The 58,727-nt window shown below is 42.6% G+C and overlaps 2 protein-coding genes across 4 annotated transcripts; both read left to right on the plus strand.

Moving 5' to 3' along the window:
* Positions 1-3,440: 3,440 nt before the first annotated feature.
* LOC115133349 (ER membrane protein complex subunit 4) lies at positions 3,441-13,792 on the plus strand. Of its 2 annotated transcripts, XM_029666486.2 has the most exons (6): positions 3,442-3,615; positions 4,447-4,559; positions 5,072-5,186; positions 5,345-5,498; positions 6,485-6,645; positions 12,953-13,792. In XM_029666486.2, exons 2-6 carry the CDS (start codon positions 4,459-4,461, stop codon positions 12,986-12,988), a joined length of 567 nt encoding a protein of 188 aa, XP_029522346.1. In that variant the 5' UTR covers positions 3,442-3,615; positions 4,447-4,458; the 3' UTR covers positions 12,989-13,792. The 2 variants fall into 2 exon arrangements, with proteins under 2 accessions (XP_029522347.1, XP_029522346.1); XM_029666487.2 differs by lacking the exon at positions 6,485-6,645 and having other exon boundaries at positions 3,441-3,615.
* Positions 13,793-34,695: 20,903 nt separating this feature from the next.
* LOC115133350 (lysophospholipid acyltransferase LPCAT4-like) lies at positions 34,696-50,826 on the plus strand. 2 transcript variants are annotated; one of them, XR_010464554.1, is made up of 13 exons: positions 34,696-35,468; positions 35,774-36,137; positions 36,756-36,868; positions 37,360-37,420; positions 37,715-37,773; positions 39,651-39,685; positions 39,808-39,862; positions 40,050-40,132; positions 40,593-40,718; positions 45,112-45,265; positions 47,207-47,299; positions 47,860-48,756; positions 49,868-49,955. XR_010464554.1 is itself a non-coding variant. In XM_029666488.2 (13 exons), exons 1-13 carry the CDS (start codon positions 35,379-35,381, stop codon positions 50,083-50,085), a joined length of 1,587 nt encoding a protein of 528 aa, XP_029522348.2. In that variant the 5' UTR covers positions 34,701-35,378; the 3' UTR covers positions 50,086-50,826. The 2 variants fall into 2 exon arrangements, 1 of the variants encoding a protein (XP_029522348.2); XM_029666488.2 differs by having other exon boundaries at positions 34,701-35,468; positions 47,860-47,995; positions 49,868-50,826.
* The last annotated feature ends 7,901 nt before the right edge of the window (positions 50,827-58,727 follow it).

Below are 58,727 nucleotides of genomic sequence, written 5' to 3' on the forward strand. Positions count from 1 at the left end.
TTGCCTCTTTGGCCTGTGTACGTTTCAATATTCTGATTTTCAGAGTCAAAACAAAGAGTGGAAAAACAGAAAACAGCTGAATTTGAAAACCTTTATGAATATGAAAAAAACAAAGTCGGAAATTGACTTGTTTTCTTATTTATTGTGCCAAAATTGGATATGGAATAACAGAAAACAAATAACAACATGTATTCAAATTATTATTATTTATTGTTTGCTTTGTTCCTACTCGGAAGTACACACCCCCTACAGTAAGTTAAAATAAGCATTTTTATTGGCATGGGTATACTTCACCAACATCCTTTCCTGCTCATTGAAAGGCAGACAAAGGCTCTTCAGTTGCGACAATTGTCTTCTCTGAATATATACAGGTGTAGGATCTTCATTTGATCACCCTGTTGTTGCTGGGATTTTCCAAGGCAACAGGAAAAGCAAACTTGTAATGTATTATAATTTCCACTTTAAAATGTCAGAATTTCCCTAACCAAATATTGATCAACCCTTACAAAAGTATCAAGTAATTATAATCCACACAATAATTCACATTTCCTGTTGCTACAGGATTATTTTCCTGCTGTGAAAAAAATCATCAAACTAAGATTCTACATCTGCACATACCCACTGTGGGGGGGTTGAGGATCAATGATATGGAACCAGTCTAATATTACTTGGTCCCCCCCTCCTCTACACACACTCTCTCTCTTCTCTCTCTCTCCCTCTCTTCTCTCCCTTTCTTTCTCTCTCTCTCCCTTGCTTCTCTCTTCTCTCCCTTTCTTCTCTCTCTCTCCCTCTCTCTCTCCCTTTCTTCTCTCTCTCTCCCTTTCTTCTCCCTCTCTCTCTCTCTCTCTCTCTCTCTTCTCCCTGTGTCTTCTTCTTTAAGTATTTATTAGCGGATCGCAACCAACTGACAGGTGCATAAACCGCCACCTACTGTATTGGAGTGTGGGGCCACTACATACCACTATGTTATCTTAACTAACCCTGACTTTCTAATAACAAATAATAATAAAATGTTTTATTTATTGAACTTTAAAACATGTAATCTACCTGTAGTGAAGCCGTCATTTAGCAACCACTCCCATTTCCACCCCCACTAAGCCACCGTCCCCCTCAAACCCAACCAAAACCAGCACCTACCTGATGCGCCAACAACCAACAAAAGGAACAAAAGAAAAAAATAAGGAAAACAACAGTGCAAAAACAAAACACATCAAGGACAACAAAAATCTAAACAGCAAGGCCAACTGAATGTGTTTGTGTGCATATGTGGCACTATTTACATGTGTGTATGTGTGTGTGTGTGTGTCCGTGTGTGTGCACATGTGTGCGTTTGAAAGTGAGTGTTTGTGTATGCATGTGTACACATGTACAAGTGCTTGTGTGGCATCAACCTCAGGCAAACAGACATTGGATGTAACAGCGTTCCCTTTTAGTATAATTTAAACATATTTTTTGGTTATTTTGAATTTATTTTTTACTTTTATCTTTGACCGTCATTCTACCCCCCCGCTCAGCAACTTCAATACCTCCACTTTTTCCCACAATGGCAGTGAAGAGCGACAGTAAGAAGGTGAAAATGGCCGAAGCGGATGTTCTGTTTGAATTAGATGGCGTGAAGAATGGAGATGAGCGGGAGAAGAATTGGATTACAGTGGCAAATGCAAAAGAAACATTTTGTGGTTGTAATAAGGGTTTTGGATCATTGTTGTTACCTGGGAGATCCGCTTGACATCTCAATTAAAATTGTGGATGCGTTGGATGAGATGGCGTAGATGAGAATAATGAGAACTGGGCGTATTTTGTTTTTTTTGTGTTTCTATGGAACAGAAGGAGCGTGCTCTGCGCCTCAAGAATATGTCGGATTGAAATGTGTCATGTATGGATCTTCGAAGCAGGGCGCCTATCAAGAGTGTTATCTCTGGGGTGGCACTAGAAGTAAATACAAAGCAATATACAGCATTTGAAAAGTATTCAGACCCCTTCACTTTTTCCACATTTTGTTATGTTATTCTAAAATGGATTAAATAAAAATCATCCTCATCAATCTACACACAATACCCCATAATGACAAAGCAAAAACAGGTTTCTAGAATGTTTTGCAAATGTATAAAAAATAGAAAACAGAAATAGCTTATTTACATAAGTATTAAGACCCTTTGCTATGAGACTCGAAATTGACCTCAGGTGCATCCTGTTTCCATGGATCGTCCTTGAGATGTTTCTACAACTTGATTGGAGTCCACTTGTGGTAAATTCAATTGATTTGACATGATTTGGAAAGGCACACACCTGTCTATATAAGGTCCCTCAGTTGATAGTGCATGTCAGAGCAAAAACCAAGCCGTGAGGTGGAAGGAATTATCCGTAGAGCTCCGAGACAGGATTGTGTCGATGCACAGATCTGGGGAAGGATACAAAAAAAATGTCTGCAGCATTTAAGGTCCCCAAGAACACAGTGGCCTCCATCATTCTCAAATAGAAGAAGTTTGGAAACACCAAGACTCTTCCTACAGCTGGCCGTCTGCCAAACTGAGCCATTCCCCAGTAAAAGGCATACGACAGCCTGTTGGAGTTTTCCAAAAGGACTCTCAGACCATGAGAAACAAGATTCTCTGGTCTGATGAAACCAAGATTGAACTCTTTGGCCTGAATGACAAGCATCATGTCTGGAGGAAACCAGTTACCGCTCATCACCTGGCCAATACCATCCCAACGGTGAAGCAAGGTGGTGGCAGCATCATGCTGTGGGGATGTTTTTCAGCGGCAGGGAATGGGAGACTAGTCAGGATAGAGAGAAAGATGAACGGAGCAAAGTACAGAGAGATCCTTGATGAAAACCTGCTCGAGCACTCAAGACCTGACTGTGGGCGAAGGTTCACCTTCCAACAGGACAATTACCCTAAGCTCACAGCAAAGACAACGTAGGCTTCGGGACAAGTCTCTGAATGTCCTTGATTGGCCCAACTAGAGCCCGGACTTGAACCCGGTTGAACATCTCTGGAGAAACCTGAAAATAGCTGTGCATGTGTAAAAAGTGAAGGGGTCTGAATACTTTCCGAATACACTTTACGTGAAGAATTGGATCAAGTGGTTGGTGCACAATGACTGACCGCATTGTAGATGGAGTGCGGAAGTCCATTCTATTGTTTTTTGATGAGTCTCCCTTCTCATTACTTTGGTTATGGTTATCAACTGCAAAGCGCAAACAGATAATATCTGAGAAAATAGGCATCCTTGTAAGTGCAGCTGACTCAGGGATTTTTCTGCAGAGGCATTACAAGGAATCCTGTCGATTAATGCACTTGAGCCTGTGTAGGGATGTGATTTGAATGTGACTGAAGGAGTTGGACTGTTTGATTTATTTTGTTTTCAATACCCGGTACAGTAGGTGGCAGCAATACACCAATATGTATGGTCTGACATAACATTTTAAGAAGAAGTGAAGCGCGACGTCAATACTGAAACGTCACCATTGTGTGCCCGGCCATCGTATGTCGTCGATTTTAGCTGAATTAACTACTTGTGAATAATTTGACGAATATTCACGTACGGTTGGCTAATTCTGCTCGAGACTAACATAAAAGTAAAGTAAAGACTAGTTGGAACGTCTCTAAGGTGAGGAGTGTTGTCATTTCATATCTAAAACATCTTTCTCTGGCTAGATGTGAGCTAACAAGCTAGCTAGCTGCTTCGGTTAACCTAGCAGTAGCTAACTATGCATGTAGTACCCGTTTTCATGAATGCCGTATCTGGACAGCATCATAATTGTGTGTCATTTAGCGTAGCGTTAGTCCATAAACATATAGTCTAACCCTAGTTCATATGTAATACAAGTATTTGTATGACCAGCAATGATGGCCTACCTGCTAGCATAGATGGGGAACGTTAAACTAAGAAACCCGAACATTTCACCCCCATCTTGCTTTATGTCAAGCCAATGCCTCACTTCGTAGCTAGTCAAGGGTTGTTGGCTTGGAATAACCTAGTTTAAGAAATATTATCCATAACTGTCAATTCCGACGCTGTGTTTAAACGTTTAGAAACGTCAAACATCGCTTGCGAAACGTTTTTTCGGAGCACGCTACATAGCTAATTAACAGAGTGGGCCTCCCCTGTCTTTCCGTAAACAACACTACCAACCATATAAAGTGTGTTAATTTAACATGTTTTATTATTCCTCGCAGATATGAAAGATACACTCCTTGTAAGCGATGCATTTAAACGTTCAGAACGATTGTCTGGGCTCTTAACAGAACACCCCCAGCCAGAAGATACTGTCGTCGATAGGCGCTGAATGGGTTAGGAATAACCTAGTCGCTGACACGAGCAAGATCTTCTATGAAGCGCAGCAAAAATAAAATATCAGTGTTTTGGTCATTGTCAAATGTCACTCAGTCATGTTCCTTTCATGTTGTAATATTGTGTTCTTCTTGTGGTTCAACACAGTTATACATTGCCATGGCGTCTCCAGGGGGACAGGGAGGAGGGGCAGTGTCTACAAGAGGAGCAGGAGCTAGGAGGATGAAATGGGCTCTGGAGTTGAGCTTGGGCAATGCTAGGTAAGACAAATGACCTGTAGCCTGGCTGTCCTAGCGGTAATGCTGCATTTTTACTGCACACGTCTTCAGGGCTCCCGAGTGGCGCAGCGGTGTAAAGGCACTGCATCTTCGTGCAAGAGGCATCACTACAGTCCCTGGTTCGAATCCAGGCTGTATCACATTCGGCTGTGATTGGGAGGGGTGCACGCTGCCCGGCTTTGGCTGGGATAGGCTGTCATTGTAAATAAGAATTTGTTCTTAACTGACTTCCCTAGTTAAAGGATACATTTTAAATAAATACAGAATGAACGTGTCTGCTTGAATCCGGCATGTCCTTTGACACAACCTCTATCTTTCTCCACTGTCATCCTCTCTCACTATCTGATACACTTGATATTGTGCTGACATTTCAAATGAGTCCAAATCAACAGTTACACAGAAAAACAGGCATAAAATGCTCATCTATAACCTAAAGCTTCTGTTCCGACCTCTTCCCCATGGATCGCCCTCTAATTGTCCACTTTGTCTTCCAGGGGTCGTGGAGACAGACAGAGTAACCAGGGAGATGTGATGTACCCCATTGGATACTCAGACAAACCAGTCCCAGACACCAGCATCCAGGAAACCGACAAAAACCTAGTGGAAAAGGTAGGTCACCAGAAGAGGGTGATTTCATAACATCATGATGTATTGTTCACAAAGTTTGCATTATCTACTTTTTCATCTTACTTTATTAATATAGTGTTATTAGCTTCCTTTCTCTTCCTTACCCCCATCACTCTTTCTCTCTCCCTCCTCTATAACAGCGTTGTTGGGACGTGGCCCTGGGCCCTCTGAAGCAGATTCCCATGAACCTTTTCATCATGTACATGTCTGGGAACACCATCTCAATCTTCCCTATCATGATGGTCTGTATGATGGCCTGGAGGCCCATCCAGGCTCTCATGTCCATGTCTGCCAGTGAGTATTTATTGTATTTTTTTTTTTACCTTTTCTTTTAGCAGGGAGTCCCATTAAGACCAATGTCTCTTTTGCAAGGGTGCCCTGCATCTCACAATATGAAATAAGTGTGTTTCAACAGGTACAGACAGTGCACATCAATCAACATTTCAGTTTCCACATCAGTCAATGTATGAGTCAGTTACCAAAAGTGCACATTTTCATCCATAGTCTCTGGGCAGGTTGAAACAGATATAGGAGATCCATAATACAATACAATCGTCACTACAGCTGCACAAATAAGCCAAAGAGTAGCTCTGCCAGTGCCTAGCTCTCTGAGACTACAGCAGTGTTCACCAACCTTTGTCATTGAGCTCTCCAGAACTTCCTTTTGATTTATTTTTGGACTATCTGTTTTTCCATGTATGGGTTGAGTGCCTGGACACAGCCCTTAGCCGTGGTACGATTGGCCATATATCAAAAACCCACAGCTAAGGGCTGTTACGTACGACGCAACGCGGAGTGCCTGGACACAGTCCTTTGCCGTGGTATGTTGGCCATATATCACAAACCCCAGAGGTGCCTTATTGCTATTGTAAACTGGTTACCAACGTAAATAGAGCAGTAAAAATAAATGTTTTGTCATACCCGTGGTATACGGTCTGATTCACCACGGCTTTCAGCCAATCCGCATTAAGCGCTCAAACCACCCAGTTTATAGTGGCCAATCAAACACGGCTAAGGACTGTTCTTAGGCACAACGCAAAGCGGAGTATATTGTCCATATCACAAACACCTGAGGCGTCTAAATGCTATTATAAACTGGTTAACAACATAAGTAGAACAGTAAATAAGTATTTGTGTCATATCTGTGGTATATTGTCAGATCTACACAAAGCTGAAATAAAATTTCAGCCAATCAGCATCTGGGACCCTAACTACCCGGTTTGTATAATGTCATTTATAAGCGTGTTATCACTGCTCACTCTTGCCCTTTCTCTCTTCAGCATTCAAGCTGTTGGAGAACTCTAACCAGCAGTGGCTCCAGGGGCTTGTCTATTCTGTAGGGAACCTGTTGGGCTCGGCATTGGCTATCTACAAGTGTCAGTCAATGGGTCTTCTCCCAACTCACTCCTCTGATTGGCTCGCTTTCATAGAACCGCCTCAGGTGATATTTTTTTCTATGCTGTTATCCGTCCAATTTCCTGTTCTCTCTTATGTGTTATAGGGTGATTATGAACTTATTTTTCGGGTTTGTCATGTGTAATGAATACATTGGAAATCTTACCTGTGCTGTTGTGATTAAAAATACGAAAAACAGCAAAAAACATAGTTGCTAGCAGCAATGAACAGGGTTCACAGGATTTACAGAAAAGGCATGATCAATCGGATAACGAAGCATGCATTATCATGTAGGAACTGTCTTTACGTGCAGTTTTTGAAAGCATTACCACTTAGAATTGATACACTCTCACAGCTGTAATACGCTGGCTAAAAGTGGCAGGACATCCCGTTTCTAATTTTACCTAATAAAATATCCACTTTTCACTGCGTTCAGACCACATACGGGGTGGCAGGTAGCCTAGTGGTTAGAGCGTTGGGCCAATAACCGAAAGGTTGCTAGATCGAATCCCTGAGTTGACAAGGTAAAAAATCTGTCATTCTGCCCCAGAACAAGGCAGTTAACCCACTGTTCCTAGGCCGTCCATGTAAATAAGAATTTGTTCTTAACCGACTTGCCTAGTTAAATAAAGGTTAAATACATTTTAAAAGGAGGGCAACTATGTGATTATACGAATCACGAAAATCCACAATGTCTGTCTGCATAATTTTCAATTTGCATCAGACAAAGTCCACTTGATCAATAGTTATTGCTCTAGTATCCTCTGGTGCCAATTATATATAGTGCCACCAACTGGTCTGGTGCAGCCATCTAAGGCTTCAGTGACTTTATATTCATAGATTCTAAGGACGTAATCTCAGCATAAGAAACGTCCTCTCATTTTCAGCAAACTTAACATGTGTAAATATTTGTATGAACATAAGATTCAACAACTGAGACAAGATCCACAGACGTGACTAACAGAAATGGAGTAATGTGTCCCTGAACAAAGGGGGGGGGGTCAAAATCAAAAGTCAAATCAAAATCAAATCAAATTTTATTTGTCACATACACATGGTTAGCAGATGTTAATGCGAGTGTAGCGAAATGCTTGTGCTTCTAGTTCCGGCAATGCAGTAATAACCAACAAGTAATCTAACTAACAATTCCAAAACTACTGTCTTATACACAGTGTAAGGGGATAAAGAATATGTACATAAAGATGTATGAATGAGTGATTGTACAGAGCAGCATAGGCAAGATACAGTAGATGGTATCGAGTACAGTATATACATGTGAGATGAGTATGTAAACAAAGTGGCATAGTTAAAGTGGCTAGTGATACATGTATTACATAAGGATGCAGTCGATGATATAGAGTACAGTATATACGTATGCATATGAGATGAATAATGTAGGGTATGTAACATTATATTAGGTAGCATTGTTTAAAGTGGCTAGTGATATATTTTACATTTCCCATCAATTCCCATTATTAAAGTGGCTGGAGTTGAGTCAGTGTGTTGGCAGCAGCCACTCAATGTTAGTGGTGGCTGTTTAACAGTCTGATGGCCTTGAGATAGAAGCTGTTTTTCAGTCTCTGTCCCAGCTTTGATGCACCTGTACTGACCTCGCCTTCTGGATGATAGCGGGGTGAACAGGCAATGGCTCGGGTGGTTGTTGTCCTTGATGATCTTTATGGCCTTCCTGTAACACGGGGTGGTGTAGGTGTCCTGGAGGGCAGGTAGTTTGCCCCCGGTGATGCGTTGTGCAGACCTCACTACCCTCTGGAGAGCCTTACGGTTGTGGGCGGAGCAGTTGCCGTACCAGGCGGTGATACAGCCCGCCAGGATGCTCTCGATTGTGCATCTGTAGAAGTTTGTGAGTGCTTTTGGTGACAAGCCGAATTTCTTCAGCCTCCTGAGGTTGAAGAGGCGCTGCTGCGCCTTCTTCACGATGCTGTCTGTGTGGGTGGACCAATTCAGTTTGTCTGTGATGTGTATGCCGAGGAACTTAAAACTTACTACCCTCTCCACTACTGTTCCATCGATGTGGATAGGGGGGTGTTTCCTGAAGTCCACAATCATCTCCTTAGTTTTGTTGACGTTGAGTGTGAGGTTATTTTCCTGACACCACACTCCGAGGGCCCTCACCTCCTCCCTGTAGGCCGTCTCGTCGTTGTTGGTAATCAAGCCTACCACTGTTGTGTCGTCCGCAAACTTGATGATTGAGTTGGAGGCGTGCGTGGCCACGCAGTCGTGGGTGAACAGGGAGTACAGGAGAGGGCTCAGAACGCACCCTTGTGGGGCCCCAGTGTTGAGGATCAGCGGGGTGGAGATGTTGTTGCCTCCCTCACCAACTGGGGCCTCCCATCAGGAAGTCCAGTACCCAGTTGCATAGGGCGGGGTCGAGACCCAGGGTCTCGAGCTTGATGACAAGCTTGGAGGGTACTATGGTGTTGAATGCCGAGCTGTAGTCGATGAACAGCATTCTCACATAGGTATTCCTCTTGTCCAGATGGGTTAGGGCAGTGTGCAGTGTGGTTGAGATTGCATCGTCTGTGGACCTATTTGGGCGGTAAGCAAATTGGAGTGGGTCTAGGGTGTCAGGTAGGGTGGAGGTGATATGGTCCTTGACTAGTCTCAAAGCACTTCATGATGACGGAAGTGAGTGCTACGGGGCGGTAGTCGTTTAGCTCAGTACCCTTAGCTTTCTTGGGAACAGGAACAATGGTGGCCCTCTTGAAGCATGTGGGAACAGCAGACTGGTATAGGGATTGATTGAATATGTCCGTAAACACACCGGCCAGCTGGTCTGCGCATGCTCTGAGGGCGCGGCTGGGGATGCCGTCTGGGCCTGCAGCCTTGCGAGGGTTAACACGTTTAAATGTTTTACTCACCTCGGCTGCAGTGAAGGAGAGTCCACATGTTTTCGTTGCAGGCCGTGTCAGTGGCACTGTATTGTCCTCAAAGCGGGCAAAAAAGTTATTTAGTCTGCCTGGGAGCAAGACATCCTGGTCCGTGACTGGGCTGGTTTTCTTCTTGTAGTCCGTGATTGACTGTAGACCCTGCCACATACCTCTTGTGTCTGAGCCGTTGAATTGAGATTCTACTTTGTCTCTATACTGACGCTTAGCTTGTTTGATAGCCTTGCGGAGGGAATAGCTGCACTGTTTGTATTCGGTCATGTTACCAGTCACCTTGCCCTGATTAAAAGCAGTGGTTCACGCTTTCAGTTTCACGCGAATGCTGCCATCAATCCGCGGTTTCTGGTTAGGGAATGTTTTAATCGTTGCTATGGGAACGACATCTTCAACGCACGTTCTAATGAACTCGCACACCGAATCAGCGTATTCGTCAATGTTGTTATCTGACGCAATACGAAACATTATCCCAGTCCACGTGATGGATGCAGTCTTGGAGTGTGGAATCAGCTTGGTCGGACCAGCGTTGGACAGACCTCAGCGTGGGAGCTTCTTGTTTTAGTTTCTGTCTGTAGGCAGGGATCAACAAAATGGAGTCGTGGTCAGCTTTTCCGAAAGGAGGGCGGGGCAGGGCCTTATATGCGTCGCGGAAGTTAGAGTAACAATGATCCAAGGTTTTTCCACCCCTGGTTGCGCAATCGATATGCTGATACAATTTAGGGAGTCTTGTTTTCAGATTAGCCTTGTTAAAATCCCCAGCTACAATGAATGCAGCCTCAGGATGTATGGATTCCAGTTTGCAAAGAGTCAAATAAAGTTCGTTCAGAGCCATCGATGTGTCTGCTTGGGGGGGAATATATACGGCTGTGATTATAATCGAAGAGAATTCTCTTGGTAGATAATGCGGTCGACATTTGATTGTGAGGAATTCTAAATCAGGTGAACAGAAGGATTTGAGTTCCTGTATGTTTCTTCGATCACACCACGTCTCGTTAGCCATAAGGCATATGCCCCCGCCCCTCTTCTTACCAGAAAGATGTTTGTTTCTGTCGGCACGATGCGTGGAGAAACCCGCTGGCTGCACCGCCTCCGATAGCGTCTCTCCAGTGAGCCATGTTTCCGTGAAGCAAAGAACGTTACAGTCTCTGATGTCCCTCTGGAATGCTACCCTTGCTCGGATTTCATCAACCTTGTTGTCAAGAGACTGGACATTGGCGAGAAGAATGCTAGGGAGTGGTGCACGATGTGCCCGTCTCCGGAGTCTGACCAGAAGACCGCCTCGTTTCCCTCTTTTACGGAGTCGTTTTTTGGGGGGGTCGCCGGCTGGGATCCATTCCGTTGTCCTGGTTGAAAGGCAGAACACAGGATCCGCGTCGCGAAAATCATATTCTTGGTCGTACTGATGGTGAGTTGACGCTGATCTTATATTCAGTAGTTCTTCTCGACTGTATGTAATGAAACCTAAGATGACCTGGGGTACTAATGTAAGAAATAACACGTAAAAAAACAAAAAACTGCATAGTTTCCTAGGAACGCGAAGCGGCCATCTCTGTCGGCGCCGGAAGTAACAGTCAGTATCTGGTGTGGCATGCCTAAGGCACATTGACGCAGATGAGCAGGGACCCTGGGGATCTTTCTTTTGGTGTTTTTCCAGAGTCAGTAGAAAGGCCTCTTTAGTGTCCTATCTGTGGCCTTTATTGCCTACCGTCTGTAAGCTGTTAGTGTCTTATCGACCGTTCCACAGGTGCATGTTCATTAATTGTTTATGGTTCATTGAACAAGCATGGGAAACAGTGTTTAAACCCTTTACAATGAAGATTGTGAAGTTATTTGGATTTTTATGAATAATCTTTGAGACAGGGTCCTGAAAAGGGGACATTTCTTATTTTGCTGAGTTTATAAGATTCACACAACAAATTTCATTGCCCCATGTACATCAGTTCAGTTCTATTACCCAGTTGTTGCCCATGGTGGAATCTTCTAACCTGCAGGCTCCTGAGGCCCCCATGTCTAGAAGCAGTCTAGCTAACACGTAATCTAGCTAACGTTGACATTTTGAATTAGCATTTTGCTAGCTAGCTGAGCTGTTTTACAAGAAAATGGCTGAGATGACACATGCTAGCTAACAAGCCCTTCTTTAAGATAGTAATGCCAAAATTAACATGGTTCATCATCGTAATGTCTTTGATGACCCTAAAAAGTCTAAAGTTGATAGGCCATTGTGGAGTGGATTTAAATGGACACATCAAGTCTGATTTCCTGATTTATCAATATCTCAGCCATCTCTTAACCAATCCCTTAGCTCTTCTCAAACAATGTTAATTAAGAGATGTACCATGGTCCTACATGCCACAGTGTTCTTTGGACTTATGGTTCATGATTAAAAATTTGTAAAAGGTTTTCCAAAATGTCAAGATGGAGGAAAATCTTAGCCTGACGACACATTAAGTTCTTCCGCTGGTTTGTCGTTCGCTACATGCATTAGTCTGAGACTGCCGTCATTTTAGTTGTTTCTGGTGACAAGGGGCAGGAGAGGTGTTCTACAAAACGAAGTCAGTGATTGGATTTTTTAAATTTTTACCATGTCAGCTTTGTTGTGAACCCCTAAATATACTCAAAAATATAAAGCAACATGTAAAGTGTTCGTCTAATTTTTCATGAGTTAAAATAAAAGATCCCAGATATTTTGCACGAAAAGCTTATTTTTCGCAAATTTTGTACACATTCGTTTACATCCCTGTTAGTGTGCATTTCTCCTTTGCCATGATAATCCATCCTCCTGGCAAGTGTGGCATGTCAAAGAGCTGATTTAACAGCATTATCATTACACAGGTGCACCTGGTGCTGGGGACAATAAAAGGCCACTGAAATGTGCAGTTTTGTCACACAACACAATGCCACAGATGTCTCAAGTTTTGAGGGAGCGTGCACTTGGCATGCTAACTGCAGGAATGTCCACCAAAGCTGTTGCCAGATAATTTAATGTTAATTTCTCTACCATAAGCCTCCTCCAATGTCATTTTAGAGAATTTGGCAGTACGTCCAACGGGCCTCATCACCGCAGACCACGTGCCCCATGGTGGCGGTGGGGTTATTGGCAGGCATAAACTACGAATAACGAACACAATTGCATTTTATTAATGGCATTTTGAATGCACAAAAATACAGTGAGATCCTGAGGTCCATTTAATTTTTTTTGTTTTTTAATCTGTATTCCCAGTGATGTGAAATTCATAGATTAGGGCCAAATGAATTCATTTCAATTGACTAATATCCTCATATGAACTGTAACTCAGTAAAATTAATGATTGTTGCATGTTGCGTTTTTGTTCAGTATACATACAACAACCCATAAGCCTAATATGCATAAAAGTGTACAATGTCTGTTCCTGTTGTAATGGGTAGTACAAATATACTGTATAAACTGTGATATTTTTCTGTTCTCTGCAGAGGATGGAGATCATGGGTGGAGGGATGGTATTGTGAAGAGGACAGAAGACACACACATACTGAAATATGCTGAACTGTTCTGTTAATACATTAAATCTCTTCCAAGTCTTTTCAATTCTCTGGCTTTTAGGTTTTTGTGGACTCCTCAAGCTTTTTATCTACATTTTGTTTGACATTTGAGATTATTTGTCACAGGTTATAAAATGTTACAGAACACATTCAACATCTAATAATATGAAAATGTCATGTTTGTAAAACCGTTCATCATTATACTAAATCCACACGGTCAACTTAAGGTGTCACCATAACATTTTTTTAATGTATCTTTGTGTCAAATAAAAGGGTTAACTAGTTCATTTGTTTGTTAAATAGAATGGTGACAGTCATTAGAAATGTGTGGAACTAAGTTTACTGGCAAATGTGGAAATGTTGTTCTGGAATCAACACTTTTTAGGAATTGTGATTTTGCGTTTAACCTTGGACACCCTTTACAAACATTTTCTGTGTGCTGAAAACAGGTGGGCGGGACATAGGGTCAGACCGGCAGTGAAGGAAAGGGAAAGTTGGGCACATTGGTGAAGGCTATGAAGATACATTTGGAGAGGTATATGTAGGTTACTTTTGCATTGAATCACAAAGGCAATTCATTAGTGTCCTGGCGAAATCCGGAATGTTATTTAACTCATGCCATCATTGTTGGAAATATTGTGTCTTATACATTTTGTACATTGCAAAGTCTTAAGTCATTTGAAAAACAAATCCCATTCTCATGTATGTACTCTTGCAAGTTGGAAGCTACAAATCGACAACTTTGTAAATAAAATGGATTAAGAAAACAAATGAGACGACTGACTGAAAATACACAATTGTTGAGCAGCACTCGCTCTTGTTAAACCAATGAATGCCATTCATTTGTATTTGGTCCCCTTCTTCGGACGCCTTGCCGCACTCCCACATGACTCGCTTCTTCACTAGAAAAGACAAAACCACTTCAAAATGTGTTCGAAATAGGTGGTAGTAGCCCACCCTGCACTGAATAACACAGGTAATTAAATCGCATTAGACTGCAGGTTAGACTTGCATCACCCTTTGCTGTCATCAATATGTAACTGTTTAACGAGTGACAGGAGGCAGTGGCGACCCGTCATTCGGGGCTCTGCCCCACCTGTTAAGAAAAAAAACAAAAAAACTTGTAGTTATTTGGCATTAATACGTGTCACATAGCAGTTTGCAAACAAATATGGTCTCTTTTTTTGCTTTCTTGCGTAAGGCAGTTCCAAAATGCAGGTGTTTCAGCCTAGCTCGGTGCTTTCTGTGGTGGAGAGGCAGCCAGCGGTTGATTGACTCAATGTTCTATGACTCATGGTGTACTGTCCTCCTTAATTAAGGTGTATGCAACCATAATTTGACAGCCAGCCAAACTCCAATCAAGAACTGAACCAGAGCCAAGGATTTCCATAAACCTCCAATGTTATAGTTGAAACGGTGTAAAAAGGCAAGGCTTAACAAGAAAGATGGCAGAAGATAAAATGCAGTATATATTTATTTATATTTATTTTTTCAACAATGAGGCTGAACTGCATAATTTCCTGTTTCACCACCAGCAAAGAAGTAGCACAGCATAGTACGTTAGCTGCGGCTACACAAATCAGCCACTGGATGGCACCAAATCAAAAAGCGCTTGGCCAAAAAAAATAGAAGGCTGAATTACATGGGGACACTACGTCACCGCATAATCTCCAGGGAGAGCGAGGCAGTTCCAGCTGCCATAGATTTACATTAGAAGTGCCCATACAATAAGCCTCAAGGTCATTGGCCACAGATAAAATGACGTCAAATCACGTTATATCTACCGTAGCTTTGATTGTCAACATCTGAATTATGTCGACAATCTGCTGGCGAATCCTTTTCAATCGTTGTCATACGAAGAGAAATTATAGATAAAATGTATCGGTGCTCATTGGACATAAACATTACACAACAAGTTGGAAATCGCAAATTCAGCAATGAGTTGTTTGGAAGTAATCAGTGGCTAACTGCAAGCATTGCAAAGCAATCACTATTTTGCTTCCCCTGCCTGCTATTCGATAGAGAGGGTGTGTGGTTCAAGGGTCTCTTTTCTGAGCTTTAGAGTGATACATATTCACAAACAACACCATGGGCCAGAAAAGGTTGAATACAATAGCCATGCTGTCAATCCAGCATGACTTCTGCCGTGTTCAGAACAACTGTAAACTCGGAACTGGGAAATGTCAGACGTCAGTGAGTTCAAGACAACTGGGAACTCGGGAAAATGTTGTAATGAAACAGCAGGGAGCAGGTCTCGAACCCTCGACCTTCCAGCCCGAGGTCCGGCGCGCTATCGACTGTGCCGCAAAAGCACCGTTTGGTAAGGATTCACTCCATGGTGCTGAAAAGAAAGCTCTGCTGTTGGAACAGCTTTATGTAGGTCCTAACAGTTTGTGGTCACCGTTTGTCACCTTTATAGTGCAACTAATGTATTGTTTAGTGTTGTAGCTTTGCTGGCATGCATCTAAAAACAAATGTTGAATTTGCCCCACAAAGATTTACATGCTAAAATCGCCAATGCTCACGTGTGTGACTGATCAATGTTTTCCAATAGCATTGGCTACTAGCTGGCTGTCGTTTAGCATTGGTCAACGAGCTAGTAAAGTGAAGAAAAGAAAAGAGTACATGAACAGTATGAACAGTATTCTATCTGGTCGTACAAGGTGTGTTGCACCTGGTGCACATTTAACTTGGCACGTTTATTTAACTTGGCGTTTCCACTCGTCAATCTGTAAAAATTGGTTCACTTCTACATTGTTAAGCCTATAGGGAGGAGGTCAGAGACCTGGCCGTAGTGCCAGAATAACAACCTTTCCCTCAACGTAACCAAGACAAAGGAGATGATTGTGGACTACAGGAAAAGGAGGACCGAGCACGTCCCCATTTTCATCGACGGGGCTGTAGTGGAGCAGGTTGAGAGCTTCAAGTTCCTCGGTGTCCACATCAACAATTAACTAGAATGGTCTAAACACACCAAGACAGTCATGAAGAGGGCACGACAAAGCCTATTCCCCCTCAGGAAACTAAAAAGACTTGGCATGGGTCCTGAGATCCTCAAAAGGTTCTACAGCTGCAACATAGAGAGCATGGTTGCATCCCTGTCTGGTACGGCAATTGCTCGGCCTCTGACCACAAGGCACTACAGAGGGTAGTGCGTACGGCCCAGTACATCACTGAGGCTAAGCTGCCTGCCATCCAGGACCTCTACACTAGGCGGTGTCAGAGGAAGGACCTACAAATGGTCAAAGACCCCAGCCACCCCAGTCATAGACTGTTCTCTCTACTACAGCATGGCAAGCGGTACCGGAGTGCCAAGTCTAGGACAAAAAGGCTTCTCAACAGTTTTTACCCCCAAGCCATAAGACTCCTGAACAGGTAATCAAATGGCTACCCGGACTATTTGCATTGTGTCCCCCCCCCCCCCCCCCCCCCAACACTCTCTTTACGGTGCTGCTACTCTCTGTTTATCATATATGCATAGTCACTTTAACTATACATTCATGTACATACTACCTCAATTGGGCTGACCAACCAGTGCTCCCGCACATTGGCTAACCGGGCTATCTGCATTGTGTCCTGCCACCCACCTCCCACCAACCCCTCTTTTACGCTTCTGCTGCTCTCTGTTCATCATATATGCATAGTCACTTTAACCATATCTACATGTACATACTACCTCAATCAGCCTGACTAACCAGCATATGTATGTAGCCTTGCTACTTTTATAGCCTCGCTACTGTATATAGCCTGTCTTTTTACTGTTGTTTGATTTCTTTACTTACCTAATTATCACCAACACCTTAGTAAGCATTTCACTGTAAGGTCTACACCTGTTGTATTTGGCGCACGTGACAAACTTTGATTGGATTTTAAACAAATCAAAGTTTATTGGTCGCATACACAGTTTATCAGATGTTAAATTGGGTGCAACAAAATGCTTGTATTACTAGCCCCTAACAGTGCAGCAAAAATGTAAAACAAGTACATTAATAATAATAAAAATACTAGAAGCAAGAATTGACAAATGTCAGAATGAATCCAGTTAAGCAAAATAAAACTGTATCAGTAATTCAAATGCAGTCTATTCATATCCAGTGGAGGCTCCTCAGAGGAGGAACAGGAGGACCATCTAACTCAGTGAATTTCATGGAAATAAAATGTGAAACATTTGAAAAAGTTTACATTTTTTAAATAAAATTATACTAAATATTCACGCCAACAAATAACCAGGTGTGAAAGTGGTCAAATACATTTTTATGTCACATGTGCCTAATACAACAACTGTAGACTAGAGGTCGACCGATTAATCGGAATAGCAGATTAATTAGGGCCGATTTCAAGATTTCATAACAATCGGAAATCGGTATTTTTGGACACCGATTTGGCTGATTTAATTTTTTTATTATTATTATTATTATTTTTTAACACCTTTTATTTATCCTTTCTTTAACTAGGCAAGTCAGTTAAGAACATTCTTATTTTCAATGACAGCCTATGAACGGTGGGTTAACTGCCTTGTTCAGGGGCAGAATGACAGATTTTTACCTTGTCAGCTCAGGGATTCAATCTTACAACCTTACAGTTAACTAGTCCAACACTCTAACCACCTGCCTCACGAGGAGCCTGCCTGTTGCGCGAATGCAGTAAGAAGCCAAGGTAAGTTGCTAGCTAGCATTAAACTTATCTTATAAAAAACAATCATAATCAGTAGTTAACTACACATGGTTGATGATATTACTAGTTTATCTAGCGTGTCCTGCGTTGCATATAATTGATGTGGTGGAGATTCGCGAAAAAGGACTCGTTGCTCCAACGTGTACCTAACCATAAACATCAATGCTTTTCTTAAAATCAATACACAGAAGTATATATTTTTAAACCTGCATATTTTGCTAAAAGAAATCCAGGTTAGCAGGCAATATTAACCAGGTGAAATTGTGTCACTTCTCTTGCGTTCATTGCACACAGAGTCAGTGTATATGCAACAGTTTGGGCCGCCTAATTTGCCAGAATTTTACGTAATTATGACATAACATTGAAGGTTGTGCAATGTAACAGGAATATTTAGATTTATGGACTTATGGATGCCACCCGTATTTCACTGAAAGAATAAACGTCTTGTTTTCGAGATGATAGTTTCCGGATTCGACCATATTAATGATCTACGGCTCGTATTTGTGTTATTATTATGTTATAACTAAGTCTTGATTTGATAGAGCAGTCTGACTGAGCGGTGGTAGGCAGCAGCAGGCTCGTAAGCATTCATTCAAACAGCACTTTTGTGCGTTTTGCCAACAGCTCGTCGCTGTGCTTCAAGCATTGAGCTGTTTATGACTTCAAGTCTATCAACTCCTGAGATTAGGCTGATGTTTCCGATGTGAAATGGCTAGCTAGTTAGCAGGATGCGCGCTAATAGCGTTTCAAACGTCACTCGCTCTGAGACTTGGAGTGGTTGTTCCCCTTGCTCTGCAAGGGCTGCGGCTTTTGTGGAGCGATGGGTAACGCTGCTTCGAGGGTGGCTGTTGTCGATGTGTTCCTGGTTCGAGCCCAGGTAGGGGCGAGGAGAGGGACGGAAGCTATACTGTTACACTGGCAATACTAAAGTGCCTATAAGAACATCCAATAGTCAAAGGTATATGGAATACAAATCATATAGAGAGGAATTATAGGACAATTTCTATAATAACTACAACCTAAAACGTCTTACCTGGGAATATTGAAGACTCCTGTTAAAAGGAACCACCAACTTTCATATGTTCTCATGTTCTGAGCAAGGAACTTAAACATTAGCTTTTTTACATGTCGCATATTGCACTTTTACAATCTTCTCCAACACTTTGTTTTTGCATAATTTAAACCAAATTGAATGTGTTTCATTTTATTTGAGGCTAAATTGATTTTATTTATGTATTATATTAAGTTAAAATAAGTGTTCATTCAGTATTGTTGTAATTGTCATTATTACAAATACTTTTATCTGCCTATTTAATTGGTATCTGCTTTTTTTGGTCCTCCAATAATCGGTATCGGCATTGAAAAATCATAATCGGTCGACCTCTACTGTAGACTTTACCGTGAAATGCTTACTTACAAGCCCTTAACCAACAGTGCAGTTCAAGAAGAAAATATTTCCCAACAGACTAAATTAAAAAGTAATAATAAAAGTAACACAATAAGAATAAATAGGCTATATACAGGGGGCACCGGTACCGAGTCAGTGTGCGGAGGTACAGGCTAGTTGAGGTCATCTGTACATGTAGGTGGGGGCGAAGTGACAGTGCATAGGTAACAAACAAACACGAGTGTACAAAAGGGAGAGGGGGGGTCAATGTAAATTGTCCGGTGGGGACTTTATTGATCTGTTTGTCAGCAGAGTAGGTTACCCTGTAATCTTTGTAGTATTTCAAAAAAAATTGTGCACGCACTTGGGTGTCCCGTACCGGTAAGAAATTAAATCTACTTTCACCCCTTCAAATAACTGATTAAAACACACTGTTTTGCAATGAAGGTCTACAGTAGCCTCATCAGCACCCTCTAGGATAGCACCATGGTGTAACTGGAGGACAACCACTTTCCATCCTTCTCTGGGTACACTGACTTCAACACAAAACCGAGGAAGGCTCATGGTTCTCACCCTTTTCCATAGACTTACACAGTCAGGTTGGAGGACTTCCTCCGGAAGTCATCATAATATCGGAGCTCTTGCAGTATGAACTGACATGAATCTAGTACTGAAAGCATAAGCTACAGCTAGATATCAGTGCACTGCATAAACAGTGGTGAGTAGTTGACTCAAAAAGAGAGACAATAGTTGACAAATTAATTTCTTAAAAAATGAAGGAGAAGCAGCAGCGAGAGAGAGCTAGCTATATTTCCTTGTATTTTTTTCTTCTTGGTTTCACTTACTTAGCTAATGCAACTAATGTAGCCTACTCAACAACCTGACTCAAACAGAGAGGAATTATATTTATGTTAGCTAGCTGGCTAAGGCTATCCAACACAGCAACTCTTCCAAGTCAAGTTAAGCTTTTGGTTTCATTAATTTATTGCCGCCAGGCCCCGCCGGTGTAACTGCTAAACTGCTTGCTGTACACTGTACTGCATGATTCTGGGTTTACTAACGCGTTAGTTCTAGTTTGTTGACTATAACATTAATATGGTGAGTATGTAGGGGCTGTGTTGCAGTTAGCAGTTATGGTATGAAGGTTTGGTTTGGAGAGGTTTTTGTGCCTGGTCACAGACAGCTGCGAAGTCAACAAGCGAAGAGAAAAGGTGAGAGGAGGAGAGTGCGTTGATGCGAGAAGGAATTATAAAACGATCAAAATTATGCTACAGATATAACAATGAGCCAGATGTTTCACCGGATGTCCGGTTAGCTTTTCCATTCGCCACCAAATATGGTGATCAGAGAAAGCCCAGTGGCCGGCAGTGGGAGAAGATGATCAGAGATGGATTTTGTCCGACATTCTCCTCATTTTCTCATCAATAAAACATTTGATCTCAATACAGTTTTCTGTTGCCAAAACTCAAATATGTTACAAACAGAGTGGACAAAGTTTTGTTGACTTTACCCTTTGCCAAAGTTTATAAAATTGCTTTGTTTTGAAGGAGTGCAAGGCCGAATTGAGTTATTACACACGCGCACTTCAGAGTGGGCATTCTTTAACAGAAATATGCAAACACATGGTAGAACGCGCCAATAGGATCTCGCTAGTTTGTGCTTGGCTCTGCCCAGACTCATTGCTTGTTCTGCCCTCTTATGATTAATTTGCTCCCATTGGCAACGACAGGTTGCAGCAACATCATAATGGGTATAGGGCAAATTCTAGTATCCTGTAGTAGCTTAAACCTATAAATGGCCAGCTCTCCCGCTATCTCTCTCAGAATGACCTTCTTGATCCAAATCAGTCAGGTTTCAAGACTAGTCATTCAACTGAGACGGCTCTTCTCTGTATCACGGAGGCCCTCCGCACTGCTAAAGCTAACTCTCTCTCCTCTGCTCTCATCCTTCTAGACCTATCGGCTGCCTTCGATACTGTGAACCATCAGATCCTCCTCTCCACCCTCTCCGAGTTGGGCATCTCCGGCGCGGCCCACGCTTGGATTGCGTCCTACCTGACAGGTCGCTCCTACCAGGTGGCGTGGCGAGAATCTGTCTCCTCACCACGCGCTCTCACCACTGGCGTCCCCCAGGGCTCTGTTCTAGGCCCTCTCCTATTCTCGCTATACACCAAGTCACTTGGCTCTGTCATAACCTCACATGGTCTCTCCTATCATTGCTATGCAGACGACACACAATTAATCTTCTCCTTTCCCCCTTCTGATGACCAGGTGGCGAATCGCATCTCTGCATGTCTGGCAGACATATCAGTGTGGATGACGGATCACCACCTCAAGCTGAACCTCGGCAAGACGGAGCTGCTCTTCCTCCCGGGGAAGGACTGCCCGTTCCATGATCTCGCCATCACGGTTGACAACTCCATTGTGTCCTCCTCCCAGAGCGCTAAGAACCTTGGCGTGATCCTGGACAACACCCTGTCGTTCTCAACTAACATCAAGGCGGTGGCCCGTTCTTGTAGGTTCATGCTCTACAACATCCGCAGAGTACGACCCTGCCTCACACAGGAAGCAGCGCAGGTCCTAATCCAGGCACTTGTCATCTCTTACTTATCTTACTGCAACTCGCTGTTGGCTGGGCTCCCTGCCTGTGCCATTAAACCCCTACAACTCATCCAGAACGCCGCAGCCCGTCTGGTGTTCAACCTTCCCAAGTTCTCTCACGTCACCCCGCTCCTCCGCTCTCTCCACTGGCTTCCAGTTGAAGCTCGCATCCGCTACAAGACCATGGTGCTTGCCTACGGAGCTGTGAGGGGAACGGCACCTCAGTACCTCCAGGCTCTGATCAGGCCCTACACCCAAACAAGGGCACTGCGTTCATCCACCTCTGGCCTGCTCGCCTCCCTACCACTGAGGAAGTACAGTTCCCGCGCAGCCCAGTCAAAACTGTTCGCTGCTCTGGCCCCCCAATGGTGGAACAAACTCCCTCACGACGCCAGGACAGCGGAGTCAATCACCACCTTCCGGAGACACCTGAAACCCCACCTCTTTCAGGAATACCTAGGATAGGATAAAGTAATCCTTCTCACCCCCTTAAAAGATTTAGATGCACTATTGTAAAGTGGCTGTTCCACTGGATGTCTTAAGGTGAACGCACCAATTTGTAAGTCGCTCTGGATAAGAGCGTCTGCTAAATGACTTAAATGTAAATGTAAATGTTACATTGAGCTGGGTGAATGGAATATTGGAACAGACTGTGACTCGGGGGGGCCATGCCAAATTTCTTCAGCTGCTTGAGAGGTTGTAGAGACGCTGTTGCGTCTTCTTCACCACGGTTCCAGTGTGGTGGGACCATTTTAGGTCCTCAGTGATGTACACACCAAGGAAGTTGAAGCTTTTGACCCTCTCCACTGGGACCCTGTCGATGTGGATGGGGGCGTGCTCCCTCATCTGTCTCCTGTAGTCACTCCCCCAAGGATCTAACCTCTTCCCTGTAGGCTGTCTCATAATTTGTTGATAATCAGGCCTTCCACTGTCATGTAGTCAGCAAACTTGATGATTGAGTTGGAAATTTGAGTAGCCATGCAGTCATGGGTAAACAGTAAGTACAGGAGGAGGCTGAGCACGCAATCCCCGTGACCCCCATGTTAAGGATCAGCGTGGCAGATTTGTTGTTGCCTACCTTCACCACCTGGGTGTCAGCCCGTCAGGAAGTCTAGGACCCAGTAGCACAGGTAGGGGTTCAGACTAAGGGCCCTGAGCTTTGTGACAAGCTTGGTGGTCACACACGCCACACACTCTCCCGCGGGACCCTCACGTTCTAGCAGTAACCATTTTTCACCTTCCACCCAACTATACAGGATGCCCATCTTGCAAAAAAGACATCTGAAATCATTATTTTATATAGCTTCAGATACAAGCCCACCACAATAACCTCCTCATAGTAATTTCTCTCTCTCTCTCCTCTCTCTCATGTCAGTCAGCATGGTGTCTGTAGATGCCAGCAAGAATGAGGATTAGGGTTAGGGTGGACTTCCGGTGATGATGAGGCTCGAGCAGCAGCTAACTAAAGAGGCTATTTTAACTAATTATTGTACGCCTACTTACATATTTAGTTAACTAATCGTCCAAGAAATCGGTTCCATGGAAAGACTACTTAGAAATGCACAAAAGCAGACACTTTTGACGAAAAACATGAAAATGTCTCTTCCTGTGGCGTCTGCTAGCAAGACAAATGGCTGATAAGAACATCCAGACGACCCAGTTCTTAAGAAGATTCTCAAAATGAACAAAAACCTTGAAGAGAAAATTGCAAAAGTTGGCGAAGACGTGGCTGAAATAAAACATACAGTGAGGCGCACGGAAAACAAAAGAGGAAACTCTCGACAACCCAGTTACACATGGCGAAGAGAGGATATCAACTTTGGAGGACAAGGACACCGACACTGTTGGAAAAAAAAATGGACTAATATATCTCTGGCGAGACTCTAAGCACAAGAAACCCCCCAAAAAAACGGAAGAGACAAGCCGATGACAGACGCCGAGTGCCTCTGACAGACCAACTATCCACAGACAACGCTAACTCTGGCTCCTCTACCAACGGTGAGTGTTTTTTCTACAACAGAGGGCTGGGACATCGGGGGCAACGTCGAGGCCAACAACCCCAGCACGTGAGAGGGTTCGACGCATACGTCGGGAGAAGAAGAAATCCACTACCACCCCGCGACACCTATCAATTGAGACCCAGGACTGGCCCCCAGTCCAACAGGACCTAAATGTCTTCAACTTATCAAGTAAGACCCTGACATCCGCTCACCTCTGTGTTCTCAATAAGGGGTTAATATTTGTACCCACTGCATACACTAATGACTTTGATGGCCAGATCGATCTATTCAAGTTTTTCCGTAATCTGAGATTCTTTGATAAGAGTGAAACTTACATGATTCCACTTGAAATGTCATCCTCAGTGAAATGTATATATAGGTCTACCACGCTAATCAATAGCCTTACCTGTCCTACCGTGAGTCAAGGAGGAGACGGAGCCATTAACCTAGCTGAGGTACCTGAACTCTGAGAGAACTACATTTAGAGCAAAAAGTTCATTTGTACCTCCCCCCAGACGCAATGCCTCCATAGAAACCTTCTGTAGGATTGTAGGAAATGATGTAGGTGACTTACTGAAAGACAATCAGAAACACAAATCCTATGATAACCTGAGTAGAGACTAGAGAATGGCTCTTAAGGACTTAAAGTCAGATCCTTCGATTATTATTTTTTTTAAATGTGACAAAGGAGGAGGAATTTTGTATTCAACACAAATGTGACTATGTGAATGAATGTCGCCGACAACTATCTAAAGGTGACTTCAATCGCAAACTGAATTGTGACCCTACCCTGGAATTCCAGCACAATATCTCATCCACAGTGGAAAGCTATTTGAAATCAGGACAAATCACTAAAAAATAAGTTGAATTTCTATGTGTGAAATTTCCCAAGATACTAACTTTCTATACAGTCGCTAAATTACACAAACAAGTGTCTCCTCCCCCAGGTAGACCCATTGTCTCCTCCTCCAGGTAGACCCATTGTCTCCTCCTCCAGGTAGACCCATTGTCTCCTCCTCCAGGTAGACCCATTGTCTCCTCCCCCAGGTAGACCCATTGTCTCCTCCCCCAGGTAGACCCATTGTCTCCTCCTCCAGGTAGACCCATTGTCTCCTCCTCCAGGTAGACCCATTGTCTCCTCCTCCAGGTAGACCCATTGTCTCCTCCTCCAGGTAGACCCATGATCTCCTCCTCCAGGTAGACCCATTGTCTCCTCCTCCAGGTAGACCCATGATCTCCTCCTCCAGGTAGACCCATTGTCTCCTCCTCCAGGTAGACCCATGATCTCCTCCTCCAGGTAGACCCATTGTCTCCTCCTCCAGGTAGACAGACCCATTGTAGCAGCAATCGACTGTGTAACATCCAACATTTCTAAATTTGTGGATTACCACATTAAAACGACGGTTAAGAATCTCCCATCGTGTGGCAAAGACACTAGTCACATGATCTCATTGATAGAGGGCTTAGGAAGGATACCAGAGGGCACCCTGCTGGACACTTTTGATGTGGAGAGCTTGTACACTAACATCCCACACACTGGAGGCTTGCAAGCGCTACAACACTTCCTTCAGCAGAGAGACTCTACCCTTGCTCCATCTAATGATTGCATCTTACAACTTACTGAACTGGTATTATCCCATAACTACTTTTGTCTTTGAGTCAGACTTTTTCCTTCAAATTTGGGGTGTAGCCATGAGCTCCCCTTTCCCCCCCCAACTATGCAAACCTTTATGTGGGACAATTTGAAGAAGTATTCCTTTTTAAAACAGAGACACACCCCTTACTTTCTAAAACACTTCTACGGAAGAGATACATAGATGATGTCTTTGTGCTCTGGGAAGGAAGTCAGCAGGAACTAAATGAATTCCAAATTCTACTAAACGAGAGCTCTGAATACCTCAAATTCACCATGCAGACTGATGAGAGAAAAATAAACTACCTAAATTTATGGATTATCAAAGAGTGATGCATTACACACAGACTTATACACAAAGCCCACAGATCACAATACCTTGCTGTGTGCAGATAGTATGCATCCCCTTCCCCTCGAGAATGGTGCACCAGTTATGCAAGGTTAAATGAAACTGTGGCCACCAGTCAGATTTTGACAGCAATGTTTAAAAAAATGACAGATCAATTCAAAATGAGTGGCTACAAGGACAAAACTCTTGATGCTGCAATGATGAAAATATATCAATAACCAAGAGCGGAATTACTAATAACTCAACCAAAGAAGAAAAGCAACGCTACCGTCTTTTGCAGTAAGTACATCAAGGGTTCGGAGAAAATGAAAGCAATCCTGAAAAAGCACTGGCATATTCTGCAATCAGACAAAACAAATCGCATACCTCTTCAAGGAACCCCCACTGGTGGTCTATAAGCGTGGTCGCAATATTGGGGATAGTTAACCTAATTTCTACCAGCATGTCACATCTGCAACCAGAAGGAAAAAAACTCTAGACCACCTTTATTCCACACACAGAGACGAGTACAAAGCTCTCATTTTGGAAAATCTGACCATTATTCTATCCTCCTGATTCCTGCTTAGAAGCAAAAACTAAAGCAGGAAGTACCAGTGACTCGTTCAATACGGAAGGGGTCAGATGATACGGCTGCTACGCTACAGGACTGTTTTGCTAGCACAGACATCAATGGCATTGATGAGTATACCACCTCAGTCACCGGCTTCATCAATAAGTGCATCGACGACGTCATCCCCACAGTGACCACACGTACATATCAATGTGAGAAAGACAAAGGAGATGATCTTGGACTACAGGAAAAGGTGAGACAAACACGCTCTTATTAAAATCAACGGGCTGTAGTGGAGTGGGTTGAGAGTTTCAACTTCCTTGGTGTCCAACTCACCAGCAAGCTATCATCGTCCAAACACACCAATAAAGTCGTAAAGAGGGCACGACAACACCTTTTCCCCCTCAGGAGATTTAAATGATTTGGCATGGGTCCCCAGAGCCTCAAAAAGTTCTACAGCTGCACCATCAAGAGCATCCTGACCCGTTGCATCACCACCTGGTATGGCAACTGCTCGACATCCGGCCGTAAGGCGCTACAGAGGGTAGTGCGTACGTCCCAGTACATCACTGGGGCCAAGCTTCCTGCCATCCAGGACCTATGTACTAGGCGGTGTCAGAGGAAGGCCCAGAAAATTGTCAAAGACTCCAGTCACCCAAGTTATAGACTGTTCTCTCTGCTAAATCAAATAAGATTGTATTTGATTGTGTGAAAGACATTTTAGGACACACCTGAGGATGTTAACAACATTACCATCGAGAGAACACATCGGACAGCGTTGACACTGCCCCAACCTGGTGAAAATCTTACAATACACCGACAGGGAGAAGGTCCGGCTCAGAGCAAAAGCTCTTGGAACTTTTCACTGGAAAGGGGCAACGGTTTTCCCTGACTTTTCCAAGGATGTTCAGGACAAGAGAAATGCGTTCACAGAGGTGACACACACACTGAATTTATACCAGACATTAGGAACACCTTCCAAATATTGAGTTGCACCCCCCCATTTTGCCCTCAGAATAGCCTCCATATGTCAGGGCATTGACTCTGCAAGGTGTCAAAACGCTCCACAGAGATGCTGGTCCATGTTGACTCCAATGTTTCCCACAGTTGTGTCAAGTTGCCTGGATGGCCTTTGGGTGGTGGACCATTCTTGATACACACAGGAAACTGTTGAGCATTAAAAAAAAAACAGCAGCGTTGCAGTTCTTGACACAAACCGGCGCACCTGGCACATACTACCATACCCTGTTGAAAGGCACATAAATATTTTGTCTTGCCCATTCACCCTCTGAATGGCACACATACACAATCCATGTCTCAAGGCTTAAAAATCCTTCCTTAACCTGCCTCCTCCCCTTCATCTATACTGATGGAAGTGGATTTAACAAGTGACATCAATTATTTAGCTAAATAATACTGGATTTAGATGATTTTTCTCTGTTACTGGGGGGGATTATAATCAGATCCCTGATACATTTTAGATGAATCTAAAACTGGTCGATCCAGACTATCACATCCAGCCGGGATTGGGATAGCTATGACAGATCATGCACCCATTGATCTGACCTCTGGAATAGGAGAAGAAAGAGAAACATTGAAATGTTGGCAAATGAACACCAGCCTCTTAAAGGACAAGGTGTTTTGTGAATTCCTTAAAACACACATGACAATATTATTTGAAACAAACAATGACAGATACTTGTTTGGGAAGCTTTTAAAGCTTACATACGCAAAGTAATGACAACGATCAGATACTATTAAAAAATTGGATAAATAGAACGTTAATCAATTTGAAATGGAGCTCAAAATGCTGGAGAGTGATATTGGTCCAATCTCAACAACAGCGAACAACAGCAAATCTGACAAAAAAAATAAAAAATACAAGCTGAATACTTTATACAGTAAAAAAGTGGAATATTCCCTGTACAGGTTGAAGCAGAGATGGTACGAATCAGGTGAAAAGGCAGCAAAACTGTTGTCCAAGTCAATTGAAACAATTCAGCAAATAGGTGGAATCAGAAATAAGACCGGCATGTTGATTACCAATCATAAAGAAATAAACAATATATTTAGAGACTTCAATCAGAAACGTTATACTTCAGATGGTCCTTTTAGATATGCAGAAAGCAGAGACATTCTTTCAGAATTTGAACCTGCATAATCTAACATTGGAATGCAGGAATTGACTAGACCACCCCATTACTTTGGAGGAATTGACCGAAACTATAAGACAAGCACCCATTGGTAAAACTTCAGGCTTGGATGGGCTACCCAGGGATTATTGAAAAAATTGAACACATTGATTAACGCAGGTGAGCTCCTACCTTCCATGAGTGAAACAGTAATCGCCCTAATCCTCAAGAAAGGAAAGAATCCCCATGAGTGTGGGAGCTACTGTCCAAAACTGAATTACATCCTCAGCATGTTACCACCATCCATACATGTCTGTACCTTTAAAATCCAGGGACAAAATTAATACTCCCTTTATTTGGGCTGGTAAAAGAGCCAAGATGAAACTGCCGAGATTACAGGCAAAGACTGAGAAGGGAGGATTAAAGCTCCCTGACATGCAATTATATCGAGAAGCCTTTATAACTGCCCAAATAGGCTCTCTCTTCATTGAGAACTCCAATAGGCCAATTTTTGGTGGACATCAAAGAAGAACTTAATGCCCCATTTGGAGCATCAGAGTCAACAAAAGGTGGGACGGCAGAATCCAATAATGTCCCATACGAAAAATATGTGGAGTCAGATTCATAAGAGAGAGAAATCTTCACCTTTCTTGACAAGCTCTGCTTTGTTATGGAACAATCCTAAATAGGAGGACGCAGTGATATAGAAAGGGAATAAAGAACATTGGGTGTCCTATGTCAAGAAAACACATTTACCTCTTTTGAAGAACTAAGGTCCAAGTATAATTTACAGGAACAACACTTTTGGAGATGCAATCTCCAAAGTGGAGATAACGTATGTTTAAGGTGGGACTGAAAAACAACAAATTCCCTGTATATTCTGATGTAAGTGTAAAAGATAGAAATCCTCTGCAAATGACCACATACCACAGGGTTTATATATTGCCACCTCTATAGGTGGATTTAATTAAACTTGTAAGGGCCTACAGGCTGTATGGGGAAAAAGACCTAGAGGTAACATTTGTAGAGGAAGAATGGAACAAAATAGTACAACAGATGCAGATCCCTAGGAGGGATGCTGAATCAATTTAAAGTGTTCAATGGGATTTATTGGACTCCTCTGAGGCTGAACAGAATAGGTTTGATAGAATCCAACCTATACTGAAGATGTCAATCAAGTAGAGGTGACATGGGCCTCCCGAGTGGCGCAGCGGTCTTGGGCACTGCATCGCAGTGCTAGCTGCGTTACTACAGATCCTCGTTCGATACTGGGCTGTGTTGCAACCAGGTGACCCATGAGGCGACGTACAATTGGCCCAGCATCATCCGGGTTAGGGGAGGGTTTGGCCGGCCGAGATGTCCTTGTCCCATCAAGCTCTGGCGTGTACGGTCTAGATACTACCATATCTCACCTTATTTCCACCTTTGCCGCTTGGACTGGCCCACTCCGCATCCTCAGGGTCAGCGTCTTCCTGAGGCTGGAGCCGTGTGTCGGGGGGGGGGGGGGGGGTACTGTCATGTCTACTCCCGCTCCTCCCCTCCGGCGTTCGACGTCGACTGTATACTTACCACCGGTCCTGGGATCCATCATTATGCACAGCAGGCATCAATTATTACACGCACCTGTACGTAATCATGAGGAACACCTGGACTCCATTATTTCACACATTACCACCCCTATATGTGCCACTTATTTATATTACAGTATATTAGATGACTGTCATTCATATTCTATTCACCCAGCTCAATGTAACATCGATAGATTTAGGCTACTACTTCCTTATACCCATCATGAGGTTGCTACAACCTAGCCTATGAATAACAGTTTACAACAGGTGCACAGGTCGAGAAATGTGAGTAATCAAGGTGACAGAAAGTGACACATTCAATACCGCCTTAACCACGCTTGCCTGCATCTAGCTGATCTAGGGTATAATCATTAGTCCAACAGCTGCAAACAAGAGTTTCTATTGGACAAATTCAGGTATGTTAATCCCCGCTTCGTTCTATTTAAGAAACGTTTTTCAACAGAATCGGCAGAATTAATACACAACTGATCACACGCAAACACAGTTCACCTTCATAGCAGTCACATGCAAATAGCATGTAAACTTTGATCTTTGTATAATTCCTTTTTGCATCTACGTGTCCTCCTCCTCTCACCTTGAACTTCAGTGCACAACACCAACTGTCTGTGACCAGGTGAAAAAACCTTTCCAAGCCAAACCATCTCATAACCACTAAGTGCTGCACACTTGTGCCATTAGGTACCCCTCCATGTGTAGGCTATTGTACTGGCCTGTGGAGTACATTGTTTCATATGCGTAGTAGTTTGCTGCATCGTATTGCTTAGTTTATCATTTATGTCAACACTTTAGAACTCTCCATCTTATCTCTGTAAACCCACCCTAGCTTCACCCATTTTCCCAATGCTGCTTCCTTCGCTTTTTCTTCTCCTGATTTGATAACATGTTTAAAAGTGTTGTGATGTACTGTTTTTACTACCTTTTTGTCACCTGTGTAATGCTGTCCTGCTTATTCTGGGGTTCAGACTGAATGCAGTGGTAAATGTTCTGTTTACAATGGACAGCAGCAACATGGGCCTGTTAAATTTACAAGAAGGGTGTTGATATACAGTAGCTGCGTTTAGGCATGGCTTCCTTGTTTTGAGTCTAAGTGTTTCTCATTCTGCTGGAGTTGACCTAGTATTTTATATAAAACCTACCTTAAGCATCCAATGTCCATTTGTAACTCACCCGCAAAAGCACAATATGCTGTTTTACATTGTGTTATTTTTACTGGTCTAATTCCTAAAAGGGAAAAGCAGAAGAATCTGTGCGCTCTTGCATAGTAACAATAGTTCATATGGTGCACTTCACTGTCCAAGGTTTGTGGCATTGATGAATAAATAATTTAATGTTTACTTAAATTCAGATGTTTATATGTTATGTTGTGTATAAAAGGCATATGTATGCATTGTTTACTATTTTGATTTCTTTCAAACAAATGTGATTGATGGGTGATTAGGTGTATTGTCAAATATGCTTATTCATTCATTCTTATGGATACATTCTGCAATGAGTTAATCAGGCTTTTGAGTCTGCAACATAAGTTAGTTCTGAATTGCTTTAATAAAGCAGTGCATTCTGACACCATCAATTGAAATAGATTTCACCTTGTTCATATAACTGTCAGAAATAAGAAAAAATCTCCACCAGCTGAAGCAGAAGAGCATCTGGTAAAATAAAGGTATGTTGCTAATATCTAGGTAGGTAGATAACTGCAGTGCATTCGGGAAGTATTCAGATCCTTGACATTTCACATTTTGTTAGTTTACAGCCTTAGTCTAAAATGTATCTACACACAATACCCCATAATTACAAAAGCAAAAACAGGTTTTTAGAAATAAAATACCACATTTACATAAGTATTCTGACCCCTTACTTTGTTGAAGCACCTTTGGCAGTGATTACAGCCACGAGTCTTCTTGGGTATGATGCTATAAGCTTGGTACACCTGTATTTGGGGAGTTTCTCCCATTCTTCTCTGCAGATTCTCTCAAGCTCTGTCAGGTTGGATGGGGAGCATCTCGCTGCACAGCTATTTTCCTGTCTCCAGAGATGTTCAATAGGGTTCTAGTCCAGGCACAGGCTGTGCCACAAGGACATTCAGAGACTTGTCCCGAAGCTACTTCTGCGTTGTCTTGGCTGTGTGCTTAAGGTCGTTGTCCTGTTGGAAGATGATCCTTCACCCCAGTCTGAGGTCCTGAGCGCTCTGGAGCAGGTTTTCATTAAAGATCTCTCTGTACTTTGCTCCGTCCATCTTTCCCTCGATCCTGACTAGTCTCCCAGTCCCTGCCGCTAAAAAACATCCCCACATGTTACCACCACCATGCTTCACTGTAGGTATGGTGCCAGATTTCCTCCAGACGTGACGCTTGGCATTCAGGCCAAAGAGTTCAATCTTGGTTTCATCAGACCAGAGAATCTTGTTTCTCATGGTCTGAGTCCTTTAGATACCTTTTGGCAAACTCCAAGCGGGCTGTCATGTGCCTTTTAATGAGAAGTTGCTTCTGTCTGGCCACTCTACCATAAAGGCCTGATTGGTGGTGTGCCAGAGATTGTTGTCCTTTCTGGAAGGTTCTCCCATCTCCACAGAGGAACTCTGGAGCTCTGTCAAAGTGACTATCAGGTTCTTGGTCACCTCCCTGACCAAGGCCCTTCTCCCCCGATTGCTTAGTTTGGCCGGGTGGCCATTTAAGAATGGTGGAGGCCACTGTGTTCAATGCTGTAGAATTATTTTGGTACACTCCCCCAGATCTGTGCCTCGACACAATCCTGCCTCGGAGCTCTAGGACAATTCCTTCGACCTCATGGCTTGGTTTTTACATGCACTGTCAACTGTGGGACCTTATATAGACAGGTGTGCGCCTTTTCAAATCATGTCCAATCAATTGAATTTACCACAGGTGGACTCCAATCAAGTTGTAGAAACTCAAGGATGGCCAATGGAAACAGGATGCACCTGAGCTCAATTTCAGGCCTCATATCAAAGGGTCTGAATAGTTATGTAAATAAGGTATTTCTATTTCTTATTTTTCTTAAATTTTCTACAATTTCAAAAAACTTGTTTTCACTTTGTCATTATAGGGTATTGTGTGTAGATAGATTTTTTTAGATAGATTTTTTAGCTAAGCAAGTCAGTTAAGACTAAATTCATATTTACAATGACAGCCTACGAACAGTTGGTTAACTGCCTTGTTCAGGGGCAGAACGACAGATTTTTACCTTGTCAGCTCAGGGATTCAATCTAGCAACCTTTCATTTACTGGCCTAACGCTCTAACCACTAGGCTACCTGCCACCCCATTTATGAAGAAAATGTTGAATTTAATACATTTGATAATATGGCTGTAATGTAACAAAATGTGGAAAAGGGGAAGGTGTCTGAATACTTTCCAAATGCACTGTAGCTTCTTTGCAAAAAGCTACTGCTACTAGTATAGAATCATGTGCAAGACACAAGACAATGTATAAATAAGTCAACAAATATTAGTTAAATAAAATATGGAACAGTAAATTAAAATATATTGTATTTTTGGATCAAGGTAGCTAGTAGCTAGCGTGCTGACAGCAAAGGTGTCAGCTAGAGATGATGTACTGAAGCTTGCAAGGATGTGTATAGTCGTGCATGATGTTTGCTTAAAGATGTTTGCTTTGATGCCAATTAGTATTTTTGAATTTGAGCGCCAAATATAGTAATAAAAGTCACCTTGTCCGAGAGAGATTTACACTGTTATCAAAACGTCACGCCAGGGTAAGCCTACACGAAACACTTATTTGAAGTGTTTCTAAAATCCACAATGAATAAACTAAATGCTGAAAAAAGTTTGGAACCATTTCCGTATTTTACTTCTAGTTTTTATGGGTATTATGTGGGGCTCATTTGGGCCACGAATGGAGAAACGTACTGTATAACGCCCCACACAGCAGACTGTCGACCAATCGCGTTCACCTTGTCATTCTGAATCACGTTGTTGCAAATGCCGAGTTCAAAACAACTGGGAAATCTCACATTTCCGAATACAGTGCGTTAAAAGACAACTGGGAACTCGGAAAAAAACGAGCTCAGACTGGGAAAAAATATTTTGAGCGCTGCAATATATCATACATTTTCCAATTGGTAACAATAATATAAATTGTACAGATTCACAACATATAATGCGAATTGTAATGTGTACCATATTTTACGAAATGGGTGATGGACATCCACAAATTAATAAATACCATACAAACGTAACATGTCATACCAAATGTATTGTTTAGGATTAACTACAGAATAATACGAAATTCTCAGAAACCAGGTTACAGACAAAACTCGTGTTCCATGGTACTATCTCTGCCAATCAATTGATCCGTACCTAAAGGTAGTGGACAGCTGGTGACATCTTGAGACTAACATAACATAGCAGGCGCTTGACGACAATTTCAAAAAACGGTCGGGGGAGGTTTTCTGCACTGTTCAACAAATCTGAACAGTGCAGAATAAAAACTCCCCCAATTTAAAAAAAAATGTATATATTATCAGGCGCCTGCTACGTTAGTTTGTTCTCAAGATGTCACCAATTGTCTACGACCTTAGAGACGTATAACGTGATTGGCAGACGTGACCAGCAGAGATAGTACCATGGTACACCCGTTTTGATTGGTGTACAGTTTAGTACTCGGTGGCGTTTGCCTGTCTATCTAGCGAATATGAAAGTAAGTATTTTGAAAACATTTCCGACATTTGACATTGCCAACAAACGGAAATGTTTTCAGAATAAATAGCTCCTCCCTCGACAGATATATCATCTCGAAACCGAAAGCAGATAGCTTGCTACGACCCACCACTTTACATGATTGGATTGTGATTGAAGGAGTGGGACGGGTTTCGAGTTATTTATATATTATTTCCCCCCTCCTTTCCCACAATGGAATATTTTATTTTCAGGAGGAAGGAGAAGAAAAAGTGGGCGGTAATATAACTTTTCAGGATATAGTCCGCCCTAAAACCCCACCGAAGAAGATCACCAATGCGAGTTGTTGTTCTTATTTTTTACGCCATATGCATTGACACGAGCGCATATTTCGTATTAAATTCCTTGTATTAGAGTACAATAAATCAACGTATTGGAATTTTTAAATTCGGATTCACATCTTCGATTTCACTTGGATCGTTTTCACTTTTGAACTTGTTTCTTTGTTTCTTTTTATCCAACCAACTGTCGCACTCCCACTATCCCTCGGACTGGTTTTGGCTCTCTGCATCTTGATAACGTTACATTTTGAGAGGCACTTTTATAACTTTTATATCACAACTTTTTACGCAACGCCAAATAGTTGCGGCGGAATTAAACTGTCGACGCACCGGGATATTCATCGCCATTCAGTGAATACCTCGCACATCAAACCTCAAAGGGTTAGTTTGAAATCTGGTTGGGTCTGACCTACTTTTTACAGATATTGAGTCTGTCAAGGCTTGCCTAGTCGCCATGGAGAGGCGGGACAGTCGCCAAGCAACATCCGATTACCCTCACCCATTTATACACAAACTGAAACTGACCAGGGCACAAAGAATACGGGTGAGTTGTCTTATTATGCTTGAGGAAATGTGGTAAGAGTTTGAGGTGAAAAGAGGACACATTTGAATGGTTTGTGTGTCTGCATGCAGGTACCTATTGTTGATTAGCAACCGTGCACGCATCTATATTCTGGATTCATTGTAGCATGTAGCAGCTTGTCTAGGAACTGTGATACAATATGATACATTGTAGCCTGTGCCAGAATGTGTACATCTGTGTGTGTAATGAATATTATACATTGCAGGCTACCTACCCTATTTAACTTACTATTCTCCATATAATTAACATGTCCCTCCAATCCACAGGGCATTGTGTTTGGCACCATCCTCTTCCCCATACGAATCTTGCTGGTCGCCCTCTGCTTCCTGATGATGTGGCCTATTGCCCGGCTGCGTTTGGCCGGCTTGTCAGAGGAGGAACGCTCCCGGCCAGTAGTGGCGGGGTGGCGTTGGTGGCTGCTACATTCCATCATCCGGTTCCTGAGCCGGGCAGCGTTTTTCTTCCTGGGGTTCTGGGTCCGGGTTAAAGGACGTAGGGCAGGGCGTAAGGAGGCTCCTGTGCTGGCAGTGGCGCCTCACAGTAGCTTCCTGGACATGTTGGTGCTGCCGGAAACCCAGTTAGCTACAGTGGTGTCCCGATCGGAAAACCAAAAAATCCCTGTTATAGGGGGTGAGTGTGGGGGTAACTGGGAGTGGGACACATGCGCGTGCACACACACACACACACACACACACACACACACAGTTGGCTAAGGTGGTGTCCAGATTGGAGAACCAGAACCTGCCTGTAATAGGGGGTGAGTGTTATGCGGGATACTTGGAGTGACTCTGGATCAAAGTTGCCCGTAAAAGACACAGATCTAGTATCTGATTACTGTCCTCAAATGGTAACCTTAATCACTGGGGATAAAATACCGCACTGGGGGCAACTTCATTCTACTATGTTGAGGTGAGATGGAGAATGAGAGGGGGGGGGGGGGGTGGAGGTTGGGAAAGGAAGGAGAGATGGGGGAGGGATTGGAGAACAGGGAGTATTGAGAAATGTTGACAAACTCTTAAAACAAACTATTGCCTCATGACTTTTCTTGTTTTTGTACTCCTGCTATCTTTTCCCGACCTTTCCGCTTTCTTTCTCTCTTACCTTTTTCCCTTCGTATTCCCTTTCCTATCTCTTCAGTAGCATAGGCCTTCAGTGGCTTTTGTGTCCTAACTAATATAATGATCACGTTGTTATGGTTATGTCACATTATAACAGCCTTGTGTATGGTTGCTTTTTTTCTCCCTTTAGCCCTCCTGGAGTTTAACCAGTCAGTGATGGTAAATAGGAAGAATCCAGAGTCCAGGAAACAAGCTATTGCGCAGATCATAGAGAGGCTCACCTCCAACGGCTACTGGCCACAGGTAAGCAGTGTTCAAAGGTCCTATTTGGCCAATGGAGGTAACAGGTGTAACGGAGTAGCCTTGTCCGAGACATGTAAACCCAATTGTTCAAGGATTTCCAGTGGTTGAGACATTGGGTTATCACATAGGCGACGTGGGCTCACATCCAACCAGTTACACGCATGTAACCTCACTGCATCAGTCTTGTGCCATGTAGCGCGACGACTGAGTTAACTGGCACGTTAGAATGATGTAACTATAGAACAATTAACATTACTGATGAATGGACGACTGTTATAGAACTGGTTTAACGCCTTCTTTCTCTCAGTATATATCAATCACTGTCTCAATCTCTATCCCTCCCTCCATCTTTTTCTCTCTCTCTCTCTCCCTCTTTCTCCTCCTAATGAACCTTACTGATGGACTGGCTATACGAACTCCCTTGCTTTCTCACTCTCCATCTCTGTCATTGTCTCTATTCATCAATCACGGTCTTTCTCTCCCTCTCTCAGATGCTGATGTTCCCAGAAGGCACCACTACGAACGGCACCATTCTCATCAAGTTTAAACGTGGTGAGAACCAGACCTTGGTTCAAGTACTATTTGAAATCTTTCAAATGCTTTTAGCCTTTGCTTTAGCCTGCCTAGGGTGCCAGATTGGCAGTGTTTGCACTTTTGCTTCTATTCCAATAGTTCATATAATTTCTAATAGCATATGAACCTGGTATTGGTGAGCACACAAAGAATATCTTAATCAACAAACTGTCACTTATGCCGAACCTAAAGAAATGGATGGCATGTTGTGTTACGTAGGGAGGGGAGAAAGGTGTGAGCTGACTGGTTTACTGTTCTCTCTCTCCCTTCAAGGTGCCTTCCTGGCTGGAGTCCCAGTCCAACCAGTCCTGCTGCACTACCCTAACAAACTGGTGAGTAGAGAGGGGAAATAGAAAGTGAGTGGTGGAATGAACCGCTGCCTCTGGGAGCATATATGGTCTGGGATGACCGCACTACCACTAGACCAGCTCCAGACAGAGTAGTTGACTTGCCGACGGATTGGAATTGGGCCTGAGAACACCCTTCCTATTAAGGACTACAGTGTTCTGGTCGTGGGAAAATACCATGTTGTTTGCTTTCTAATCATAGATGGGGTTCCCTCCACTAATGTTGGCACCCTTGGTAAATATGAGCAAAACTGGCTGCGGGGAAGAAGAAAAACATCTTTATATTCACAAAAATCAAACCTTTAATTCAAGTAAAAATAATTGAAAGAAAAAATCTATTCTTATCATAAAACAAATATATGTTGGTTCTCAAATATATGTGTGCCACAATTATTGGCACCCCTTCATTCTTTGTGCAACCTCCCTTTGCCAAGATAACAGCTCTTCTCCTATAATGTGTAATGAGTTTGGGGAACACATGTCAAAGGATCTGAGACAATTCCTCCATATCGAATCTCTCCAGATCCTTCAGATTATCCAAGATCCACGCTTGTGGACTCTCCTCTTCAGCTCATCCCACAGGTTTTCCATGGCGTTTAGGTCAGTGGACTGGGATAGCCATGGCAAAGCCTTGTTTCTGTGGTCATTGAAGCATTTTTGTGTTGATTTTGAGGTGTGCTTTGGATCACTGCCCTGCTGGAAGATCCAACCCCGGCCCAGTTTAAGCTTCCTAGCAGAGGCAGTCATGTTTTGATTTAATATCTGCTGGTACTTGATGGAGTCCATGATACCATGTATCCTAACAAGTTGTCCAGGGCCTTTGGAAGAAAAACAGCCCCACAACATCAAAGATCCACCACCATACTTCACAGTGGGGATGAGGTACTTTTTTGCGTGGCCATCTTTCTGTCTACGCCAAAGCCACCTCTGGTGTTTGTTTCCAAAATGCTCTATTTTGACATCTGACAATAGAACCCAGTCCCAAATGAAAGTTCCAGTAACGTTTGGCAAAATGTAGGTGCTTGAGTTTGTTGTTTGACAGCAAAGGCTTTTTCTTTATGGCAACTCTCCCAAACAACTTGTGAACGTAGTTTTGGAGATTTTCTGACCCAAGACCCAACTAACGTCTGCAATTCTCCAGCTGTGATCCTTGGAGATTTTTTGGCCACTCGAACCATCCTCCTCAAACACGTTAACAATCAGCCTGAAAGAGGACATTGCCCTGATGGTAGAAATGGGCATTTTCAACCGTTGAGCTTTTTTCTTATAGCCATTTCCTGGTTTGTGCAGCTCAACAACCGTTTGTCGCACATCATTACTGTATTCTCGGGTCTTTCCCATAGTAATGGATGACTATGGGAACCTGGCCTGTGTTTCACCTCATATTTATACCCCAGTGAAACAGCAAAGTCATGGCTTTCCACTTAAGTGTTCCTAATCACTTAGGTGAACTTAAATGTAAAATATGAATGGGTATACACTTCAGTTAGATTTTTCTCATAAGAATTTTTAGGGGTGCCAATAGTTGTGTCACACGTTTCAGAGAAAAATATTTGTCATTTATTTCACTTTTTTCTATAATTTTACTTCAATTAAAGGTTTGATTTTTGTGAATATTTGTAATGAAATACCAAGAGGATAAATAGCAAATATGTTTTGCTCATATTTACCGAGGGTGCCAATATAAGTGGAGGGCACTCTTGTTAATCTTTGCATGTTGGAACTCCAATGGTGCAATAGCATGTCTGTACAGGGTGTGTTTTGAACTGAGTGACCTGTAGGCTATGCAATGTTCTGAACATAATCAGGTGACGTACTGTCTGCACGTGTGAGTTTAAAAGACAACTGGCTTATTTTTCTAGGATACTGTGCGCTGGACCCACAAGGGCACAACCTGGTAAGGCATCATCTAAATTAATTTTTCTTTGGAATATGATAATCATTCAACTTCATTATCTATAATACTGGAAATAAGCTTTTTCTAAATGTTATTTCACTGATGGGTGTTGTTCCCTCCAGGATTGAGACACTGTGGCACACCTGCTCTCAGCTCTACACTAACGTTACTGTTGAGGTATGATCGTGTTCTGTTTTCAGATTGGCTGTCGGTGTAAATGTCCTCTTCTCTTATTAGCGATATTACCTGTCAGTATTAATATCCTGTTCTGCCTGTATTACCTGTCACTATAAACTATAAATGTAATGTTCTCTTATTGGCTACAGTACCTGTATTAATGTCCTGTACTCTGATTTGGTTACAGTATCTGCCAGTATACACCCCCTCTCAGGAAGAGAAGGATGACCCTAACCTGTATGCAGACAATGTCCAGAAACTCATGGCCAAGTAAGTTTACACAGAATTACTGCCTGTAATGTATGTCTATCATCTTTGGGCTCAGTCTTCTTGAGGTGTGTTTTGTTGTTGCGGTATGCGTGTTATTCTAACAGTACTGAGTTTACCTCTTTGAGCTTGTCAGGGCTCTGTGTATCCCAGCTAATGACTGTGTACGAATACCTGTACTTGCATTTTTCAATTGTAGGCTTTTTGAGAAGAAAATAATGAGTATGGTTTAAATGCCCGGATGTTATGCTCATTTACGCTTTTCATCTAGTAGAATTGCGCATTAGATGATGCATTCTCAGTAGGATCATTCTAGTATGCTGATATTTGTTGCTTACTGCAGGCGTTTTGACCAAATATGTAGTACGATTAGTAAACAATATGCAGTTTAAGTAGTAGGCACTGCTTATGTGAATGAGAGGTGTATGTGTGGTCTAACAGTATCATCTCCTATGTATTTCAGGACTCTGGGTATCCCAGCTACAGACCATGTGATGGAGGGGCGTGTTCCTACCAGAATGCTAGGGGGGCTCTCCCTCCCCCTAGAACCCCCAGCCAGAGAAACCCTCTCACTGCTGCACAAAGACGGGTAAGAGACGTGTGTGTCACAGGAGGCTGGTGATGGGATGACTGCTCATAATAATATCTGGAATGGAGTAAATTAATTGGTATCAATCTATGTTTGATTTGTTTTTATACCGTTAAGTACACTTGGTTCCAGCCATTACTATGATCCAGCCCTTCCCAATTTAAAGTGCCACCAGTCACCTGTGGTTTATGTGTCTGTGTGGAGTCATCAATTGCGTGTGCGTATGCAGAGTCATATAACAATAACCATTTTGTATTAGAGAAGAACATGTGTAGAACTTGTTTGTTACAGTGTATAGAATGTATGAAAACGTATGTATATGGGAACTTCCTATTTTGTTAGTTACACCTGGTGGTCACCTGTGTGGCTTACCTGTAGGAGTAGAACAAAGGGATTATGGGGAGATGCTGTTAGTGTTGAGTTGGAACAGGTGTGACGGACCTTGGAAGATGCTACAGAAAAACAGTTTACAAATGCCCTATCACATTTTTATATTTACAAAAATATGTATTTCACTGTGACAACCCGTACATTGGGAGTAATACATATCTATCGACTCTCAAGTCATTAATGCAAATTCACGTTGGAAACGTGCCTGCAAAGCTTCTATAGAAATGGCTACTTTAGAATCTAGGAACTGAATCCATGACAATATATACATACAAGTATCTACCAACGTAAAGGGCGTTAGGCCACCGTGAGTCAGAACAGCTTCAATTAAACTTCACATAGATTCTACAAGTGTCTGGAATTCTATCAGAGGGTTGCGACACCATTCTTCCATGAGAAATGTCATAATTTGGTGTTTTGTTAATGATGGTGGAAAACCCTGTCTCAGGCACCACTCCAGAATCTCTCATGTGTTTAATTGGGTTGACATCTGGCGACTGAGACTGCATCGTTTTCATGCTCATCAAACCTATCAGTGACTTCTTGTGCTCTGTGGATGGGGGCATAGCCATGGTAGCCTAAATAATGGCCTGCCCAGCATTTTTATACATGTCCCTAAGCATGATGGGATGTTAATTGCTTAATTAACTCAGGAACCACACTTGTGTAGAAGCACTTGCTTTCAAAATACAGTGTACCCCTCATTGACTCGGGTGTTTCCATTATTTTGCGAGTTGCCTGTATACAGGGAATTCGCAAAGTATTTTCCACATTTTTGTTACTTTACAACTTTATTCTAAAATGTATTAAATATTTTTTCCCTCATCAATCAAAACACAATACCCCATAATGACAAAGTGAATACAGTTTTTATTTTATTTTTTGCAAATGTATTACAATTTTTTTTAAACAGATACCTTATTTACATAACTATTTAGACCCTTTGCTATGAGACTTGAAATTGAGCTCAAGTGCATCCTGAGATGTTTCTACAACAGCCTGCTTGGAGTGCACCTGTGGTAAATTCAATTCATTGGACATGATTTGGAAAGGCACACACCTGTCTATAAAAGGTCCCACAGTTGACAGTGCATGTCAGAGCAAAAACAAAGCCATGAGGTCAATGAAATTGTCCGTAGAGCTCTGAGACAGGATTGTGTCGAGGCACAGATCTGGGGGAAGGGTACCAAAACATTTGTGCAGCATTGAAGGTGCCCAAGAACAGTGGCCTCCATCATTCTTTAATGGAAGAAGTTTGGAGCCACCAAGACTCTTCCTAGAGCTGGCTGCCCGGCCAAACCGAGCAATCGGGGGAGAAGGGCCTTGGTCAGGGAGGTGACAAAGAACCTGATGGTCACTCTGACACAGCACCAGAGTTCGTCTGTGGAGATGGGAGAACCATCCAGAAGTACAACGATCTCTGCAGGACTCCACCAATCAGGCCAGACGGAAGCCACTCCTCAGTAAAATGCACATGACAGCCTGCTTGGAGTTTGCCAAAAGGCACCTAGGACCATGAGAAACAAGATTCTCTGGTCTGATGAAACCAAGATTAAAATCTGTGGCCTGAATGCCAAGCATTACGTCTAGAGGAAACCTGGCACCATTTCTACGGTGAAGCATGGTGGTGGCAGCATCATGCTGTGGGAATTTCTCTCAATGGCAGGGACTGGGAGACTAGTCAGGATCGAGGGAAAGATGAACAGAGCAAAGTTCAGAGATGGTTCACCTTCCACCAGGACAACGATTCTAAGCACACAGCCAAGACATCGCAGGAGTGGCTTCGGGACAAGTCTCTAAATGTCCTTGAGTGGCCCAGCCAGAGCCCGGACTTGAACCTGATTGAACATCTCTGGAGAGACCTGAAAAATAGCTGTGCAGCAACGCTCCCCATCCAACCTGACAGAGCTTGAGAAGATCTGCAGAGAAGAATGGGAGAAACTCCCCAAAGGTGTGCCAAGCTTGTAGCGTCATACCCAAGAAGACTTGAGGCTGTAATCGCTGCCAAAGGTGCTTCAACAAAGTAGTGAAGAGTCTGAATACTTATGTCAATTTGATATTTCAGATTTTGTTTTTTAAATGAGATTTGCAAACATTTCTAAAAACCTGTTTTAACTTTGTCATTATGAGGTGCTGTGTGTACAGTTGAAGTCTGAACTTTACATACGCTTGGGTTGGAGTCATTAACTCGTTTTTCAACCACTCCACAAATTTCTTGTTAGGACATCTACTTTGTGTATGACAAGTAATTTTTCCAACAATTGTTTACAGACAGATTATTTCACTTAACTCACTGTATCACAATTCCAGTGGGTCAGAAGTTTACATACACTAAGTTGACTGTGCCTTTAAACAGCTTGGAAAATTCCAGAAAATGATGTCACGGCTTTAGAAGCTTCTGATAGGCTAATCATTTGAGTCAATTGGAGGTGTACCTGTGGATGTATTTCAAGGCCTACCTTCAAACTCAGTGCCTCTTTGCTTGACATAATGGGGAAATCATAAGAAATCAGCTACGACCTCAGGAAAAACTTTTGTTGACCTCCACGAGTCTGGTTCATCCTTGGGAGCAATTTACAAATGCCTGAAGGTACCACGTTCATCTGTACAAACAATAGTATGCAAGTCTAAACATCGTGGGACCACACAGCCGTCATACCGCTCAGGAAGGAGACGTGTTCTGTCTCCTAGAGGTGAACGTACTTTGGTGTGAAAAGTGCAAATCAATCCCAGAACAACAGCAAATGACCTTATGAAGATGCTGGAGGAAACCGGTACGAAAGTATCTATCCACAGTAAAACGAGGCATATATCGACATAACCTGAAAGGCCACTCAGCAAGGAAGAAGCCACTGCTCCATAACACCATAAAAAATTTTTTTTAAAAGCCAGACTACGGTTTGCAACGGCACATGGGGACAAAGATTGTACTTTTTGGAGAAATGTCCTCTGGTCTGATGAAGCAGAACTAGAACTGTTCGGCCATAATGACCATGGTTATCTTTGGAGGAAAAAGGGGGAGGCTTGCAAGCCAAAGAACACCTTCCCAACCGTGAAGCACGGGGATGGCAGCATCATGTTGTGGGGGTGCTTTGCTGCAGGAGGGACTGGTGCACTTCACAAAATAAATGGCATCATGAAGTAGGAAAATTTATATGGATATATTGAAGCAACATCTCAAGACATCAGTGAAGAAGTTAAAGCTTGGTTGCAAATGGGTCTTCCAAATGGACAATAACCCCAAGCATACTTCCAAAGTCGTGGCAAAATATATTACGGAGAACAAAGTCAAGGTATTGGAGTGGCCATTACAAAGCCCTGACCTCAATCCTTTAGAAAATTTGTGCGCAGAACTGAAAAAGCTTGTGGGAGCAAGGAGGCCTACAAACCTGACTCAGTTACACCAGCTCTGTCAGAAGGAATGGGCCAAAATTCACCCAACTTATTGTGGAAGGCTCCCCGAAATGTTTGACCCAAGTTAAATCATTTAAAGGCAATGCTACCAAATGGTAATTGAGAGTATGTAAACTTCTGACCCACTGGGAATTTGATAAAATAAATAAAGCTGAAATAAGTAATTCTCTCTACTATTTTTCTGACATTTCACATTCTTAAAATAAAGTGTTGATCCCAACTGACCTAAGACAGTTTTACTAGGATTACATGTCAGGAATTGTGAAACTGAGTTTAAATGGATTTGGCTAAGGTGTATGTAAAATACCGACTTCAACTGTAGATTTGATGAGAAAACAACAATTTAATCAGTTTTACAGTAAGACTGTCACGTAACAAAATGTGGAAAAAGTCCAGTTGTCTGAATACTTTTCAGATTGCACTGTATATGTAGGCTATTTATCTATGGCTTTGTGTTTGATCCTAACTACCCAGGTGCTCTCCTTCTTGTGTGCAGTACTTCTTAAATTGTCATCTAGAAACCTCCTTTTCTTATTTCTCTCTCCTTCAATTTGTTTCTCTCCTTCCATCTCTCCCTCTCCATCCTCAGTCTCAGAGAGTCAGAGGTTGAGGTGGCACTATCTCAGATGATTGACCGGTGTCAGTCCGAACAGGGTTGGGGGGCTGTTGTGGATGAGCTGGTCCCTCTTATGGGACTGACTGACAGACAGACTGCTGCTAAGATCTGTGGTCTCTACTCAAAGGTAAAGTCCTCCTGAGGTAAAATTGTCCACCAGCGTCAAGCGTGTGTGCAGTACATTTGGAGTATTTCTTGGTGTTGTGTGTACTTTGTTTCTCTGTTGTTTGTGTAACAGTGACAACGTTTGCATGCACACAGTATTCCGGCTAGTAACTCATATTCCGCTTAAGGTCTAATTCGGGATAAGCTGTTTACATGTACCTTTTGATATCCTGTTCACAAGTATCCATTGAATCTTTGAATATCCAGAATATTCCTAATTGACTTTCATATTAGTTAATAGTACAGTGCATTAGAAAAGTATCAAATCAAACTTTATTTGTCACATGCGCCGAATACAACAAGTGTAGACTTACCCGTAAAATGCTTACTTATAGCCCTTAACCAACAGTGCCGTTCAAGAAGAAGAACATATTTACCAAGTAGACTAAACTAAAAAGTAACACAATAACGAGGCTATTGTACAGGGGGCACCGGTACCGAGTCAGTGTGCGGGGGTACAGGTTAGTTGAGGTAATCTGTACATGTAGGTGGGGGTGTTGTGACTATGCATAGATAATGAACAGCGAGTAGCAGCAGTGTACAAAAGGAAGGGGGGTTGTCTGTAAATTGTCCGGTGGTGGTTTTATGAATTGTTCTGCAGTCTTATGGCTTCGGGGTAGAAGCTGTTGAGGAGCCTTTTGGTCCTAGACTTGGCGCTCCAGTACCGCTTGCTGTGCGGTAGCAGAGAACAGGGTGACTGGAGTCTCTGACAATTTTATGGGCTTTCCTCTGACACGCCTATTATATAGGTCCTGGATGGCAGGATGCTTGGCCCAAGTGATGTATTGGGCCGTTCGCACTACCCTCTGTAGCGCCTTACGGTCAGATGCCGAGGAGTTGCCGTACCAGGTGGTGATGGAATCGGTCAGGATGCTCTCAATGGTGCAGCTACAGAACCTTTTGAGGATCTGGGGACACATGCCATGCTCCTGAGGTGGAAAAGGTTTTATCGTGCCCTCTTCACGACTGTCTTGGTATGTTTTGACTATGATAGTTCGTTGGTGATGTGGACATCAAGGAACTTGAAACTCTCGACCCGCTCCACTACAGCCCCGTCAATGTTAATGGGGGCCTGTTCGGCCCGCCTTTTCCTGTAGTCCACAATCTTCTCCTTTGTCTTGCTCACATTGAGGGAGAGGTTGTTGTCCTGGCACTGCATGTTGTCGGTGATCACTGTTGTGTCATCGGCAAACTTGATGATGGTGTTCTGGCCGTGCAGTCAGGAGTGAACAGAGAGTACAGGAAGTGGTTTTGAACGCTGAGCTGTAGTCAATGAATAGCATTCTCACATAGGTGTTCCTTTTGTCCAGGTGGGAAAGGGCAATGTGGAGTGCAATAGAGTGCATCATCTGTGGATCTGTTGGGGCAGTATGCAAATTGGAGTGGTCTAGGTTTTCTGGGATAGTGGTGTTGATGTGAGCCACACCAGCCTTTTAAAGCACTTCATAGCTACAGATGTGAGTTCTACGGGTCGGTAGTTATTTAGGCAGGTTACCTTCATGTTCTTGGACACAGGGTCTATGGTGGTCAGTTTGAAACATGTTGGTGTTACAGACTCAGTCAGGGACAGGTTGAAAATGTCAGTGAGGACACTTGCCAGTTGGTCAGCGCATGCTCGGAGTACACGTCCTGGTATTCCGTCTGGCCCTGCGGCCTTGTGAACGTTGACCTGTTTAATGGTCTTACTCATTGACTACGGAGAGCGTGCCACAATTCCATCTAAGATCAGCATATTCCAGGCATCTTATCCTGGTTTCACATAACCGGGATACAAGCTTTTTGGTGTTCTTGTGAACAGAATTTGATGTTTTATATGCATCAACTCAAAAACAGAGTACTTGAATATCCCAAGTAATATATATATTATTGGTGTGTATGTAAACGTGGTCTGTGTGCTTTGCAGGATGACAAGGTGGATCTCAGACAGATCTATCTAAGTGTGGCAGCTGTCTCCAGCTTTATGGACTTCAAGTCTCTCCTTCACATCGCCTTCACTGTAAGAACCTCTCCCGGTGTTTGTGTGTATGTGTAGAATGGATTAACCCCTGTGTTAATGTTTAGAGTAGATGTTAAACCTGGTAGGAAGTTATGCATTTCAACCTGTAAAGTGTGTGTACGTAGCCTGGGTCCCAGATCTGTTTGTGCGCTTGTCAACTCGAGCATGTTTGGCAAACGAGCAGAAACAGACTGGCACCCAGGTTAAGAACAGAGGAACAAACCCAGGCTGTATATACAGTATTAAGAGGGCGCTTTAACCTATAAACTGTACATATACAGTATATTTTACATGTGTTTGTATGTACTGTATTTGTACAGTGCATTCGGAAAATATTCAGACCCCTTCACTTTTTCCGCATTTTGTTACTTTACAGCCTTATTCTGAAATGGATTAAATACAGGGGCCTGAAAACTTTTCGAATGCACTGTAAATGTATGTGTGTATGTACTGTATTTTCTAAATGGAATATTTTACAAACTGTATATTAACTTTATATACTTACATAAACGGTATAGTTTATATTGGGTTAGAAATATCTGCTCTGTGTGTGTCTGCAGCTGTATGACAGAGAGGGTAGTGGCAGTCTGACAGCGGTGGATGTGTCTGACCTGATGGGGGCGGTAGTGGGGAGTCCTCAATACCACACAGAGGAGCTGTACTCAGAACTGTCCCGGAGAGGCGTGCCCACTGAACGCAAGACACCAATCTATATTAACATAATTTACATTTAAATGAATGAACGAACAACTTGATTAATCAAATTAACATATCTTTAATTTTTGGGGGACCCATCCACCACGACCCCTCTTTCGGAGGACCAAAAAATGTTTTCGTTACATGTATATTCTACACATTATTTACATGGTACTTTTTTTTACACCGTAATTACATAACTATACAGTGGGACAAAAAAAGTATTTAGTCAGCCACCAATTGTGCAAGTTCTCCCACTTAAAAAGATGAGAGAGGCCTGTAATTTTCATCATAGGTACACTTCAACTATGACAGACAAAATGAGAGAGAAAAATCCAGAAAATCACATTGTAGGATTTTTAATGAATTTATTTGCAAATTATGGTGGAAGACTTTTGTTATTGACCAAATAATTATTTATCTCAATACTTTGTTATATACCCTTTGTTGGCAATGACAGAGGTCAAACGTTGTCTGTAAGTCTTCAAGGTTTTCACACACTGTTGCTGTTATTTTGACCCATTCCTCCATTCAGATCTCCTCTAGAGCAGTGATGTTTTGGGGCTGTTGCTGGGCAACACAGACTTTCAACTCCCTCCAAAGATTTTCTATGGGGTTGAGATCTGGAGACTGGATAGGCTACTCCAGGACCTTGAAATGCTTCTTACGAAGCCACTCCTTCGTTGCCCGGGCGGTGTGTTTCGGATCATTGTCATGCTGAAAGACCCAGCAACGCTTCATCTTCAATGCCCTTGCTGATGGTAGGCTTTGTTACTTTGGTTCCAGCTCTCTGCAGGTCATTCACTAGGTCCCCCTCGTGTGGTTCTGGGATTTTTGCTTACCGTTCTTGTGATCATTTTGACCCCACGGGGTGAGATCTTGCGTGGATCCTAATAATTGCTCCCACAGTTGATTTCTTCAAACCAAGCTGCTTACCTATTGCAGATTCAGTCTTCCCAGCCTGGTGCAGGTCTACAATTTTGTTTCTGGTGTCCTTTGACAGCTCTTTGGTCTTGGCCATAGTGGAGTTTGGAGTGTGACTTTTTGAGGTTGTGCGACAGGTGTCTTTTATACTGATAACAAGTTCAAACAGGTGCCATTAATACAGGTAACGAGTGGAGGACAGAGGAGCCTCTTAAAGAAGTTACAGGTCTGTGAGAGCCAGAAATCTTGCTTGTTTGTAGGTGACCAAATACTTATTTTCCACCATAATTTGCGAATATATTCATTAAAAATCCTACAATGTGATCTTCTGGATTTTTTTTCTCCCTCATTTTGTCTGTCATAGTTGAAGTGTACCTATGATGAAAATTACAGGCCTCATCTTTTTAAGTGGGAGAACTTGCACAATTGGTGGCTAACTAAAGACTTTTTTGCCCCACTGTATATATATGCTATTTGATTACATCTGGACAGATGGTACTTAAACACATCCGGTATACATTATATGAAGTGTTTTTTCAGTCATAACTATTATAAATCATGTTTTTTTTTTAATTCAACCCTCTGCTACTTTCAGCCCATTCCAACTTACCTTGATTATTAATGGTTTATAATTAAACTTTTTGTGGCTGTTGAGCAGAAACCAAGTCTGTGATCATGTGACACAAGCTGTTTCAAAGAGGGGCAGTCGGACGATCGCTCTTAACTACTGGCTCTTTCTCAATCTTTCCTCGATTTTCCCCCGCATCCTCTCCCCTTGCCTCCTTCTCGAAACCCATTAGAGAAGAAGGTCTGACGGGAGTGACCGTGGACCTTCTCCAATACAGTTGAGGCGCCAAGGAGATAGGTAGCGAGGACTGAAGGAAAGGCAAGTTGAGAGATCCACATCCTTGTCAACAACCCTAATGCTACATTGTTGTATCTCTACAGAGGAGCTGTTCAGAGTGCTGACCACCCATCCCACCTATCAGAAGCTGATCAGCGAGTACCTCACATCTGAGGGGGCAGAGTCTACAATGCCATCTACTCCTCTGATCAATGGGAAGGTTGGGAACAATAATGAAGGATTGCCTAACGACAACAGATCGGCTTTGCTTCATAAAACCGCTGATAGCAGCTCGGCTCTACCCCACAAGAAGGATGACTAAGTGAAGCAACTATGAAGCATAGTAATTGAATTCCTGACTGGGCAGTCTATTTGCTGTGATCTGAAGGGCTATGTCCCTTCTAGAAATTATATTTATGTACTCTGAAGGCTAGTCTGTTGCTGGCTACGTCTCCAATGACACCCAATGATGACTTTGATGGCAAATCCCCTTCTAGGAATTATATTTCTATGGGGTTTACACTGTTTTGAGAAATGGAGAAAACCTGCACAAAGCAGCTCTACAGTATCTACAGTAAGCCCCATAGATGTTAAATGGAATATATGTCATGACTAGTTTGTGTGAGTCTCAGATTAGTTATATATTGTTTACAATGTACATAGCTAGCTATGATTATTTCACGCAGTTCCGAGTCTGTTCGTCAAGATGCTGTGAAAATAGTATCACAATAGTTATTTATAAATGTGATGTTTTAATAAAATTAAGAGTTCTTGTATTTTGTACTGCTTGAAAGAGATGTGGTATGTGAATAATTTGTATTGTTTAAAGAACAAAATATATAAACCAAATGTAAATGACAATTCTCAAGATTTTTTTTTTATTGTATTATACATACACCTGTAGAAATCCACTTTTTCGAGCTGAAAGACAATGGCCACAGTTTACTGGGCAGTTTACATGTTGTGTTGCACAACAATTTAAGTCTATAAAAGTCGTTGTTTTAGTCAAGTATGATATATTGTTAACACATGTTTCCCATGCCAATAAAGCCCTTGAATTGAATTGAATATATTTCGGCTAGAAGTGACAAACCCGAACTACCCACTTTGTGAAAATGTGTGTGAATGCGGTGTCGTCCTATGATCTGACGTAATAATTATTTTAAACCTACATTTAGTTTCAGGGCTGGATTTTATTTGAATGTCACCACCCACTAGCATGGCATTGTTTATTCATCAGAAACAGCTGCAGTCTTCGTGACCAGATACTCAAGTGGCGGCTCTAACAATGGAAGGCTGCCAGGATGTGGCAAGATCAGGTGGGACCATTCCAGCCAATGAGAGTGCAGATACGCATGTGAACAACAAGCACAACGGTTACCACAGCCACAAAGTCAGTTCTCTAAACCGTTACTCTTTCTCTGACTTGTCATAGAAGTAACCTTTTCTGTCCTCTGCTTCATCCCCTTTCTCTTTTTTTGGTAATTATTGCTGTTTTCGTCAATTCCTTTCCCCTATTCTCTGCAGCTTTGCTTTTCCTCTTCTCTCATCATGGGACTTGGCTTTTCTGTCTTTGCCTCGACTCGTTGTTTCACCGTCTATTTTCTTTGTCCTTGTTGAGGCTCTTTCAATATCACCTTCAGTTTATCAGTGTTAATATTAGGAACAGTAGTCGCCTTGGACTCGCACTTTCTCTTCCTCACTGTATGTCTGTTTCTCTTCAGTTTGTTTTCTTCTTTTTGTTGCTTTTCTCCTCCTTTTGACTATTTTCTGTTCCGTCGTGTATTTGGTTGCTATCACTTTCTCCACCTCTTCTCCTATAACTAGCTACTTCACTTTTTTTCCCCTTATCTTTTTTCCTTTACTCCCTTATTTTGAATGTTATATCCCTGCTGTCACCTGTCACCTCAAACTTCAAGAATCTAGGGTTGAACACACACACGGCACATCTCAAATGACGCCCTGTTCCCGGCCACATAGTATGCTTGTGACTAAAAACGCAACCATAAAATTAACATCAATAAAGGTAGACCTTGTGTTGTTACTTATATCAAGTTTGTTTATGAATTATTAAGTGATTAAATTTCGTAATTCTGTTACCAAATCGAATTACTGCAATTCATTTACCCGTTCGTCCCATTCTCATTTTCACAGATATTCCTCATATAGTACACTACTTTTGACCTGAGCATATGGGCCTCAATTCAAATGTAGTGCAGAATATGGGGATTCGGGAATAGGGTGCCATTTGTGATGAAACGTTACTTTTTTAAAATCAGTAATAACATCACTGTTAGGACCCATGAACACAAACGTGATGTTCATAGGAGCGTGTCAAATTTGATTACAAATGAAAGCTAAGAGACTAATTTTGAGAAATGAAAGCATATACAAATTTGATTTATAGGCTTTGGTTTCTTGTCAAACAGATGGAAATATGGGTCTTTGACAACATTTACCAGAAAAAGTCTTAAAAGGTATTAGAAATACAGAAAAACACAGTATTGTTTAAGTAATAACCCCTGCCAAAAAATATCTACACTTATATTTAGTTTTGGAGAAATGATTTGCCTTGTAATTCTGTTACCAAAACCCCACATACGTGGAGGGAGGATAATGAAAGTTCATAGAAGTAACAAGTAAAGGTAGACCTACCAATTAGTTGTAAACTCAGCAAAAAAAGAAATGTCCTCTCACTGTCAACTGTGTTTATTTTCAGTCAACTTAACATGTGTAAATATTTGTATGAACATAAGATTCAACAACTGAGACATAAACTGAACAAGTTCCACAGACATGTGAGTAACAGAAATAGAATAATGTGTCCTTGAACAAAGGGGGGGGGGGGGGTCAAAATCAAACGTAGCAGTCAGTATCTGGTGTGGCCACCAGCTGCATTAAGTACTGCAGTGCATCTCCTCCTCATGGACTGCACCAGATTTGCCAGTTCTTGCTGTGGGATGTTACCCCACTCTTCCACCAAAGCAAGTTCCCAGACATTTCTGGGGGGAATGACCCTAGCCCTCACCCTCCGATCCAACAGGTCCCGGACATGTTCAATGGAATTGAGATCTGGGCTCTTCGCTGGCCATGGCAGAACACTGACATTCCTGTCTTGTCTTACAGGAAATCACCCACAGAACGAGCAGTATGGCTGGTGTCATTGTCATGCTGGAGGGTCATGTCAGGATGTGCCTACAGGAAGGGTACCACATGAGGGAGGAGGATGTCTTCCCTGTAACGCACAGCGTTGAGATTGCCTGTAATGACAACAAGCTCAGTCCGATGATGCTGAGACACACCGCCCCAGACCATGATGGACCCTCCACCTCCAAATCGATCCTGCTCCAGAGTACAGGCCTCTGTGTAACGCTCATTCCTTCGACAGTAAACGCGAATCCGACCATCACCCCTGGCGAGACAAAACCGCGACTCATCAGTGAAGAACACTTTTTGCCAGTCCTGTCTGGTCCAGCAAAGGTGGGTTTGTGCCCATAGGCAACGTTGTTGCCGGTGATGTCTGGTGAGGACCTGCCTACAACAGGCCTACAAACTCTCAGTTCAGCCACTCACAGCCTATTGTGGACAGTCTGAGCACTGATGGAGGGATTGTGCGTACCTGGTGTAACTTGGGCAGTTGTTGCCATCCTGTACCTGTCCCGCAGGTGTGATGTTCGAATGTACCGATCCTGTGCAGGTGTTGTTACATGTGGTCTGTCACTGCGAGGACGATCAGCTGTCCTTCCTCTCTCTGTAGCGCTGTCTTAGTTATCTCACAGTACGGATATTGCAATTTATTGCCCTGGCCACATCTGTAGTCCTCATGCCTCCTTGCAGCAGGGACCCTGGGCATCTTTCTTTTGGTGTTTTTCAGAGTCATTAGAAAGGCATCTTTAGTGTCCTAAGTTTTCATAACTGTGACCTTAATTGCCTACAGTCTGTATGCTGTTAGTGTTTTAACGACCATTCCACAGGTGCATGTTCATTAATTATTTATGGTTCATTGAACAAGCATGGGAAACAGTGTTTAAACCCTTTACAATTAAGATCTGTGAAGTCATTTGGATTTTTACGAATTATCTTTGAAAGACAGGGTCCTGAAAAAGGGCCGTTTTCTTTTTTTGCTGAGTTTATGAATTAAGTGATTAAAATGTGTAATTCTGTTACCAAATCAAATTACTGCAATTGAAATGGCTACAATGGGAAATCATAGTAGTCACAAACCACAGTTGGGTCAGACACCTGCTACTGTCTGTCCTCCCTTCTACTAGCATACTGTTATGTTCAGCTCATAACTGTTTTCTTTCTGTTGTCTTGGGGTGAAAACAAGAGTGTAAAAACAGTCTGGACAACCCCTCTCACTCTCTCTCCAGTTAATGGCACCTCTCACGGCTCTTACAGGCAACTACCATGACACCTAACACTTACCCTCTTTCCATTTACTGTAACAAGCATCCTCACCCACTGAGCACCAACTGACACGGGATGTCCTTAGACATTGAAAAGTAGTTGAAATTTGGTCAGTTCGCCCTGGCCGGACCAAATCTGAACCAATCATAGATGTCTGTGTTTCAGAAGTTTGGACAGCACAGTAAAGTAGAGAACAGTAAAGAAAAGTTGACCATAGTTCAGTACTGTACAGTTGAGTTAAGTACAGTAGAGCACACTACACTAGAGTACAGTATAATGTACTGTATCTACTTTACTGTACTCTACTGAACTACTGTACTAAACTCTACTGAGCTTTACTGTGCTGTACTGTCCAGACTTGTGAAACATAGATGTCTATGATTGGTTCAGATTTGGTCTGGTCCAGACCAACCAAATGTGGTCTTGTTTGGGTGTGTAGCTCATTAGAATAATAGCTAAATGTGCAAAGGAGCATATTTTATTTTTTATTATTGAGTTTTAAAACGTACAATCTACTTGCAGTGAAGCCGCTCAACATTTACATTACATTCAGTAATCTAACAGACTCCCATCCAGAGCGACCCACAGGAGCAACCAGTGTCAACGCCCTGCTCAACGACACGTCGACAGATCTCCCACAAGGTCAAAAACAGGTCGCTGGTTAGGGTCCCCATCAGCCACCGGCCCAAGCTCCCCCACCTTCCCCAACAACCAACAAAATGGACCAAAGGAAAACAGAAAACAACACAAAAGACATCTAGGACAACAAAAATCATAACAGCAAAGCCAACTGAATATGTTTGAGTACATGTATGGCACTATTTACATGTGTGTGTCCGTGAATGTGCACGGTTGGGCGTTTGAATGAGTGTGTGTGTATATGCATCAGCCTCATGTAAACAGGTATTAGCTGTAACAACGTTGCCCCTGTGTCATTCAAATGTACTTTTTGTTTTATTTTGGCCTTATTTTTGTACTTTTATCTTTGACTGTCATTATATCCCCCGCCCGGCAACTCCACCCCCACTTGTCTCCAATTCCACATCGCAACCCTCAGCTTCCCTCAGCCAATCCCACCTATCTCTACTGACCCCCCCTCTGCGGATTTCTACGCACCATATATCTTTAAAGTATGCTGTGATGTTTAAAGGCGGATATTGAATATTTCTACTTTTGGGTACCCATTTAGGATACATGAAGAGAATGGCATTCATATCCAATAATAATGCATTTTTCTATGGTACAGATCAGGGACCCATAATGTAATTCCGTTACCGTAATTCTGTTACCGGATGTAAATCCACCTCACTTACTGTAGTTCAATAACCAAAAGAGATGTTTGCAAAGTCAAGGTGTCATGACAAAGATAAAAACCCAATTCTTAATTGCAGACATATTTGAATTCAGAGCAAATATTGAAGTGTTTGGAAAACATAATCACATAAACTGAGTGATTTTACAGAATTTCTGTTACCATACTTTGCATCTGAACAGTTCTTCGAGTAAATGCGTTTTTGTAAAATGTTCAGTGGGAGTTGTTTAAAATGTGTCCTTGTGCATAGAGTTGTAAGGTTTTGTTAAAGTTGAAATCCTTAATGAAACCATAACAAAGCGGTCATCCCGCCTCGGTTTTGGTAAAAAGCTGAGGGATGGGCCTGGAGAAATGTAACCACTCAAATTCATAGACAGAGCTATGGATGCAAGGACTTACCATCCATGATATCAACATTATAGTTTTAACCATGTTTTGAGGCTGTACATTGTTTGTTTACATTGTTTACCGACATTGGAGTAAAACAATATTTTTAGGTTCTGATCGGGTACGACAGTTGAACTAAGCTCATGAGCCATTTATAAGTTATACTCTTCAAAAATCAATGGCTAAATATCATTAATTTGCAAGCCCAAAAATGGATAGAGCGGCTTAGGATTCTAGCTTTAAACTTTGAAATCATTTTTTTTTGTCCTGGTGGAGAGCTATATCCAGAAGTGGGCAGCTTGGGATAAGGGTTGAGTGACAGATTATCTGTGGAAGGCCATTACATTTACATTTACATTTAAGTCATTTAGCAGATGCTCTTATCCAGAGCGACTTACAAATTGGTGCTTGAGGCTGTATATGGGTGAGAGATTTGGGACAGGGTGAGGTTGAAGGCGTCGCAAGTGGGAGCCTTCAAGGACTCTGTCCTGTGAGTCAGACTGCAGAGTCACTGCACCTGGTTCTGGTCCAAAGTAAAACGCCGGGTATGATATAGCCGGAGAAGAGAGATTGGTCTCAGTCTTCAATTTAATGTCTGTGGCTGGGACTGGCTGTAACAGGACTGGGTTGGATTCCCCTTGGGAATGAGGTGGCACCGACTCAAATCCATGATAATCTAAGTGAGGGAGAGGAGCACTAGCCTGTATCTGGACTTGGTTAGACTCTTAATTTATCTGAATCAGAGGTGGATCTTATACAGACACGGGATTGATCTGACAGTATCTGTGCTAGGTCGGCGTCTGCCTCCCTTGTATCTGAGATCATTCTAATGCAGCCTCTGGGGTTTAATACAGTATATCCAACATACTGTAACTTTGGAGTTTTTATTTGGTGGGATTTGAGTCCGTGAACATCTCAATCTCTCCCTGCAATAGGACTATTAGAACTAGCCTACCTGCATAAAACAACAACTATGTAAGCAATGTAATAAAGCCAACTTTGGTTGGAGACTGGAAAATCTGGTGTATTTTTAGCCAGTACTGAACATTTGGACAACTTGAATAGGCTAATAATAGACTACCATGGCTCCTTCCGTCACTGATGATGATCCAACATTCTGAGGACAAAAAAAAAACATTCTAACAAGAGAACATTACATGTGATTTAATGATTGACTGAAATAATATTATCCTATGAAAACTCAAGTACGAGAGCTGCAAATAAAACTCAATTTAGGAGATTGTGACAGCCGGTTAAACGGCATCCCTTGACAAGGCAAGAACAAGATGCATGTCAGGAGAAGTGTAGTATTATTGGTATTTTATTAGGATCCCCATTAGCTGTTGCAAAAGCAGTAGCTACTCTTCCTGAGGTCCAACACAAAACATGAAACAATACAGAATGACATAATACAGAACATCATTAGACAAGAACAGCTCAAGGACAGAACTACATACATTTTTTTTTAAAAGGCACACATAGCCCACCTATCAATGCATACATACAAACTATCTAGGTCAAATAGGGGAGAGGTGTTGTGCCGCGAGGTATTGCTTTATCTGTATTTTTGAAACCAGGTTTGCTGTTTATTTGAGCAATATGAGATGGAAGGAAGTTCCATGCAGTAAGAGCTCTATATAATACTGTATGTTTTCTTGAATTTGTTCTGGATTTGGGGACTGTGAAAAGACCCCTGGTGGCATGTCTGGTGGGATAAGTGTGTGTGTCAGAGCTGTGTGTAAGTTGACTATGCAAACCATTTGGGATTTTCAACACAATGTTTCTTATGAAAAGAAGTGATGCAATCCGTCTACCCTCTGTGAGGAAACTTATACTTGGAATACGGAGGAGGAATGGAGTGAAAAAGAGAGGCAGAGGAGGTCTAAGAGAGAGAGGGAGGAAGAGGGTGAGCTTGAGTTGGTTAAAAATGGTGGGAAAAGGGGAGAGGGTTTGATAAAGAAGAATGGTAGAAAGTGTAAGCAGAGTGAGTTGAAGACAGGAAAGGAATTGAAAGTGAATGAGGGCGATGTATTGGAGGTCAAATGAAATTGTATTTGTCACATGCGTCAAATTGTATTTGTCACATGCGTCAAATACAACATTACAGTGAAATGCTTACTTACAAGCCCTTAACCAACAATGCAGTAAAAAAAAACAAGTGTTAAGGAAAAAATAGATGAGGAAAAAATATAAGTAACTAATAATTAAAGAGCAGCAGTAAAATAATAGTATCGAGGCTATATACAGGGGGTACTGGTACAGAGTCAATGTGCGGGGGCACCGGTTAGTCAAGGTAATTGAGGTAATATGTAAATGTAGGTACAGTTAAAGTGACTGCATAGATAATAAACAGAGAGTAGCAGCAGTGTAAAAGAGGGAGGGGGCAATGCAAATAGTCTGGTAAGCCATTTGATTAGCTGTTCAGGAGTCTTATGGTTTTGGGGTAGAAGCTGTTAAGAAGCATTTTGGACCTAGACTTGGCACTCCGGTACTGCTTTCCGTGCGGTAGCAGAGTGAACAGTCTATGACTAGGGTGGCTGGAGTCTTTGACATTTTTTTAGGGCCTTTCTCTGACACCGCCTGGTATAGAGGTCCTGGATGGCAGGAAGCTTGGCCCCGGTGATGTACTAGGCCGTACGCACTACCCTCTGTAGTGCCTTGCAGTCGGAGGCCGAGCAGTTGCCATACTGCCATACTGCTCGGCCTCCGACTGCAAGGCACTACAGAGGGTAGTGCGTACGGCCTAGTACATCACCGGGGCCAAGCTTCCTGCCATCCAGAACAGGGCTCCGGGCAGCCGAGCGGAAATGGAGGAAAACTCGCCTCCCTGCGGACCTGACATCCTTCCACTCCCT

Source organism: Oncorhynchus nerka, linkage group LG8 (genome assembly GCF_034236695.1).
Source record: "Oncorhynchus nerka isolate Pitt River linkage group LG8, Oner_Uvic_2.0, whole genome shotgun sequence".
NCBI lineage: Eukaryota > Metazoa > Chordata > Actinopteri > Salmoniformes > Salmonidae > Oncorhynchus > Oncorhynchus nerka.

Excerpts from the sequence above, each read along its gene's own strand:
- LOC115133349 (XM_029666486.2), top strand. The coding sequence starts at position 4,459 with ATGGCGTCTCCAGGGGGACAGGGAGGAGGGGCAGTGTCTACAAGAGGA. Across the intron at positions 5,499-6,484 it reads TCTCATGTCCATGTCTGCCA|CATTCAAGCTGTTGGAGAAC; the intron begins GTGAGTATTTAT and ends TTCTCTCTTCAG. Across the intron at positions 6,646-12,952 it reads CTTTCATAGAACCGCCTCAG|AGGATGGAGATCATGGGTGG; the intron begins GTGATATTTTTT and ends TGTTCTCTGCAG.
- LOC115133350 (XM_029666488.2), top strand. The coding sequence starts at position 35,379 with ATGGAGAGGCGGGACAGTCGCCAAGCAACATCCGATTACCCTCACCCA. Across the intron at positions 37,774-39,650 it reads TGCACTACCCTAACAAACTG|GATACTGTGCGCTGGACCCA; the intron begins GTGAGTAGAGAG and ends TTATTTTTCTAG. Across the intron at positions 39,686-39,807 it reads ACCCACAAGGGCACAACCTG|GATTGAGACACTGTGGCACA; the intron begins GTAAGGCATCAT and ends TGTTCCCTCCAG.